Here is a 71,645-nt window from a genome sequence, read left to right as displayed (position 1 = left end):
TATTCTAGTTTTAGCAATATTATTATGTGGCTCTACTTGAACTATAAAATAATTACTTATTAGTTTATTCTTGTAATAGGAATGGAAGGATGACAAAAGAAAAATTAAAGAAGAGAAAAAGGTATTGTCAGTACTCTATAACATTACATTTAGTGCATGTATAATCCTTTTAAACACTGAAAATAACTTGAAAGAACTTTAACTCCAAGGCAATTCAACATACACCTAGCCATTGTAACACAATCCATGTAATTTACAAAATTTCAGTGATTGACTCACACAATACATTTTTTTTCTTTTCTGAAAAGCACTTCCAAATAAAATGTTGTTTTGCTTGTGGTTTGTTCGCCTTTCACATTCTGGTGTGCATTTATGCTTTGATAGGCTACAGTGTCACATAATAATATTTTATTTTACATTGTGATCAGCCTTGAAGGCCTCGCCATTTCTTCATATTTTTGGTTAAGTAAAAGTTACTGTCAAGAAACTTCACAGACCTTAAGCTATAAGTTTTCAAAATGGAAACTACATGACTGTATTGCGATAAATAACATATATCATAGCACGCATGCATATCTTAATCTAATTCCTATTGGCGTCATCATGGTACATTTCTCGACATACGCACAGCCGTGCATCCATCTGATGACGTGTGCAGGTCAGATGGGGGAAGCATGCGCGCGCTTTGTTGTTAAAAACTTTTACAGAGAGCAACACCAAAAAAAGTTATATTTATAAGAGCTTGTCGAAGTTAAATGAAACGTTAAGATTTAACCGATACAAGAAACCACTTTCACCTTTTTTTTTTTTTGTACAGAGAGTTTTGTAATTAATCAGGAACAAAACCTCTTTTCCAGGAATCATTTACTTTATTTTCACTATGTTATAAAAAAATTGGTTCATGCTTTTAGCTGTGCGTATATCCAGTTATGGATGCACTTGGAAAGTTTGAAGAGCACTCAAGAAGCTTTAAGAGTGCTAGTAGCTCTCAGCTATGCCTTGAGCAAATCTTACGCTTCTCTCGTACTCTCCAAACTTCCCGTGTGCATCCGTAACTCGATATACACATGCTAAGCATGAAGTAATTCTTAATTGATTCGTAATTTGTACTTTACTGAACATTATTTATCATTTCATATCTTCACAGAAGGCAAAACAAAGGGAAAAAAGTTCAGTTACGAAAAAGAGAAGTATGAAATATTTACTCGTTAAAAATGATGAGCACTTTGAAATCGGTTGTTTGTGCATACTCAGTGCACCTCAATTTAATAATAACAAGATGCCCTTAATCGGCATTACACGAAATGCTTAATGTAGCCCCATTTATTCCCCATGATATATTTTGCAGATATTTAAAACTATCCTCCCTTCGCAATTGAAATAGTTGAATGGTTTTATTCAAAGAGACTGCGTGATATTTTATCATTGTGTTACTGGGAATCATACCGGGAATAACTCTGCAATAACGTCATGACCCTGCTGAACTGGTCTGGCTTCCTTCGCTTTAAATTATCCAATCTGTTTGTGAAAGCGTAGTTTCTTCACTGTGAACTCTCCCAATTTCCACTGTTTCAACTGTCAAGTACTACTTAGAAGTTATTATTTCGATTTAGCGCTTGAAAAAGGTTTGTTTTCTTTTTGAAAACGGCAGATCAGAGTCTTAAATTCAGACATGTGGCCGCCATTGAACATAAAAAAACTTTTCCAAATGATGATTTGCTTTGACGTCACACAGGTAGAGATAAGTGGGTCCCCTCCCTCGTGATATACGCGTCAATAATGGATTTTGATTGGCCCGTTTTTGTTCAAGACAATCAGAACAACAAATCCCTTCTGGGAGAGGGCAGAATTTCAATCTAGGTTTAATGTCAATAAATCAAATAATGATTTGACGTCACACAGGAAGGGATGAGTGGGCCCCCTCTCTTGTGATATGTGCCTAAATAATAGATTTTGATTGGGCCGCTTCTGTTGAAGACAATCAGAACAATACATCCCCTCTAGGGGAGGGCATACTTTAATGCATAAATTAATGTGCACATTTGTGGCTACAATGAAGGTAAAAAAAAGATACCCGACCCAAACCTAGACAAGGCCTGCCCTGCGTGCATTCCGTGTAATTATTTCTCCATGTGCATTGCAGTATCCATTCTCAGCTCTGATAGAACATCAAGTCGAGGAAGCCGCAAGGAAGGCAGAACTAGCTCTGTAAGTATACACTTTTCCTAGTCTTATCCGACTCTTCAAAAACTCATTAATAATTCATAAGCCCATTGGTCCATCAAATGGTCGATATAACATCACGTGCAGTGGTTTTAAAACCCGATAAAACCTCCTCCTTATTAGTACGTGTTGTTTAATGTTTTTCTCATATGCTAATTTCCAACGTTCACAAAAGCATCATTGTTATGAACTCCGTTAGCACACACTTTTCCAGGAATGTTTTTGAAGCCGTTCAAAAAACTCGCAGCACGTTTTAATCGGGTCTTAAACCACTTGGCTGCGCCTTGTGGTTTTAAATCCCGATAAAACACCACTGCTCGTGTTTTAAACGGGGATGCACAATTTTATCTGCGAGCCAGCGAGGCATGCGAGTCAGACGTGCGAGGCACTCAGGTTAGCCTAAAAAACACTCCGGTTAGCCTAAATAGTACTCAGGTTAGCTTTAAAAATAGCTCCCCGGTTAGCTTAACGGTAAGCAGTTTATGTTGGGGGTTGTTCATGCCTCGCATGCCTCGCATGTTTTGTTCATGCCTCGCACGCGTTGCACGTCTGCCTCACGTGCCTCGCATGCCTCGCTGGCTCGCATGTTGTATACACTCTTTTAAACATTACTTAAACTACAGTTGATTTGATAAATAGACAAATAGGACTGCAAGGAGAAGAAATGTATCAACTCAGCCGATAGGTCATAACCATTCAAATCTGATCCGCTGATAGAAAGCAAATTATAGTGATTAGTGTTGTAGGGACATATTATTTTGTCTTCAGCTACACTGTACATAATGGGTATTTTGTGGTTGATTTATAATTATAATTATATATAAAACAATATAGAATGAAAATTTAATGGTTATTTGATAATTGTAACTAATCCCTGCATGAGCCAATTGAAGGGCTGTGAGCAGAACCATTACTTAAATGTCTAAGTTCAGGTCACTTTTGTTGTTTTAGCTCAGATTTACTGGAGTTTTTTTGCATATGGCCTTGAATTCCTTCAGGAAACGTAATGTTGCTCCATTAATATTTTATCCACTGCTTTGCGCTTCATAATTTTTGTGGTAAAAATGGAAATCTTTCCCATAATCATACCGGTAGGTTTTATTGCAAACCAAGCACAAAGCAGCGCTGCTCAATTAGTGCTTCCTGAAGGAATGCAATAGTCCGGCAGATTGGTGCAAGAATTGTGGGATTTATGATAAAAGCACCAAATTTTGCACAAAGACAGAGAATTACCTACTGAACAATATTAGCTATGGAACCACCTGGGATCTATCCCATAATTGTAGTTATAACTGGTTTAAGGTGGCCCATTACTCTTCTTACATGGAAACGAGGCTGGGTGAATTATTTATTTCCAGCAAAGAGAGACGATATATCGGAAGAAATGAACAAGTTAAACCAAAAAAAGAATTACAAAATGCATCCTGAGACATTATTGGTCTTCTTGTGTGATCACGTGACCAACAATGTGACCAAATACTCTTTTTAATACCAAGCATTGGACATTGTAATCTTACCCTGACTCTCTCAATTTGCATCTTAGTTATTTGGTCAAGTTCATACATAGAAACTACGAAAATGCTATGAACCCATTTGGGACCCATCCCATAATTGTAACTACAGCGGGTTTGAGGTGGCCCACTGGACTTCTAACATGGAAACGAGACTGGGTGAATTATTTATTTATTTAATGCAAGCGATACGCAGATTTATTCATTTGCATGCAGCATTCTGTTGTTCATTCTCGATCGCACAGCCCAGCGCAATTGCACAGTGCTGTGTACGGTAGTCCTATCGCTTGACTGGGTCTTGATATCTGGTTCCCCCAAAAATCATTCCAATTTATGTTTTCAGAGACTCTTGGACAGATTCCTGTTGACAACTGTTTTTAAATGTGCCATTGAACTTTGATTTCGTGTCCAACAAATCCCTATGAATTATCCTCGTTGCCTTAAGGAGGGTCATCGCTTCATTGTCAAAATCGAGTTCGCAAGCCTGTTGAAGCGCAGTAGCAACTTCGTCATTGAAAACTAGCGACCTGGAACATTTTGCTAAGAGCAGACGGCGGTTAGAATACATGTCCGTAAGTTCTGCTAGCCTAAACACTATTGGAGCGCTACCGTTTCTCTCGGGGCGTGTTTCTTCTATATATGCAACTAGCTGTGCCAAGGCGATACCTTGGATTCTCTTTTCACTTCCGTTAATATTGTACTCTGTTTCGACCTCTCCACTTTGTTATAAAGTGTTGCCAGGCATTTCGCATCATATTTAAACTGCTTCTTGAGAAATCATATCGCCTACTCATGCACTCAATTTTGCAATTAACACCTGTCTTGCAACAGATGCGCGCACTCGCGAACCCTTGTATCTATGATAAAAGACGAGTCTTCATGAAGCGTTTCCCAGGAATTTCCACAGAAAAGCAGCTTTTTTCGGCTTTGGAAGTGGTTGTGCCAGAACACGCCTTTGTAAATTTAGAACGTTGAGGGGATCCAGGCTCTTCTTGTCTTTTTCGTTTGTCTGTTCTTTTTAGCTTCATGTTACTAAATTTATTTCTGCAGGATTTGTGCAATTTTGCTTTTCGCTGCATAAGCTTCATCTAGCTTCTCAACATTTATGGGTATTGGCAAGCTTCGAATTTCACTAAATTGAAGAATGTTACTAGCCAAGGTGTGGTAGCCTGTTCCACACTCTATTTCCTATCTTCGGAAGTTTCCTGGGCTTTGGAGCGGTTCTGAGGTTGTTTCCTGGCACAAAATACATTTCGTCCAGTCCACACTAGTACCGTCATCTTGTTCAGTCATCGCGGTTATGTGCGATACATTGAAAACAAGGATTATCAGAAGGAACTTCAGATACAGCACATAACGGCAAGCTGTATATGGTCAAACGAAATACGGATAGGTGAGGGTCATGTCAAACGGTTGGCCTTTTAATAGCGGTGGAATAGACCGTGCTGATTAAATAATTTCATAACAACAACCCTCAAATATCTATTCGATGGGTTTTAAGTGATAATTTATCATGAAAACTGTTTTGAATATAAGTGAAGTGTTGCGCTGATTTAAGCTTAAGGCGGTCAGAAAAGCAAAGGATAAAATTGCTAGTGAAAAAGACACATTGTTTGCCAAATTAGCAAAGCGAACGATGAAATGCAAATTTGATTAATGAAATTACAAAGTTGCAAAGCCAACCACCAAGAAATCGCTTGCTTCGAAAAATGAGTAGAGGAGGTTTCGCTTCTTACTTTTTCCCTATCAAAGAAAAGTTTTCATGTCCAGAAAGGAAACAGAGTGCTTTATTTAAAACTTAGCGAGATGTAAAATTGCTGGAAATTTGCCTAAGAAGTAAGAGCGTGGCAGGGATAGCCGAAGATTTTCTTGCGCCGGCGCGATTTTTATACATTTATAATCTTAGTCTTTGTTTTCACTAAACATGGCAATAATTCAAACCAACTTCGCAAATTCAAATCTTAAAAAAAGTTCTTATCTTCGTATGCTACTCCAACCAGGTAATGAGAGCGATTAGCGATAATATTTTCGAAAACTAACTGAGCGTGTTTGGGAATAGTAACCTGGCCAATTACGACACCTTGTTTGTTTCCCCATGCACAGAACAAAAGTTTAAAATTTGTTGTAGATGAACTTTATTCCATTTTCGCTTACACAGTTGGAGAAATATGGATAATTTGTATAAATCGTGGCTTTGAACCAATTCGGTGGAAAAGGTGAAATATGGATCCTTTTATTCTTTCATCTCACTCTGCTTCCGGAAAAACCCATTCGATAGCCGTCTAAATTTGTTTTGCTAGCCTTATAACTCGAGAAGAAAAGAATTTAAAAACAAGTTCGAATAAAAAAAATAACAGGCAGCAAAAGGAAATATCGTTTTGACCGTATCTGTATTTCCTTTTACTGCCTGTTATTTTTAACACGTTTAACAACCCGTGAATAGCCGGTACAATTTCTTTTTTTTTTATCAACAGCCTATTTTCCGTTGCTTGAATCGCAATTTTTAGGGCAGCGTTACAGCCCTATATTGATAACGCTGGAAGAAAATATTGTAACGTATTGGTCTTGTTTCCTTGTCTATTCTGAAATATATTTTCACCCCAAACCATCCATCAATATCAGCGCAGTATCGTCATCTCAAAATCTTATTAGTTATGTCACGATACTGTACGTGCAATCACGTGGCCTGTCACGTGATCAACTGAAACGACTCGACTATCAAAGAAAAGCAAATATATTGAACAATTCTCCACTTTTGGAGGACTGTCGCTCTTTTGATGCAGGACTGTAGTTGCTACACAAGAAACAAAATGTCAGCCACGTCTCCATGCTAGAATTTCAGTGAGCCACCTTAAACCAGTTGAAACTGGAATTATGGGATATTTCGCAGGTGGGTCCATAGCTGATATTGTTCAGTAGGTATGTCTCTATCTATGTGCCAAATTTGGTGCTTTTACCATAAATCCCACAATTCCGTCATATTTTTGCACCAATCTGCCGGACTACAAGGCCACTTGCAAAAACTCCAGTGAATCTGAGCATGTAGGTCAGTTCTCCTTGCGCCTTCAATGAATAGCTACGTAGCTTTATTGTATGTTTTGTTTCCCCTTCAGATTATGAACTCACTTGTAACTTTTGTTTAGCTTATTATAATTAGAACATGCACACTGCACACTGATAAAAATACTGTTCTCTTTGTGCAACAAATAATTAAATGAACTGATTAAAAAGCCTTTGAGTTATTTGGCTACCCTGTATTGTAAGACAAGCGGGGGAGCAAACTCTGAATCAAATTTGAATTTACTTCAATCAATTGTCTTAATGAAAATTATACCCAATTTATTTATTTCAACTGAGCATTAGGGATTTTAAGTTAACATTTCTGTGTGTATTTTTTGTCAGAAACTCGGAGGAAGTCCTCAGGGCAAAAAGTGAGTATTACATAACTTACAAATTAAAGTTGTGAATTATTGCAGTGTTTACAAATTACATTGACACTACATATTCAATTCTTTTTTATTAATTATTTATTAAAATATATATTAATTTTTTCATCAAGTCATAGGAGTGATGCTGAAGACAGTTCAGCTTCCGTTTATGAGACAGATGAGGAAGAAAGTGATAATGTAAGTACATTTGTTGTCGTTGATGTTGTTCTTCCCACTTTTTGTAATATTTATTTATCTTACTCAAGCTTTGTACCATTAGAGATATTTCAGGGGCAGCCAACAAGAATATTTAAGCAAAATACCTAAAACACTTACGACAAATTATTGGATCAAGATTGGATACAAGACCCGCAGAATACATGATATGCTGACTCTTACTTACCGAGCACTTGATGGTAACAACCCTGTGTATATTAAGGATCTACTTAATGAAAGAGACACTTCCCACAACCTACATGGCCAACATCTTCTCCATGTCCCCAGGGTTAATACTACAAATTATGGCTTACACTCTTTCCGTTATTCAGCTTGTAAACTTTGGAACTCGTTACCTAAATCACTCAGGACCGCTCCTACAACCAATGTTTTTTAACTAGCAGTGAACCAAATCGAATTTAATCGTGATTGTTGTTCTTTTTGTAATTTAGCCAAAACATTTTTATATCTTATTTTTGTACATAACCGTTTAGTCTTAATATCTTCGAAGATATTAGCATAATTGTTTGCTACCTGCAATTCGAAGTTGAATAAAGGTTTTTACTTTACTTTTACTTTACTACCGTTCCCAGATTGTTTTGTGTTCTCTTAAAGGCATGTTTGTATAAGGTAATACAGTTTGATCTGCTTTAGATGAAAATTTAATAATTTTGTTGAACTGAATTACTTTATCAGGCAAATCCTGCCAGATAAGAATTAGTCGATATCATGTTGTTTTAGGTGGTATATCTAAAATGCTGTCATTACGTTTTTTCATAATTTCGTCCATGTAACAGGAGCCTGAGTTGTATTTTGGGGATCCTCAACAACTTCTTGACATCTTTGCTGAACTGGAGGAACAGAATTTGTCACTCATCCAAAACAGCCAGGAAACTGAAGAAGCTCTTGAAGAACTACGGCAAACAATCAAACAAACACAGGAAAGAATGTGAGTAAAATGACAACTGCCTACAATAGTTAAAACATTAAAAAATGTCTCTCTTGTTTGTTTGTTTCATTTAACAAAGTAAACCTTCTCTTATAGCAAGATATCAATATAATTATGCTCCTACCAGGAGCTCATGATCTGCTCTTACTAACGACTTTAAGTTTTGCAAAACTTTGCCGTCGTTTTACTTGTAAAGTCTGTAAACAAAATAGTCCTTATTAGAATTCATTTGTGTTGGCCTGTTGTACAAATGCACAGAGTTCGGAAACGAAAAGTTGTGCTCGCACACAAGAATTCACGCATTTCACGCTGTCGTCAATTAACACGGGATGTGTGGAGTTTCACTGACAGTGACTGTCAGTCCCGGGAAACAGTGTAGCGGGTTAGGCCTTACCGTGAACAAGTGAAGGGCAGCTCTTCACTAACCCCATATCCCTGCTCACAGAAATCTTATTATCATTACAAGTACATGAAATTAAAAACGCAATCTGCAGGGAGGACCTCGGAAATGTCAGTGATGTGATTTGTAGTACTTGACACTTGTGTGAAACTGTGGGCCCATCATTCAGAAGCATAACACAAAGGTACATCACTGGGTAGAGCTCTGGTAGAGGATCCCATGATAGGCTCATCAGAGAGGCCCCATTCCCCAGTCTGTGGTCATTATACTTCAGGATTTAGTTTGTTGGGACTGAATAATGTATGTTTGTACCTTTTCCATAGGAACCGTGAGACAGAAATCCTCAAAGGTCAGATTGATTTTCTGAATGACGCAATAAACAGAGAGGAAGAGAGAGCTAAAGAGCTTGAGATGAAATCAAAGTAAGCCTAACAATAGCCTCCTACGCAGACGTTCTTAGGGGTTCGTCACGCGTTCCTGTTCGTGGGGCAGGAACGCGTGACGAACCCCTAAGAACGTCTGCGTGGGAGGCTAGCCTAACACCAACCTTTATGTTATAAAATATGAAGGACGAACTGTTCGTGAAACTATCCATTCCTTAAGAAAATGTCTGGAGCGATCTGAAAAGATTTTGAAGTTCTGGTACTCAGTCTAATACTTCTAGAGACTTTTTAGATTTCTTGGTTTTGTTGTTGTTGTTGTTGTTGTTGTTGTTGTTGTTGTTGTTGTTGTTGTTGTTGTTGTTGTTGTTGTTGTTGTTGTTGTTGTTGTTGTTGTTGTTGTTGTTCATAATTTGATATTTAAAAGTAAATTATGTTTTCACAAGTATACAACAAGGCCCAATTCAGTAAGTCTTTATACTCTCGTAGTTTACTAGTCAGGCCAAAGTGTGCAAAATGAGTTTAATAAATATTAGTGTATATCCAATGTTTTATTAAACTCTGTTTGAACCGTGTAATAAACAGTCGCTTTTGAGTGTGCTTGTTAAAACAAAGTCCCTGCTTGTAAACTACAAGCTTGGCTTAGCTATTCTGTTCAAGATCTAATATTCCTTCTTTTTATTGCCCCTGTATAGAATGTTTTCCTATGGTGAATTCAAAGCTGAAGATCAGGTATTAATTCCTTGCTTTCACCATGTTTGTTTGTCAACACAGATTTAAGTATAACTAGTGGTCAATCAGCACAAACTGCCAGTCAAAAAACATCAGTCAAACCCTATTAAGCCCAGTATCAAACGACGACCTCTGTACCCTAAAAGTACTAGCCTCCTCTCAGCGCTCCACGTACTGGCCGGGAACGACGAGAAACAGCATTATTGTCATCCTACCACCGTATGCAAAGTGTATCCTCTCAATCTTGCTTTGAGGGTGGTCTCTTGATAGGTCCACCAAAAAGATATTCGAAGCGAGAGTCGCGCCCGCGCGCGACTTTGCCGCACGCGCGCGCGATCGTACTCGCTCAGTTTTCTGCGTTCGTCCCCGCGGATTCTCGAGCAAAAGAGAGACTGCTCGCCGTGTAGTGCGGTCAGAAATTCCTGTCCTATTCTGGTCTAGTGGAAACTCTATCTTTTTAATATTTCCATAGCGAATAAGAGGATATTGATTGGCGATATTGTTTCAATTTGTCTTGGGTCTCTATTTGGTTTTTCTTTTTCATTAAAAATACTACCTGGTTTTGTCCAGTACAGTAATAATTGTCATTTGTGTTTCTTTGCAGGAAAAAATGCTACAAACGTTAAACAAGAAAGTGGAAGAAGTCTATCGAAACTGCATAGGAGACAATGAAGCAAATATTAGGTATACACCGACATCCTGTACTTCCTTGTTTACCAAGCTTAACTCTTCATTGCTCACTCTGTCTGCTAAGTTTTCTCACAATCTTTTCGCAGCTGCTTAAGTTGCGTACGTGACCTGTGTCTCTCGTGTTTCACTCACAGTTCAGTATATGAATTTCATAGTACTTCACTTTCACGAGTGTGTTACGAACTCATAAAATGACCAGCTCCCAGTTGGCTTGATAGCTCAGTTGGTAGAACACTGCACCGGCATCGCAGAGGTCATGAATTCAAATCCCGTTCAAGCCTTTTTTTCCCAGGCCTTCTTCTCGTAGTTGTTTAAATTGCGTACGTAACTAGGGTATGGTCTCTCATTTATTGATTCTGTCATCTGCAGTTCAAATAACGAATTTCGGATATAATATTCAGTTAACTTCTAATTAGAAATCTGTTAGGACGGTGCCTACTTTTGCTACTGCGTATACGTTCTACGCATCTCGCGATGGTCCGAGAAGGTGCCTGCCATAACAGAGATATTTTCGCCTGGTTAATAACTACGCGGGAAAAGCAGATCTTTGCCAGGGTTATTGGAATCCGAAAAGAAAACTACGGGTAACCATGCATTTTTCAGAGATAATTAAGTTTTAATTTGGGAAAAAAATTCCATACGTTGTTTTGTATTTTGGCCCTTTTTAGAATTATTGTTGCTTTAAAATTATCTTTAAAAAATGTGTAGTTACCACTCAATTTTCTTTTTGATTCCAATAGCCCTTGCTAAGATCTGCGTTTCCCGCATACTCATAAACCGCGCAAAAATACTTCGGTATTGGTAGGCACCCTCCTTAAGTAAATCCACAGCATGGTTCAGTTGACTCGCGGGCCACATCTGCAAAATTTTCTTACGACTATGCTAATGTATGTTTATTGATTGTATCTATAGCACCCTTCAGATGCTAACGAACATTGAAAACCGCCTGGAAGAGCTGTTTGAACAAATAGAAATGATGCCTCCTGACAGAGTGGAGATGGCGGAGAAGGTAAGATGTTGACTAGCGGCCATAAATTGTTGTGAAGTTGAACATTATTTTATATTAAGTGGCCAGCTTCCAGAGTATATATGAAGGGAAATTCTTGAAATTTGTTTCTGTGCATTTGAAGGCAGTATTTTAAAAGGACGCCTTCTTTTAGCAATACATAGACGGTAATCATGTTATTTTGGAACCTATTCTGGTGTCGGAATGAACAGAAGAATGAACGAAATACGGTTTGCTCAGAAATGAAGGAATTGCGTTCTTTTGGGGAGGTTTCAATTGGCCTTTTCCCCATTCCCCTCGCGGCTATGCTGCTTTGTTATCACCAGTTTTCGTTAGCCAAGCGAGACCAAACAAAATGCCGATTGTTTGAGAACATTAACTTAGTTCGTGCTAGGCTCCAGGTGACTAGAAGCAAACATTTTCATATGAAGATTGGGAAATTACAATGACTCCGAGTGGAGAATTGCTTGCTGTTGCTAGTAAAATTTGAACGAAGAAGATTCCAAGGAACGCAAAATGTCACATGCTGCGGAATTTTGTTTGTTTGAAAACGAGAAGCCTTGAATGAAGTTTATGGAGAAGTGCCGAGTAGTCTCACCAACGTTTGAAACCTCCTATTTGACAGGAAATAGTTTGATAAGGATCGCTGGCTAACACTGTGCTCTCAGTTGAACCCAAATCACCTTATAAAAACACTTTAACGTTAGTCCGATAGCGGTTGTCAGTTATACAGCCATTACTTTAAATGAATCGAAAAAATGCTCGGACGAAAGTTCAATTACTGGAAAAATACTGAAAACGTGGCTAAACATCGACTTCCTATTTTCTAGGCAAAGGAAAAAGAACGACGCATGCGCCTTCGAGAGGAGAAAATGGAGCAACAAAGACTTCACCAAGAAGACCGAGTCAGGAGGGCCCTGGAGCGAGCTCAGGCCGAGCCCAAGAAAAAGGTCGGCTTTTTCTTGACTAGAATTTTTTTATTTATATCATTTATAAATTTAAAAAAAAAAAATGGGCATTTTAGTTGCACATCCACAGAATGGCTATTCGTCCACTTCTTCCAGATCGAATTGGAATTTGGAAATGTTGCTTTTTGGGTGGATGGAGGGAAACCGGAATACACGGAGAAAAACCCTTCAGAGCAGGGGCGAGAACCAATAACAAACTCCACTACATACGGCGTCAACTCCAGGAATCGAACCTGGGCCACATTGGTTGGAGGCGAGTGCTCTCACCACTGCGCCATCCCTGCTCTATCATTTGTGGTTTTATGGTGATAAAGTGCGTGGTTCTTTCCTATTATTTTAGCGAACATTAATGTGACTTCAGTTAAAATCATAGAAAGGTGAATTCTAGATGAATTTTAAATTTTCAGTTTGTTTTCTTTGTTACAGACTGGAAAACCGCTGATGTTCCGATCCGAGCCGCCGCAAACTCGACGAAAACAACAAGATGCGGACAAGAAACAAGACAAAGAGGAAGAAGAACTTAAGTACTTCTTTACATAAATACGTTACTTGTTATAGGAGCGAGTGTTTTTACTAGAAATCAGAATTGTCTTCAATAATTTAGTTGACTGACAAATTCATGTAATATGCCAATCTATCACTGTCATGTATTGGTTGGCCAATTCAACCCACTTGTAAATATTTTTTGAATATACAAAGAAACTTGTGTATATGGTATATTTATTGTACTAAAAGTGTAAGTTTAGAGATTCTTTAGGGTCATCACTTTCTTTACAGTATACACACTGTCTTACAAGAAGTAAATGTAAATAAAGTATTCTTTGAAATAAACCAGAGGTATCATTCTCTATCGGAGTGCTGGGAATACCGTAGCGGAACTTTCTCTATGAGAAGATGGGAATACTGTAGCGGAACTTTCTCTATGGGAAGATGGGAATACCGTAGCGGAACTTTCTCTATGGGAAGATGGGAATACCGTAGCGGAACTTTCTCTATGGGAAGCTGGGAATACCGTGACGGAACATTCTGAAACGGAGGGCTGGGAATACCGTAGCGAAACATTCTCTCTCGGAGGGTTGGGAATACCGTAGCGGAACATTCTCTATCGGCAGGCTGGGAATACCGTAGCGGACCATTCTCTATCGGAGGGCTGGGAATACCGTAGCGGAACATTCTCTCTCGGACGGCTGGGAATACCGTGGCGGAACATTCTCTATCGGAGGGCTGGGAATACCAATGCGGAACATTCTCTCTCGGAGGGCTGGGAATACCGTAGCAGAACATTCTCTCTCGGAGGGCTGGGAATACCGTAGTGGAACATTCTCTATCGGAAGGCTGGGAATACCGTAGTGGAACATTCTCTATCGGAGGGCTGGGAATACCAATGCGGAACATTCTCTCTCGGAGGGCTGGGAATACCGTAGCAGAACATTCTCTATCGGAGGGCTGGGAATACCGTAGTGGAACATTCTCTCTCGGAGGGCTGGGAATACCGTAGTGGAACATTCTCTCTCGGAGGGCTGGGAATACCAATGCGGAACATTCTCTCTCGGAGGGCTGGGAATACCGTAGCAGAACATTCTCTCTCGGAGGGCTGGGAATACCGTAGTGGAACATTCTCTATCGGAAGGCTGGGAATACCGTAGTGGAACATTCTCTTTCGGAGGGCTGGGAATACCAATGCGGAACATTCTCTCTCGGAGGGCTGGGAATACCGTAGCAGAACATTCTCTATCGGAGGGCTGGGAATACCGTAGTGGGACATTCTCTCTCGGAGGGCTGGGAATAATGTAACGGAACATTCTCTATCGGAGGGCTGGGAGTACCGTAGCAGAACATTCTCTATCGGAGGGCTGGGAATATCGTAGCGGTGATTAACACGGTTTTGCATATACAGCTCGCCCACTGATTTCATGGTTATGTCCATTGACTTCCTCGAGTCTTACCTCCCCTGGGAACAAGTTAACCAGAACTGGGTGGGAGTCGACCAAACTTGGGAAGAAGCAACATGGGTCGACGTGGGAGGCAGCTTTGAACCACATATGTACATCATTAAAGACTAGTCATAATCAAAGATTTATGGGGAGTGGGTTGGATGATCTCGATTCCAGGCTCTCTCTCCTTTGCCAAGTTGGTGAGAGCAATCTCTTCGTTCCTTGGTCAAGGGAAGCGAAGACTCTGGGTACGATGTTGTGGTGAGAGTGTGTTCTCTCCACGTCGAACGCAATAATTTGTCATAAAGGTGAACTCCAATTGCATGGCAAAGTAACGCACTAATGTGCAAAACTCAGAAAATTTTTCTGGCCAATTAAAAGCAGGGAATTCAAATGCTTCTGGAACTGGTGCGGTAAGTAATTTCCCAGGGGCTCTCCCGCTCTTACAGTAAACATTTGCACACGAAAATCCCTTCCACCAGACTAACTGCCCCTGGGTCTCCAAGGATGCCAAAATGCAAACCTCAAAATGAAGTTCTTGACTTCCCAATTGACTCCACGTGAATTTCAGGTAAAAATATAACAATACAGGGTATTGGGCGGGAGGGATAAATGACATAGAGGAATTTGTTTTTGAGAAAAGAGATTCTGGGATGTCCAGGCATCATGCGTTAATTTGTATCTTCCTGTGAAAACTTTGCCATTCCTGGCATTTTGTCGAAGAAAAACCTTCCTCGTATCAGGGCTACTTCGATTTGGCGCTGCAAGCGTTAGAGTATCCAATCAGAGTGTGCAAAATACACTACCAACCGATTTGATGTTTACTGGTTCATTTTATTACTAACACTAATCAAATAAAGTTCAAAATGACAATGCAAACTCTCACATTGAGTTTGGGTCTCCTGAAACAAGGTCATGTCATTTCATTCAGAGAATTGCCTTCTTTATTTATAAAAAAAAAACCAAAAGCTTCACATTTCAAATATTTTCTTTAAAACCTTAAAACAGTCTACATGACATGGATACTTACAAAGGACTTATTTTTACTAAGCTGGAGGCAAAAAACCGGACAAGATTCTGTTATGGATAAATGCAATTTTTAAAACTAAATCAATATGACCTTGTTCAAACATTAAATTTTTACATGTTGGCAATGATTAGCATACAAATGAGTAGTCCTCCAAACGAAAAAAAAAGGAATTTATAAGATCCTACATTTTACATGTAAATAAATATTTTACAAAGAGCAATGTTTGGCATCTCATTCTCTCATCTCGCCATCCTCTTCTTCTTCATCAACTCCACGTACGTACAGAACATTGTTACACCTGAAGTCGAACAACAGGAATTATCAAGCACACAAAACTGTGAAAAATGGTCGCTGATATCAGAGACAGTATTGCCACTGCTGATATTAGCACCAACATTGTCAGTCAAAATATTGTCTATTAAGGTGGCAGAGCTGTTATGTACACGTGTTGGTTCATCAATAGTCGGTATAAAAGAAAAACTTTGCAGAGAAAGTAAAAAGTCCTGAGCATAGCAGGAGCTTTCGGCATGGAGGATGTTTATGTTGAAGTAGCCCATAATATAAACTGATTTGTTGGAAGCTATTAGTTTCTCAAGAGTTTCGTCAAAATATTCTTGGAACTGTTGTGGAGAATTATGCTGGCCATATATAATACCACAAATGATGTTGCTTTTTTGTGAGGATTGGATTTCAATCCATAGCGTCTGGAAAGCCTCATTAGATGTTTTTTCAATAACTGTATCCTTCAGAGATTCATTAATGTACAAGCCAACACCTCCAGAGGCGAGAGGTGTCGGAGTGTACTAAAAAAGATATCCAGGTATGTTTGGGTTAAAATCCAAATTTTTTCCACTGATTATTTTGGTTTAAAACAAAAACCAAGGTTCTTTTGCTAGTTCGGTGCTAAGCTTAGGAATTCCATTTGCACTCCCCAAGAGAGCTTTCAAAAAACATATCAATGACACGTTATTCTCATTATTATACTAGTACTTTACTTAACTCTGTTTATCTTTATTTTTGTGTGTATCTGTGTGTTTGTTCTTGTGTCCCTGACCTTAACATTTAAATATCTTTTCTTACAGCTGGCTGCCTGGCATTTTAAACTTTTAGGTTATTTCGGGCGGGCAGCACCCCTATTATCTGTTGTATGTATATATATATATTTTTTTTTTTTCTATTGTAATAATTATGGGGTAAAATAATGTATTGTTGTCGTTGTTGTTATTGTTATTAAAGGCCGAGGACGATTATTATTGTATAGTGCATCTTCAAAGACCCCCATTCTAACGATCAGTGGTAAACTCCTTACCTAATAAGAACTTCCCCTAAGTTACCAGTCAGAGAGCCATCAACGTACTCTTCTGTATTGGCAAGCTGCAAAGATAACAGACAAAATCAACTTCAAATATGAGTCAATTAATAAGATCAATCCATTTCTGGGATAAGTTAATTGAAAGTTCTGATGATGTTACTGGGCCCACAAGGCTGCTGCCTACGAAAAACTCTGGAAGCCCTTCGGCAGTATTGTTTGGATTTGAGCAGTACTGTACGTACCTCTAAGTCAAACCCCACTTTTCATACTCTCTCCAAATAACGACACTTTGTTGTTACAAACAGTTTTCTTGACACCATGATAAACATTTGCCCTTAAAAATGTATCCACCTAAATGTGAATTATACAGACACCCTGTTAGTATGGATACAATTTTTTTTGTCCTAGCAGTATCTGTCACAATAGGGTTTAACTGTATTGTAGAAAAAAATAACCCTTTAAGCCACAACAGTGATCAACATCATATATCTCCTTTGAAATGTCACTAATCAATCAAGCATAAAGCTCATGAGAACAATGAACTGGTATCTAAGCAATTCTCCCAACTGTTACAATGAGAAATATGTGAAGAGCATCGAGGAGACAATGCATGTTCATGTCAGACCAGTCAGTTGTAAATGTAGTGCACCATTTTTAAGCAATGGTTCTACAAATTTGTCAAAATTACACATGCTGAAAATGATAAGTGCTATTTTGAAGGGATTTGAAGAAGTGGTATATAAAACAGAAAGCACTACAGTTTAAGGACGCCTTCCATCTGTCAGAGCTGGCTAGCTAGACTGGTGAGGCTCAAAATGGAATGTGGCAGTTTGAGGGGCAGCCTGGCTCTACAAAATCCTTCCTATGAATTTGATTGGTACATTCAGTTTGTAAATTTAAGTTCCCGATCTGACCAGTCTTTGACAAATAGTGAATTTTTCTGTTGCGATGCAAGGGACATGAGGCCATACTAAAAACAAGTTATTGACAGAAAGACATCTGCTTGTAATGTGGATGGGCAAGGAAAATCCACAAAGGCTTTGAGCTAATTTAAAAGCTCAGTTGGTAGAGCACTGCACTGGCATCGCAGAGGTCATGGGTTCGAATCCCGTTCAAGTCTTATTTTTTTTCAGGCTTTCTTTTCGCAACTGCTTAAGTTGTGTAGTAACTGTGAGAATCTTTCTTCTATTTGATCTTTCATCCGCAGTTTAAAATATATGTTTCATATATTTACATTTATTTATTCATCCTTCACAGGTATATTACAAACTCACAATATAACCAGCTCCCAGTTGGCTTGATAGCTCAGTTGGTAGAGCACTGCACCAGCATCGCAGAGGTCATGGGTTTGAATCTCATTCAAGCCTGAAGTTTTTTCAGGCTTTCTTTTTGCAACTGCTTAAGTTGTGTAGTAACTGTGAGGATCTTTCTTCTATTTGATAGCTTGATTTCTTGGTGTTTAATGTTAATTTATTAGCATGAAGCCAATTAGTGACCATTCCGTGTTAACAACTCTCTCTAGGGATTTTAGATCTTTATCAGCATATAACAGATTGGTGTCATCAGCAAATAAATGAAATTTGAATTTACTGGAGGTCGTGTAGATGTCATTTATGTATAACAAAAATAGAAGTGGTCCAAGCACAGACCCTTGCGGTACACCACAAGTTAAATTCTGTTTGCTTGAGTTCTTTGAGTTAATTTGAGTCGTCTGAGTTCAGTCGTCTAAGTATGAGGTCAACCAATAATTATTTGTGAACTGTGCCTCTACCACCATAATGATGCAGCTTATGAAGTAAGACAGAATGGTCTACCGTATCAAAAGCCTTTTTAAAGTCTAAACAGATCCCACAGGAAAACACATTGTTGTCCATGTTTTCTTGTATTGCATTCACAATGTCCAGAATGGCGTGTTGTGTGGAGTGTTTATCCCTAAATCCATATTGTCCCAGAAATAAAATGCCATTTTTATCAATGAATGATTTTAGCCATTTATACATTTACGTTTTTTATACATTTTATATGTTTATACATTCACTTCTCAAATATCCTGTTAAAAACTGACAAATTATAGAGAGATCGGACGATAATTACTTGGGTCAGTTGGGTTCTCAGATTTAAAACCAGGAATAACCTTCGCTGGCTTTACCTTTGAGGGACATTTACCCATTATTAAGGAGATGTGAATAATGTCGACTACTGGTTTTGGAATGATATGTCTTGCCGACTTAAGCATGCGAGTTGGAATAGACAACAAAGTTTTAGAAAACATGAAACAAACTACACACAAAAGTGAATGCCTTCCATCTCACAAAGAAACGTGTTGACAGAAGTCTCTCACCCCATAACGTGCACAAAAACTAAAACTCCCGCTCCAAAAATTGGTACTCATCAACTGAAATACTACAATAAAAACAAATAAAGAACGATTTCAATACTACACTAAGCTGTAAAACAGTATATGTCAGTTTTTCAGGGTACACTTTTGGAATAAAATGCAATACGGCAAACTAACCTGAAGATTCATGTAACCATCCACTGACACTAAATATCCTTTGTATTCCATCCCCCATTTGAGTTTCGCTATCACTGGTTTGCCAGTTAGCCCATTAAGAAAGGGCTTGGGATTTAAAGGCATAGTCTGAGGAATATAAATTTACAAATAACATATTACTTAGTGGAAAATATTGTTTTCAACACAAAAAGCAAATCCACCTGTAATATAATCACTTGGTAACGATAGGCATAACCTCAGACATAAAATATCGTAAAACTAGTCTATCACTTCTTCTGGAACAAAATAGGAAATAAAGTGTACATGTATTTACGTACATCTACTGTCCCTTCGCAAACAGTCAAAATAATTCTTACTGCAGTACTTTTAAAATCAGGTCAAACAAGATCTCAGAAAATAGTAATGTTTAACTTTGATAACAGTGTAAATTGAGAGACTGACTTGCTGCCAGATGCAAGTGGATGTGTATAACAGTAGCTTGAGTAACTGCAGATTACCCTGGCAAATCGAACGGAATAAAAACTGAAAAACGGTGGCTACTTTGAGAAATACGCCTACAGAAAGTAATCACTTCCAGATTGGAAGAGTGTTCTGCCTTCAAAAACAGCTTTTAGTTTGTGTTCGAGAGCTAGAGAAGAGGTACGTTGACAAAATTATTTCTTATGAACGAGCACGAAATATGACTGCCTAAAAACCAAACCCCATGTCATTCTACATTGATTTCATCAATACGTTTTGGCAATAACATCAATACCAATTTACTTACCGCCATAGTGGAAGTTTTAAATAAAAAATTACTCCCAAGAAAGTAAAGATTTTGTTCCTGAAAACCACGCGCTTCTTGTCACGTTTGCAAACGTTTTCCGAACTTGGTCAGCGGACGAACTGAGCAAATGCGGCAAGGGATTATGGGTCATCGAGAACTGATGTGTTTCGACCACAGAAAGGTTATATTTATCTCAAATAAAGTTGAATTAATCACACTGAAGTAGCCTCTTATATTTCCTGGTCGTTCTCCCTACTTTTTAACGTAGTATATTCCTAACAACGCCGTTGGATTCAGATTTGCAAGCATTCGTGAAGTCTTGGTAACCAAGCGTCCTACTTAAATCTCAGCCGCGGGGCGCGAGCGTTAACCCTAAAAAGTAACTGGGTGGGAAACGATTTAATAAACCGTTGCTAGAAGATTTCAGCTACTGGCCAATAACTGATCGAGATGAAAATACAAAGACATAGAGCAAAAGTAAACTCCTTTTCGATCCTTTCACCCTCTGCTGGTTGCAAAATGTGACAAAAAGATGCCTCTCCCCACAGCAAAGGAGTCGAAAACGATTCGAAAGCAATTTTTAAATAATAAACATACCTGTGACTGAATTAATATGCCTTGGCTTTGAAATATGCATGCTTAATTTATGGGTTTAATTTAGGCCTAAATGTATCTTGAAATCAATGACAGATGTTTAAAGTCAGAAGGCAAACGAAGCAAAAGGTTGAGGCCCTATTAGGGGGGGGGGGGCGGTCTTAATATCCCGTATTCCTGTAATTTTTTTACCAAATATCCCGTACCGCATAAATTCCGGTTACAAATATCCTGGAAATTAAAGTATCGGCCATTTTTCATATGTTACTTGCTACGATATATTTTATAATACAGTCGAACCTCCCGTAAGCGACCACCCATAATGTCAAGGATACCAGAGGTCAGACGACGGGGGGGGGGTCTAAATTTCGGGTAATTTACATTTGGTAATTGCGGACACCTAACCCTTTTGCCAGTGCTTATCCCAAAGTAAAAACTTTTCTTTAGACTGCCTTATTTAGGAGTAAATGGCAGTAAGCAGTAAATGGCATGTTTTGCAATGTTACGTTTCAAGCGTAACACATCAACAACTTTGGCGTTTGTTCGTTTGTTTGTTACATAATCCAGTTGACGTTCTTTATCGCCACAATTTTTCTGTTGGATAATACAAGGTTGAGAGAGTCATCACCGGTCGTGCATGTACATGCATGCTATTTACAAGATAAGTGAGGGAAATCAATGATGTTTATTTCAGTGTACACTATAGTGCATGTATACTAGACTGCAAAACAGTCGTATTTTTTGCGTTGGTTTGTTGTAGGAGTACGCGCGGTCTTTCGATCGAAAGGTCTGGACCTTATTCTCATGGGCTCCTGCCTTATTTCCATAATTAATAGTTTACCATTCTCATTCTTTGCAAGAAAGAATACAGTGCTGACTTAATTCTTCCGAATAATTTTCTACCAAATATTGCTTAAGTTCATTGACTGATTTGAACTTATGCAAATCGCGATATCGCTCAAATTGGCCCTTGTTGGCCAACTTGGACACTTTTTGGAAAGCATGGACAGTTTCCATCATTCACCACGTGCAACTAATTTTGGTCCAGTCGAGCATTGCACGAGAATATAATATTATGCAAATATATTTAGTACACTTATACCAATAAAGCCATTGGGTCTCATCGTTCACGGTTTATGCTTTTTAGGTGTCAGATTTTTGCAATCGAGTGTATGTTATCATTTGTTTCAATGTCGGGAGACACTTCCGGTAGCCCCAGCTGTGAGATTCCGCTGTAATAATGTGGGCCAATATGTTACAGTCAATTTCCGCCCGTGAGAGAAACAGCAGATTGTGTGTCAAGTGGTCGCCTGCGGGAGGTTAAAAACAATTGAAAGTTTTAAACAATCATCTCTAAAAGTGGTCGCTTACGGGAGGTGGTCGCTTACGAGAGGCGGTTGCCTACGAGAGTTTCCATCTATAGTGATTTGAATTGAAAACCTTTGGTATTTTGGAAAAGTGGTCGCTAATGAGAGGTGGTCGCAAAGGGAGGTTCGACTGTATTCATTCACTGGCATTTAACAAAACGTAAACTGGAAAAGTATCGTTTTCAATTAGCTTATTGTGACAGTCGCTTAAACTGCTGTCATTCAAAATATGATGCCTGTACACAATATGCTTGTGACATTTTTAGACATGACCCCGTCCTGCGACGTGCTAGACAACAGTGCATTTAGAATACATAGCAAAGGAGAAATATTTAGTCCTCACACCACTCGAGTCTCCAAATTTGTTCATCCTCATCTAGTTGATACACTCTTTGGAGGGGATAACCTCCTAGCTTTATGCTCCTTGTACTGACGAAAAAGCCTTCAAAAGAAATACAGCCGATCTAACTTTGGGTAGCTAAGTGCATTTCCACTATAAACAAACAAAGCATCCGCTCGGCGGATCGAGCTTTCTGAGTGCTCTAACCTCATTGGTCCGAAGCTCTGGAACAAAAGCAAAACAGGGGTGCGTTTTTGATCCGCTAAGCGATATAAATACGGCTAAAACATTTTAGCGTTGCCCTTTTCGACGAGATACACAGCAACTGATGAGATTCCAAGAGAATCGAAACTGCAGTCTTGCATTAGAAACAACATAAGACACTCGCCAGAAGAAATTTCACTAGCATCCAAGAGACTCACAAGACAGTTGTCTGTCTTAGCTTTAAATATCTGCTGCGGATGCGAGCTAGTCCACAAAATAATGGCGTTGCATGTCAGCTCTAAGAAGGCAATAACTGTTTTTCAGTCAAGACACAACTCAGAGAGCTAAAAGACAGCGCTACAACGAAGCTATAGCTCTCGAAAGCGCAGGACTACAATGATCAGCTTTTTAAAGACGAGAATCTGTTAGACACTCGTATCCGTGATAAACAAACAATCTGCAATCTTCACGCAGCGAGATACAATAGCATAAGCATTAGTTCACGGTTTAAGAAATCCACGGATCCTGTATCCTGTATCTTCTACCTGAAATCTTGAAGTCAATCCAAGCCGATAAGCCTTAACAAATGCCACAGAGCTAGCATACACAATGGCATATCAACACCTAATTACGGCTCAGAGTGTTCAGTAAGAAACCCTCCTTTCAGGATATTTCAGAATTCTCCCTCACGATCAAGACAAACACCATTAAAAAGCAGAGCGGTTTCATCACATTTGCTGCCTCGATCGAGTGCTTGCGTGCTATTTTTAGTATTTCATGTTACCCCCACATAGTGCCCATGATGAACCGATGACTGGTCAAGAAAATCAAAAACGGTTTGTTTCACACTTATATATTTTTCATTTATATATAATCATCAACAAAAATAAACAAAAGGGCATGTATTTAGTAATCCAAAAATGTTTTTTATCAAACATCTGATATGTTACAATTTTTTGCGAATATCCCGTATCCCCGAAACTACTCAGTCTAAATATCCTGTATCCCAATAACCTTTTCCTCAAATATCCCGTATCCCGGTATTTTTTTCCGCGAATATCCCGTATCCCGAAAACCCCTAATAGGGCCTCAAGGTTGCATTCATAACATTTTATTTCAAACATTACTTGATGCATTTCAGTCTCTTGCTAGCTCGAGTGAGCTCTAGACTTTCCCAAGCTCGCTCGCTCGCGCTCCGCGCTCGCTCGCTCGAGCTCTGACGATCGCGCTTCGCGCTCTCTAAGCTCGACTTGTAAGCAAGTCTAGAGTGAGCTCGAGCGAATTGCTTTAACAGTCGGATGAATTTGCTGTTCTATTACGGCATTTTAATTACTGACACTTCTAATCAGTTTAGAGAGATAAAGCAAGTTACATTGCAACAATCGCAACAAAACAATTTAAATTGTATGACAAACAAAAACATAGTATAGAAAGGAACTAACAAAAACATTTAAAATGGAAACAGTCAGTACTGTAGGTCAGTAAGAAATTCAATTACCTGGCAGGTTTTTTTTTTTTCTTTTTGGTTGATATACAGTAATAGCCCACGTATAAGAACCTGAATTTTCCAATTTAGCCTAAATAGGTTCTTATATAAATCGTACTTAAAGCAAATATAGGCTACCAAAGGTTCTCAAAATAGGTTCTTATATTTTCATATGAATTTCATCTGAACAAACTATATATATTATAAATATCATCTCATAATACAGGATAATGGCAAACACAATAGACCTACAACATGGTACTTAAGCTTGAAAGAAAAAAAAGTTATGTCAAGTTACTTTTAAATAGATGATGATCGTAATTCAGCAGTTTCTACCTACACACTTTTACAGTAACCCCACTGATAAGAACCTAACTTAAGATTTTAGCCTAAATAGGTTCTTATGTGGAGGGGGCTTAAAATGAAAATTTTAGCTAAACAGGTTCTTAAAACCCAGGTTCTTATACGCGGGCTATTACTGTATTTGAGTGGTTTTCTTTTACAAAGTGACAGTTTAATACAGGGCACGGTTGCAACCTTCTCTTTTTCCCGTCCCCAGTCTCCCGCTCGTGTGGACGGGAAGAGGAGAGATCCTGGGAACGAGTTTAGGCTCAGTTCAAGCGAGTAAAATGTACTTCAACTAGAACATTGTATCCGCTGAATAGCGACTTATCCACTGGATAAAGTTATCCACTATTTAAACAAACCGGGCGTCAAAACAACAGAAACAGCTCGTTTAGACAAAACAAGGGTAACCGCGGTCAAAATTACAGTAATTTAATTAATAGAGGTCATATTCACTTTATAGATGGTCACCACGTCACTATGTGGTTCAACTGTATATGTTTTATGATTGTTAGAGTCCCTTTATCTGTCATTTCGCTTCTACTTAAGCCTGGTTTTCACTAGCAACACAAGCACAGGCACAAGCACAGGCATAAGAGCTTTATGTCAAGTGAAAACGAACGCGACGCAAGCACAAGAAAACTGGAAAAAAATGATCCTTGTGCTTATGCTTGCGTCGAAGCCGTTTTCACGGTGAAATAAGCATTCTCATGATGCTTGCCCTTGGGCTTGCGTCTATGCTTACGTCGCTAGTGAAAACCAAGTTTTAACAATCAATCTGCAAAGGCTTACCCAACACAATTTACAAAGCTTTATCAACTGCCACAGAACAGCAATAAAAAGGATAAGCACGCACAGAAAAGGAACTGTTCCCAGAATGATAACTTCAAGAACGTGTAACACCATTAAAAAGGCGCGTTCCTGCTTTGAGAGAATCCCACCATTGATAGCGAAGGTAAATTCGGTCATGTTGACAACCGCCAAAACGAGTAGAGCAGTTACCGAGGCTGTTTCTCCATGATTGACACCGACATCTTTGAATGGCTTTTTCCATATATGGTGTGTAAGGATTGCGGCGCACGCGACACTCAGGCAAACCATCCTAATAAAAGGAAACACGATAAATGTGTGAAGGGATATAAGCACTAGACGACGACCAATAACAACACTTTTCAGTACACAGCTCCAGAACCCTGGCGGTCATCATGTTTCTGGAAAGGAGCATAAATGACACCATGTACTGGATCAGTGATGGATTGCCTTCTGATGGAGCGATCCGCTGGAAGCAAAGATAGCTGCTCACTATTATCATAACTGTCGTCTGTTTCACTGGGGGGGGGGGGAGCTTCTTGCATGAAAGCATCCAACGAAAGGCGAACGGCAAGGGAATCAGGCAAGCATACAGAAACCGCTTTGCTGATATTTCTTTTCTGTAGAGTAGTTTAGATCCACGATACTGAACAAAAACGAAAGGAACAATGAAAACACAGAGGACAGCGCCGCACAGTTTTTGCCACCACTGCCAGCATGGGATGTTGCCATCGTAAAAGAAACGAGAGCTCGTCTGGATAGGGACACAGTTCAAAGTTTTGAGAGTTGTGCTTGCCAGCGTTGAATAACCCAGTAACAAACAATCGACTGTGGCAGCTAGGTACCGATCAGCAGAAGGAAAGGACGGTGATCGTTCAACGTTTTGCGATATTTCCTGAGAGCGCCATGTAGAAGATAAATAACCCCGATACCAAATAAGACAGCAATGACCTGGAAGGCCTGTAGAAACATTTTTGAAGCCACTGTAAGTCCGCGAATTGGGCAAACGACACCTTTGTCTGAGCTGATGGGCTTGAAATCGAACCAGCCGATTACTGGGACCAATAAGTACTTTTCCATCAATTGGATCTCGATGTCTGTAAAAACAAAAACTAAGCTGGCAACTTGATAAAAGTAGAAAATTACTTTTATGTATCCACCACCATCCGATGCTAAGTCGCCAGAAGATTGTCCGCCTTGGGTTGATCGCCTCCATGGCAAAAGTTTCATAACATAACATGTGATGCGATTCTTCCAAAGAAGGAATAAGGCAAACGCCAAGGTGTAGAACAATGCAACAGGCCAGAACCAGTAATCTCTGCAGTCTTCACTCGCTCGACATTGTGCGGAGAAAAGTGTTTCTGTGAAATTAGGCTTACAGTGTCCGCACAGGGCACCGATGCGGTTTCCAGAACAACCGCTTGACAGATAATTGTGGTTGTCATATGGGCAGCTGATGTTTCGATAGAGACAGCAGTAGTCGACTTGACAGTGTTGGAAGTTGACTGATCCACGATTTGATAGTGACTGGGAAATCCCCAGAATGTAGGTCTGGCTGCAATGTTACTTGTGCAGTTTCCCCCATATGGACAAGGTCGACATTTTTTTTTTTCATTTATGTAAATACTGTAGAATCCAGCTGAGCATCTTGTCCAAGAGAAAGTAAAGGACTGCACCTTCGTAACGAATCGTACACCTGGACAGGGTTCCATGTGAATAATATAAGAATGGGAGTAGTTCATAAACTTACTCAGTGTTCCAACAGGACATTTAACGACAGAATTGTTGTCGATAGATGCATCACTTGACCCTGTGATTATTAAATACAAATCAATGTCTTGAAATTCCTCGACTGAAAGATTGATGTTTTCTAGTTTTATAGGTCCTGCACTCCCAACGTATATGAATCCTCGGAAAGGAGGCAAATGTGTTTTATGATAGGAGTTTACTGGCCAACTTTGTGTCAACTCAAGAGACGTGTTAATGAGCTCAAGACTTGCAGACCCCTCTTCGATGAATAGGTTAGTACCAATGCCTCTCCCAAAATTTTTAAGAAATTGGCAGTTGCTTAGGACGTTTTTTCCGTGTTGTAATTCCAATGCAGTGGAATGCATGTGGTAATTTTTAAAAAAACGCACTTTGGTAAATCTCACCAAGTTTTTGTAAATCCATTTTGGGGTGTTGCACGTAGAAAGCTCCCTCTTGTCAAGTGGCAATTGGAAGAATACTATTCTTCCCTGTAGATGCGTATTGTTGTCAAACGTAGTGTCCTCTAATGTTATCTTGTTCCCTTCGCCTAATATAAAGAGGAAAAACATTCCCAAGCACTCTAGGGTCGAATTTAAAAAAGTGTTTCCTCTAAATAATAAACGTCTCATCTGTAGCGTTAAGTTTGAAAAAGCCAATACATTCAATGAAAAATACTCGTTGTTTTTGAAGCACGAGTCTTTCAAAAATAAAGTTGGAAAAGGACCAGGAACAGTTTCAACAGTTCCCAGTATTACGTCGATTCCTCCTTTGTTGTTCTTGTACTGTAAACCAGTAATGTTCATCTGAGCCACATAACCAGTGCTCACGTGGAAGTACGAATAAGCTGACCGAGGCTTGGCGTAGTTTCCAGAAATAACAGTTCCAATCATTGTGAAATTGAGTATATAATAAGTATCAATATTAAGGATTTTCCAGTCGTAATAATAACTTTCGTCCTGTGAATTACCACTAAAAGAAGAATCTACAATCGTAATGTCCTGACAATACCCTTCCGCGTACAACGTCGACGAGCCACTTGCTGCTTTGTTGGAAATAAAGTGAACTTTTTCCAAAAGAACGTTATGGTAGCCCGCCTCATCATCCGTAAAAAGCGCCAAGACACCCCCATTATAGACGATGGTGCTGAAATCGGGTTCGAGTAGAACGTTTCCTAGGAACAAGACTCTTCGAACTCTCAATATCATCCTTGACGAGCCCCCAATTAAACAGACCGTCAGATCCTTTCTTTCTGGCGCTGTTGTTAATCATGATGCGTACACCATTTAGAGTAACAGCTCTTCCAATATTATGTAAAAACGTTACATTAGTCATATTCACGAAAACCATATGCTCCTTTGATGATTGACTTACGCACTGCTTTTTGTTGTAGAATGGCTGTAACCAGACGCTCTTGGCTCCTCTGTCGCTGTAACGCTTCTTCTTGCGCCTGTTTGTAGAAATTACCGAGCTTGCTAGGATGTTAAGACTCCCTCCATAGGGCGCTGTGTTACTTATGAACGATGTGTTGGTTAATGTGATAAAGCAGCTGAGGTATCCAGAGTCCTTGGCTTGTAACAGTACCATGAAAACGGCCTCATCAACTACTGTTACACTTTTTCTATTGGCAGTGTTGTTAATGAATACAGTGTCATGAACTTCGATCTTGAGCTTACTCCCGACGACACGGATGCATGAAACACCGTTGTTGCTAAATTTGGACTTAATTGTTGCCAGAGAAAATCGCTCTTCAAACGACTCAAAATTGATGATAGCCGTAGCGTTTGCAAAAGAAACGACATCTTTGAAGACACAACTTTCTATATACAATGAACATTTCTGAACAGTAACATAACTATTAATGAAATTTAGTCCTTTGAGGCGAATGATTACTTTCCCGAAGACGTATCTACCATCAAAAATCATCTGTTTTTGGGAAGAGCACTTGAGAAATACGTCATCTTTGCCAAACCTTTCGAGAGTCAAGCTTCTATTGACGTAAATTCCCCCCGGATATGACGTCATCAACGAGCAAGGGTATGGATCACGTAATGTCTCAGTGCCATCTATGTAAATGGTGTCATTCCAATGCGCCTGCGTAGTGGCTAGAGCAATTGTCTTGCAGGCCATGTGAATCGTCTTTCCACAAGAATGCGAATCGCTGCCATAAAAACGCAAAACATAAAATGCTTTATTGTCAACCACTGCGGAAAAAAGAACACAAAATTATTGAAACTAAAACTTTTACTTGGCCTAATTTTGTGGCACTCAAATATATTTTAGTAGTATACAGGAAACGCACGCTACATGTCGGATTTTCACAACTGGACCATAAGCCTCCATAACTGGTGGATCCTATTAAAGCGAGGCAATTCGTTTTAAGTATCTGAAGTTGTTGTAAGCGCAGTCTAATAAGGTTTTTTTTACCAATGAAGACAATAAATGGTGTTCACGCCTAAAAAAATATATGAGGAAGAAGCCTGAGTCCAGAAGAATAATAATACGGGATTTGTAGACGAAACGAACCTTTGCTACCAAGGATATTTTAAGAGTTTAAGGTGTAAATAGAATATAACGGTAAACCGGTATCAAAAAATACATACATATATATTTTTTTAAATTACTTAACATATCCAAAGGAACGAAAAAAGGCCTTAAAATATGTTCTTTTGGGCATTTTTATTGAAGTTTAATAGTTTCTTGAGTTTTCACGAGTCACAGCCGCAATGGACCTTTGCGGATCCAGGTCTCCGTTATTTGAGGATCATTTCCGGTCAACGCGACACACTGTCCGTTTGGCATAACGTTACCTACTCTCGATTAAAACAGGTCGGGGCTGACGGCAGAATTACGTTGCGTTATCTGGTCACACAGCGTAGACAACTTTGCTTTCTTTCTACAACATGTCGTTTCAATTTATTCGTCCTGAAAGGGGTAATTGTGCTGATTATAACTGTTATTATAGTGGTTGTTGATTGCGTGGATAAAATACGTGTTATTGATTGTTTTATGATTCAGTAGGTGCTAAAATAAATATTTCTTAATATTTTCCCGCATTCATACATCTCGTGGATATCCAACGAAACCACTGAAAAGAGCGCCTCTATATTAATATAATAAAATGGCCCCGTTTGAGGTTCTTATCTTGAAAAATAATATCAGTGTAACTCCACAAAGTTTGAGAATTTTACATGTGTTTTTTATGCTGGGAGCAAGTTTGTGCCCTTTGCGTAAAACGCCGCAAAATTGCCCGTAGTATGAGACATCAATTTCAATCCTTTTGTTAGGTTTAATGTGCTCTTTTTAGTAATGCCGAAGTGTCAGTAGATCTTCGAAAATCGTCGTGAAAGGCGGGTCTTTCAACATCCTATCAGTGTACTACTTAAAAGGAACCCGGAATCGGGCCCGGTAGTCAGACATGTTCAGATGTTGACTATCAAACATTTATCAGAGCTTTGCCACAATTGGAGCACTGTTGTGGAAATCAAAACTTCCATGAGCAATTATAAGTACACACACAATACCGCAGAATTAACTGCCATAAATTGCTTCACCCGTTCTCTGGTAATATTCGCAGCAATGCAGGGATTTTATCAACGAACTTTCGGTTTCACTTACCTTTAAAACAACAGACGCACAAAATGAACACTAAAATATTGACGGATGTGTCCATTTTTAGGCACGGCAATTGACTATGAGGAATTTTTGCGAATTCCATAGACCATAATGATAACCATTGATGGCGACGACACAGTGGTTATTCAAATCAACTTATCAACTTCCTCAGTGTGCTACAGTTCAGGACAGGTGTTCTCGGAATGCCCAGGAATCTGAGGACTAGTATCGATAACTTTCGAGGATTTCGGAGGAGGATCGGGGGAAGGGCGGGGAAAGGAGGGGGTGTAGGACGGTAGTAAATTGTTCTTACGGTTACCGGTATCAGTGATTGTAAAGGAAGGCGGTGTTTACTTTCGCATTATATGCTATCTTGCTTAACTGTACATTTTTTATAGGACAATGGACTTAGTTGCCAATGATGGTGTATGGCATAACATTTGTGCTACTGGGAAAACAGCGCTGGCTCGTGGAACTTCTACATTGACGGAGAACTTAAAGACAACGGTACCGATTTCCACACAGGTCACGTGATCAACAGCGGAGGAATTGTTATCCTTGGTCAAGATAAAGATGATTATGGCGATGCATTTGAACAGGATCAGAGCTTCTTTGGCAAGATGTATGCTGTCAACTTGTTGAGCAGTGTTCTATCCGCCGAGAACATTTTGAACATGTCGGGAAGTTGCTTTCATGAAGGGGGTGACCACCTAAAGTGGAGCAATTTTAAGGAGGCTCAGTTGCATGGAGATGTCAGTATTACCTCTCCGACCACGTGCTCACCTTAAAATGGGCATGCGCCATTTAATATGTGACTTGCTAGTAAGCAGTTGAACTTTAGGCTCAATGAAGTAGAATGGGCTCTCACTTTTATAATTAGAGTTAGTCGAAATGTAAGTTCTGATCTTGGGGTCTAAAGAGTGAAAAAAGCCAACGTGTAACTGAAGATTGGAAGTTAAAAATAAAAGTAGCATGCAATTCACTCTATGAAAATGTCTTTTTCATTTCATGCTTGGCAATAGCTATCTCTTGATAGTTAAAGATTTGTCCAACGTTAACTATAAGTATTCCTTCTCACTTGTTGGTGAGGAAGACCGAATGAACAACAGAAAATGATTCCCAATGATAACAATACAATAATCGTACACTTATGCTGCGCTTTTTTAGCCTGCAAACACGTATTTCGGGCTGTCGATGTACTTTTAAGATCAGAAGGATATTTATTACTATGGGGGAAAATCAGAGCCTAGCAAGCGTTATCTGATTCCAACTGAAATTAGGGGTAACAGCGCATTTTTCAGTTAACGCGAACCATGTTTCAAAGCTTTAAAATACATAATAACATAAAGCACTATTTTTCCAATTTGGAGCTTGCCTGCCTTGTTCTCCTTCTTTCTAGTACGGTAACAATAAACTTGCCAGAGAAAAGTTTCTACGGCCCAGAATGGCAAAAAAAAAAACTCCACGCGTGACTCGACCAACATTTCCTCGAAACTTTATTGTTTAGCCTAATCAAAGGCGACTTTAATATCTCCACTAAAAGTTCAACCAATCGTATCGCGTGAATATAAAGTCTCAAGTTCGAAACAGCAATAACACCACACAAACAGAGGGTGGTCTGCCTGTGGCTGCACAAGTCGCTCGACCACGACAGCCAAACAAACACTTTGATTCAGCGATCACCGTTTTCAGCTATTTTGTTTGAAAACTCGGAAAAACCGTCCAAAATCCAAGAGAACAATTTTAGAAGCAAATAACCGATATATTGCCCGAGAGTTCTAATTCTGTTTCGTTAGCAGTGCAAAACAGCATAAAAGTCTTTGTAAATAAAAGGCAGTGTATGACTGCATTTGGCTACTGCTTTATTTTTGTATTATATTGCAGTAAAAAAGCAATGAATAAAATTCAGAGGGGTAAATGAACATCTCTAGTCAGTTCCAAAATTGTGCGGCGTAATTTGATCGTGTTGTCATATGGGCAAATTTGGTTAGCTCTCCCATGGTTTACATAAGATCGCTTAATGAAGAAATTCCGTGAATCAAGAAACACAAATAAACAGACAATAAGCTCTCTTAATTACTCGGGCCGTAGGCGGCACGAGTTAAGTTTTCATTCGCGTTATCAAATTCTTTTATATTTTTGGGGTCGCGATGGGCCGAGAGATGAGACTTCGGGCCACGAGTTAAGTTCTTGCTCTTTTTTTTTTTTTTTTTGTACTCGGGCGGCACGAATTAAGTTTTCGGTCGCGTTATCAAATTCTTTTTTATTTATTTACTTTTTTTTTTCTTCGTCGTAGTCACGAATCTGCACATTAATTTATTCATTAAACCCTGCCCCCTCTTAGTAGGGATGTATTGTTCTGCTTGTCTTCAAAGAAAGCTGGCCAATGAAAATCCATTCTTGGCGCGTATGTCGTGATGACGGGAAACGATTGCAGATGCAAGACGCAAATGACCAACCTCGTTCCCAGGGCTTTTCCCTTCTCGTGTGGGGCGGCCCTAGCAAATGACTAATTTTATTCAGACAGACCTGTGAAGCTGAAACCACAAAAAGGGTCTTCTACGTCGCCATAGCGACGGTCGGTTAAGAATTTCTCATAAGGCATCCTTTGTTTGATGGAAACGCTCGGGGATTTTTTCCAGTTCGATACGAAATGTGTTTAACTAAATTATTTTACAAAAGGGGAGGCAAAAATTGCTTACACATAAAAGTTGATATTTCAACCCCATTTCGGAGCACATTCACATCTAAAGAGTAAGCGCTCAATATGGAAAAAGTCGGTGAAGATAAGTGTTTTCAGAAAGTGAATAAGACTAGTGGATTAAAATGATTTTAGCTACTCAAGGACGGTGCCTACTTTTGTTACTGCGCATACGTTCTGCGCATCTCGATATACTCGGGATTCATATGGGTGATGCCTACTAATGCAGGGATATTTTTGCACGGTTTAAAACTGTGGGGAGAAAGTAGAACTTAGCATGTCCTCTTGTTATCCAAAAAGAAAATTGGGGGTAACCATGCATTTTTCAGATAATAAAGAAAAAAATGCCATACTTTCCTTTATATTTTACAGCTTTTAGAATTATTGTTGCATAATTATCTCTCAAAATGTGTCGGCATAGGGCATTTCAGCTGGGTTTGGTTTGGCTTGTTTAAGTGCGTGATCAGTTTAACGGCCTTTCTTGTTAAGATTTGCGGAATGTTAGGACAGGAATTAATCATTGCTTGTATCGTGCAATGAGCTTTCTGTAGTCGTTGTTATGCCGGGCCCGGCTATTAGTTTTTGTCACAAGCTGTTGTGTTTCTTGCCACGGCTATTAGTTTTTTTTGGTTCTCTAGTAATCGTTGTAGCGTTGTAGAGCTATGCAACGTGTCACAGTAACAAAGGGCTTGATTGTACGTAAATCACGACTGCGTTTGCAAATTCCTCGCTACACTGTTATACGGTAAGTTTGAATTGTGGGAGCTCAGTGATTTTCTCCCTTTGTTTTGAGCAGTGCATCGACTGTGTTTTTAAAAGTTTACCGTTGTATGAGAGGCAATGAATACATTGCACCCTCTTGGTATAAATAGACGTGACGAAACACGCCAATGACATGTCTCACACTTGTAACTTAGTCCTAAACAACCAATCATTGTCACGCATTTTATATTTTAAATCTTCTTTGTAACGATCCTTTTATGTTTCTCACTTTTCTTTTTCGTTCAGCCCCCGAGGAAGGTTTGTATTGCAAACCGAAATATCGGGCAAAAAAAATTTGTTTTTTTAAAAAACAAATATATTTCAGTTATTCTAGCTTTTGTTGTTTGTTCTCTCAAGCTCGTCACCTCCGCCGTTTGGATCAGTCTGCCGTTAATATTTTGTATATGAGAGGCAATGTTTGGTTCAAGGTAAACAAGGTGTTTATCTCATAAAAAGTCATGATAAAAAGCATCAGCGTTCTTTTTTTTTTCCTCAAAAGGTCTTAGAGGCAGCTTTCCGCGTTGGGGTGAACTGATAAAACGTCCAACTAGAAAACCTGTCTGTATACGGGAGACCCCTGTGAGGGGTGTGCGGAGTTTGTCCCCTCCCCCCAGAAAAAAAGATCCCAGATATTGATAGTCATACCACAGGTAGACCACCCTCTGTTTTTGTGGTGTAATTTCTGTTTGGAGCTTGAGACAGTTATATTCACGCGACACGATCGGTTGAAATTTTTTCTCAGCGGAGACATTTTAAGTCGCCTTTTACCTTTATGTTGAAATAAAGTTTCAAGGAAATGTTGATTGAGTCACGCGTGATGTTGTTTTTCCATTCCGAGCTGTAGAAACCTTTCTCTGGTGAGTTACTGTTCAACAGTGTCGCAGGCCGAAGGCCGATACTAGAGACAACAGTAAACTCGATAGAGAAAGGTTTCTACGGCTACGCCACAAAATGTAATAACTGACACAAAATGTAATAGTAACGCAAAATGTAATACCTTTTGACGCAAAATGTAATAGTAACGCAAAATGTAATAACTTTGTTAACGCAAAATGTAATAACTTTTAGCGCAAAATGTAATACCAGAAAGTAACGCAAAATGTAATAACGCAAAATGTAACAGTATTTTCAGTCGGTCTTTACAGTATGTTGGGAGGGGAGGAACACAGCATCTGCGATGCTGCATTTTACCCGGAGGTTGACTTTGATTATTTGTCTGCAGATATTTGATTTCTGCTGATTCAAAAAGAAGTACGCGGTGATTGACCATTTTAAAAGTCATTTCCCACGCTAAATAAAGCCGCGGTAAATTTTACCGTTGTAACATGCGGTTACACGTGAATTGTTTATTATGGTAAATTAGTCGCTCTTACGGCTTCGTTTTTTGCCCCACTCTACGCCTTTCACGGTACTGAGTACTGTGGTAAATGATCCTTTTTCCGTGAGAAATTTCAGGTGTGGTGCATGTCACCGTACTTTCCCGAGATAAACTTACCATGGAGAATACGCATTGATATGTCAAAAAGAATAAAAAAAGCGCCCATAACATTTAACTTGGTAAATAAATAGGGTTTTTCGATACCCAAGGCAAGAAAGCCAATCACGATATTTCATTTGAAACCAACACGAAGCCGCAAAAAAAATGTTAATTTAAACAAGTCTCTTCTGCTTCGCGCTATTGTCGATATATCAGATTTCACGTTAAGATGGAAGTTACAGGGAAGAGAAGAAGAATTTCTTCAGCCTTCCCATTTCATGTTACTAGTTACTCCCCTCCCCCCCCCCCCCCCCCCGCCACCACCACAACTTGGAAAATGATCCGCCGTCCTTGATAACATTAAATCTTGCCATATCGCCAGCGATTATTTCCCCTACAGCTATTGTAGCTCGAATGAAGCCGTAAGAGCGACTAATTTACCATAATAAACAATTCACGTGTAACCGCATGTTACAACGGTAAAATTTACCGCGGCTTTATTTAACGTGGGAAATGACTTTTAAAATGGTCAATCATCGCGTACTTCTTTTTTGATGCAATTTGAATCAGCAGAAATCAAATATCTGCAGACAACAATCAAAGTCAACCCCCGGGCAAAATGCAGCATCGCAGATGCTGTGTTCCTCCCGTCCCAACACACTGTAAAGACCGACTGAAAATACTGTTACATTTTGCGTTATTACATTTTGCGTTACTTTCTGGTATTACATTTTGCGTCAAAAGTTATTACATTTTGCGTTAACAAAGTTATTACATTTTGCGTTACTATTACATTTTGCGTCAAAAGGTATTACATTTTGCGTTACTATTACATTTTGTGTCAGTTATTACATTTTGTGGCGTAACAGCTGTTACGGCTCGGAATGGCGAAAATACACCACGCATAACTTAATCAACATTTCCTTGAAACTTTATTTCAACATAAAAGGTAAAAGGCGACTTAGCCTGCAGAGCAGGCGTTTTTGGGTGCATTCGAACGCACGTTAGAAGGCCGCCATTTTGGATGCGTAGAGAATTGGGACTAGTGGAGGAGGGGCGTGGCAGAGAGGGAGGGGATTTTTCCCCTCCTCTCCCCCTCCCCCTCCTCTTTTTTTCAACCCATCGTCCTCTCCCTCGGAATCCTTTTTGGCCTCGCCCCAACCCTCTTTCAGCTTTATCATCCAAGATGGCGGCATAGAGTATTTGTATCCTTTATCGCATCCCCAAATATGCCTGCTCTGCAGGCTAAAGGCGACTTAAAATATCTCCTCTTAGTAAAAATTTCAACCGATCGTGTCGCGTGAATATAAATTCTCAAGTTCCAAACAGTTATTTACCACACAGACAGAGGGTGGTCTGCCTGTGGTTATACACCGCGCAAAAGTACTTTGGTGTTAGTAGGCACTGTCCTTAACTTTGTTAACATGAATATAGGTTAATTAAGTCATAAATCTTTTAACCAAATAAAACAAGTGCACATAAAAAATTGTCCACCTTTAAATGAAGCACATAACTTGCTATTAAAGAACTTATTTTCTCTCTCTTCGCCGACTTCGCCGCCATCTTAAAAATTGCGATCCTTTCGTTCAGCAGCCTCTACAAAAAGAGGATGACTGCGAACAACGAACCATTGCGACACTACCCCATTTAATCCCAGCAAGGCTTTCGAGCCGAGTTGTACATTTTAAAACACGTGGATATTTTTATCTCACCACGAAAAAAGGAGAACCTTTCTTCAATTTTACACAGGTACAACTTCCTTATACTCTTCTTTGATTAGCTTTTACATATTATTACACGAATATGTCAAAACTTTGCAGATATTACGATAGTCTGTTGCGATATTAAGTACGTAATTCCGTTTCGTGCTCGGATATTTGTCGGGTTTCAATTGCACGCTTGTCGTGATAGTACAGTACAACGGTGTTCATGCAAAACTATAGTGCTTTGATCTACTTTATCTGATAGATTGTTTTGGTTTATACCTTCAACAAGCAATGGGATCGAGGTCGAGGTGCTATAAGTGCGGTAAAACAGGCCATTTTGCCAAAGAATGCACTTCAGAGAGTAGTGGTGGTGCTTCCTTTGGAGGTAAGCATTACTGACACTAGTAGAACAATTTAAATTACAATCTGGTACGTTTCAAAGTGTGGATTAAACAAGCCAATCTGTGCGCATATTCGAAGAATTGGTAAAAGGGTACACCGCAGGAGCATTTCTGTTGTGACTGTAAGGGAATGAAAATGTTGATTTGAAATCACTTAATTATGTATCTTTTTTGAAATGAGTCACATTTTATGAACTGGTGGCTCTCGGGTATTGAGTTTCAAACTATTTACTTTGTTTAAAATAAGTTTTAAACCTGTTAGTTGGTGGACTTCAGCAAACATTTAACTACTCTTAGAGTTAGACTGCAAATCACTGTGTTTTTTTATATATAACCTTTAGATTGGTCCATGCTAAGTGCTTCTGTGATCTTCTAACACAAAGTCTGGAGTTAGGGAGGAAATGGGAACCAAGACTGGGGGGAGCTGTCTCCTAACCATACAACAGATTTTTTTGTATTTCCTCTTTGTCCAGTAACAGAAAATGCCTACTTTTTGAATTATGATGCATCATGGCTTCAAATTTTCTTCACAACTCAGTGGCATTTGATGCACAAAAGCCACATTTAACTGATATTTTGTTAAGCCGCGGCTACACGAGCGATTTTTTGCTTGGCAGGTGATGCGATTTTTTTCAAATTTTGTTGCGTCGCCAGCGCGAGATGAAAATGGCACGTGTAGCCACCCTCGAACTGGCAATGTGACAAGTGAAAAAATCGCAAGAAAAAAGTCGCCAGAACTGAAATTTTTGCGATAAACTCGCAGAGATAGTCGCCCGTGTAGCCACTCTGCAACTAAGCCTCGTCATATGCAATAGCTCGAGAAACGCCGGGATATCAACAACTTAAATTTCCTTCAGTCTCAGAAGTTGATGGTAAAATCCTTGTTCCTTTCTCCTTGCGAGCCACGGACAGACCGACGTTGACCTTTTCTTTTCTTCTTTCTTCGTTTGCTTTTTATAGTCAAGAAGTAAAATGCAAATAGTGGATAAAACAACATCCTGGTCCAAAGAGCCGACCGCCATGTTTGTTTATAGTGCCCAGGTCTTTTGAAGTAGGCAATTTGCGCGGCTTTCAATTTGTTCCCAAACCTCGGCAAACTAGCTAGAATTTGTCACTTGTGTAGCTGCCCTCTGGCGCTGGCAACGCGACAACATTTGAAAAAATCAGATACCCTGCGCGAGCAAAAAACTGCTCATGTAGCCAGGGCTTTAAGGAACTTGGAAGTCCAAGGTTGGCCTACACAGCTTCTTTAGTCAAATGACCATAAATAGTTGTGATCAGCCCACTGAGGACTACCATCAAACCACAAATACAGTACCCTCAAAAGTAAGCTACCAGTTTTGTCTCGTTTCTCCCGAGACTAGAGTCACGTCTCTCAATACTAAAGTCTCTTGGGAGAAGAAAAACAATTGTCTCGTGATGCCATTTTTTGAACGGCCCATGCCATTATAGTGGATGATTCTGTCATACATGAATGTTCGCATCGTATGAGCTGATGTGGTTTGAAATAATTTTGTCTTTATTCAGTTCAAAGGTTTCTATTCGTGCACAATGTAAGAGATGATTTATTTTACAAAAGAAGAGCTAGTTCACAATTGATTTCAGTTCATCGGCACCGAATTTGCATATCAAGAACGCGAAGATGCCAAAGGTGGGAAAATACCATGCTTACATCTCAACCTTCAAGACCAGAGATTTTGATCAGAAAGTTTCATTTGCAAAGCATTGCAATTTCGCCTTTGGTCAATGTATGTTATTTTTGTTGCACTTTTATCAGGAATGTTAAGCTCAATGCAAGAGGGTTTCCCCCTAGTTCTTGTAACAAGTGTAGAAAGGTTTGGAATAGCAGATTTTTTCTGCCATGTTCTAATGTTTGTTTTTGTGATATTTGTAGATAAGTCTTGTTATGGGTGCGGAGAAACTGGACATATATCCAGAAACTGTCCCAAGAAGAAAGGTAATAATAAGCTTCATCATCACCATTACAATGAAGTTTGAAGTTAAAAGTGCTCGTATGTGAAGAGTACGTTTTTACAAGAAATGAAAAGTTGAGTTTTGTACTAATTACAGTACCAGTCTCACAGGAACTTATGACCAGAAATAGTTGTCTTCTTTTTAGTCAAGAGTTTAATTCCACATTAACTCTTGGTTGTTGCAGTAGCGAGGAAATCATGTCAGATGTTTCCCCTGGTCGTCGCAAACACACTTAGGAAGCGTGATTAACCCGTTAGGCCTCAGGTGTTTTTGTAAATCGCAAATTAGCAAATTTGTAAGAAACATCCCCCTGTGCGGTACAAAAAGACAACTTGCAGGGTCAAAAAGCAACACTCTTTTGGTCTAGAGTAGTTAGAATGTCTAATTATCGAATAAAATACACAAGTTGAAAACTCAAACTTGAAAGTAAAAATTTTGAATATTACTCTTAAAGTTTGATCCTGGCATCACATAGAGGGATTTGATCCATTCTGAAGAATTTGTGGTTGTTTACAATGTGCACATGCTCGCTGATGTAAGCTCATGTAAAACAGCAAACAAGTCAACAATAAAGCTCAAATTAGAGCCCTGGACTAGAAACAAAAAGCATTTCAAAGAAAACGTTTCCTGCAGTAGTTTTATAAACCAAAATGTTTCTGTTCGTGTCTTTGAAGAAAACTGAGGTGTTAAATTTCATCCAATCAGTTCAGGCAAACAATTCCATTCCTGTAGAGTTCAGGCATGCCAAATTAGCAGTCTTGGGGACTTCCTATTTTAAGAAGTAATTATTGTCGGTGAAAATGTAAACTTTCAACTGGGTTTTCTCTCATTTCCTTTGGAAAAAAGCGACACAGAGGTTTCAAGTTATTTGCTCTAATTAGGACTCAATTTTCATAACTATAAATATTTTGTTTATTAGACAAGTTTTTACACAGTGGCATAACCCACAAATTTGCAAAAAGCCAAGAATCTGCCTTTGTAAGCCCTAACTTTTTTTTAAAGCGCCTATGTCACAATTGGATAGCTTATAAATTTTTTGGTTCAAATATGTGGGTTTTACTCAACAAAATCTTCTCAATCTGCAGTTATCATCCTTGAATGGTTCGAATGTATCGCCGGAAAGTGTCTCCATGTTGTACGCGGCCAAAATAATCGTATTACAAGGTTGTGACGTAGAAACTACTTTAGAACACACAGGTGTCATGGTGGCGAAGGGACTTTCTTTGACCTTGGCAACTTATTATGTGGCTGGTGACTCCAATGTGACAAACTGCGCAAACAAAACTGGCATGTCGAGAATAAGTATGAATTACTTGCTGAGCGACGAAACTTTACGGCAGAAGTGGATTCGTCTTCCCGATTTCACAGGAAAGATTCAAGCCATAGTTCTCAAAAGTTACAGACAACAACATGGCGAGCCGCATGCCTTAGCAACCAATTTTGCCATCCAAAATTTTCCTCAATCACTACAGCAGGCCTGTTGTTTGTGGGAGTGCTGTTGACAGTTTAAAACCACATTTTCAGTGCAATACATGCCTCACATAATTATTGTAAAAAGTCTACAGCAATCAATATTTCACTCACTGTGTGCAGTCGAATGTTTCCGGTTCAGTCAAAAACCTCCAAACAATTAAAAAATCGGGAGAAAAATAAAGTTATCGTCGATGTGCAGCGAGTATTAAACACAGCAAAGCAAAGGCGACACACCTGAGATAAGAACGTATGAGTTCAAAACTCCCTGTGAAGAAATTGCAAATGTATGAGAGTTAGCTCACCAAGCAAGGGCGACGCACCCGATTGCTTATTATTCTCGGGCGACACACCCAAGAGAACAACTGTGAGCTGACTCTGTCTTTTACTTTTACATAATAATTAACCATGAATATTTAGCCACTATACATGTAGCTATTTTTTGACACTTTTGTTGCACTCAGAGTGGTGAACATTGATTGCCAGCCAATTTGATTTTAATTTATTCTGTATCTATCTCGGCCATCTCATTTCTCGAAGCTTGTCAACAGTCGGTTTATTGAGATATTCCGATGCACCACCATTTGCAAGATAATCAACTGAATTTCGATTTCTTTACTATCACCTTCTACTTGTCTTTACTTGATTCTCTGAGCATTGATTTTCTCATGAACATTTATTTCTCATGAACTGAAAAACAAATGTTCGGTAAAGAATCCTTTGATTTAGCTCTCTTTGTGAAAACTTTGTAATCTTTGGTTGTAAGCTCTGATTAGTTTGATCGACTTTAGCGACTTTAGGTAGCAGGGATGGCACAGTGGTGAGAGCCCTCGCCTCCCACCAATGTGGCCCGGCTTCGATTCCTGGACTCAACGTCATATGTGGGTTGATTTTGTTGTTGGTTCTCATCCTTGCTCCAAGGGTTTTTCTCCAAATCGACGGCAGTTTTCTATGGTCTATACTCTTATAGACCATAAAATGACGTCAAAAATGTTCAAAACTCAAGTGGAACCACGAGCTGCAGGCAAGTGGTTTCACTGCCAAGTTTTGGACATTTTATGGCGTCATTTTATCGTCTATAATAGTGTAGACCATAGAAAACTGCCGTCGATTTGTTTTTTACAATAACATGGAAAAAGTACGAGCGGAATTGGCTATTTTTTTTCATTGAGAAAGCGCGCACGTTACATCTGACATCATTTTTATTGTCTGTACTCTTATAGACAATAGCTACGAGCCAATCAGCGCGCGGGAATTTGGACAGTTATTGTAAAATTGTGAATGTTTTGTTTCTCAGATGAGTGCTTCAACTGCGGTCAGAAGGGGCACATGCAAAGAGACTGCCCAGAGGCTGACAGTACAGGAAGCGACCGCAAATCTGAACTTACCTGTTACAAGTGTGGAAAGGAAGGTCACTTTCAGAGGGACTGCCCAGTAGCTAATGGAGGTGATGCCCCAACAGGGAGGTGCTATCAATGCGGCAAGTCTGGCCACTTTGCAAGAGATTGCCAAGATGATACAAAATCTGATACGGTCTGCTATCGGTGTAACAAAAAAGGGCACTTTGCCCGTGAGTGCCCAAGTTCTGATCAAAGCTGCTACAACTGTGGGAAGAAAGGGCATTTAAAGCGTGACTGCACCGAAAATGATGTTACTTGTTACAAGTGTAATGAGTCTGGACACTTTGCCAGAGAGTGCCCTACCAATGATGATTAAGAAGCTGCAGTATGAACTTTCTTGACATTGATTAATTTTTGAAGAAAAACTTAGGAGTTTATGTTTGGGCGGGCTTTTGGCAGACTCTTGTCATAATTTAATCAGTAAGAATTTGGAGGATCAGATTATGCGTGTCTTGACCAACTAGTCTGAGTGCAAAGTAACATAGGATATAACACAGTTCACAATTGATTTAAAGGTATTCCTTTGCTTGGATATAATCACAAATTAACTTGTTGCCAATTGGTGAGGATGGGTCTTGGTGCTTAAAAGGTTGGTGAACATTTGAGCCAAGCGATGTACACAATCATGGCAACTTGTTAGTGGTTAGCACCCAACTAGCACTGTCACACTGCATGCACCATACTTACCTAAAGGGGGGGAGGGGAGGGAAGGGAGGGCTGGGAGCAGAACTCCTGGGAGCTTAAGGTTGTCATCAAGCTGTGGGAAATAATTTGCCTTGAATGAGATTGCTCTCAAGCAATTACACGTAGATCAAGGGACTGCTCACATGCCAGGCCTTCAAGGCGACTGCTGTGCCTGAATTACATTTGGCCAGTTTTAGTTCAAAAGAATGTGTTGTCTATTAAGGATAAAAGCAAACGAAATTCAACTCAAGTCTCAAAATGTAAGCAAATTTTTATATGCTGTAATTTGCGCTTAAATCACTGTTACAATCAAAATTGTTTTTTGTTGCCTTGGTTTTGAATTTACTATCATAGAGGACTATGCTTCATCAAAAGGTCCAGTTTTCTTTGTTGTAAACGCAAGAGTACAAATAACATCCAAGTGCCACTACTAATTAGTAATTTCCATTTTAAATGGCCATGCTTGCAGATTTCCTTTGCATAGCACAGCAAACAGTATCATAAAAAGGTAGTTTCATCCTAATACAAGATACATGAATAATGAATTGTCAGAGTTAAGTCTGATATTTTTTTTCCAGTGTACCAGCCATGACAAATATGACTCACAACTGGTCTTTAAAAGTCACCCTAGTAACACCTTGATTGGATCACTGGTGCAGCTGGGTTGAGCATTAATTTTATTCACTATTTTAACACCTGTTTTTACAGCATTTCAGATGCAAAATAATGATCTTTCTCTGGTATGTTCCATATAGAATTTTAGTTTGTAAGCACCCCATGATTTCTTGCCCTGATAATTTAGACTTTTGTGAACTGTGGGAGAATATTTAATAAGTAATAATGAGAACAGGTCGACATTTGGTATTGCCATGTCAAAAATCCCAAAGTAGGCTCAGGTTCAAGCCCACTGTAGTGAAGAATCTTACAGTTTGTAAGGTTACAGGTTTATGCACATTTGTCTGATTTATTGTATGGGTCCATTTATGGACGTTGTTTTAGTGTTGTATTTTAATGTTATTGTTATTTGGTAGAAAGCAAGGCATAGAATGCACTTGCATACAAATTTCTTAATGCAGTTGCATAGAGTCAGCTGAAAATTTATGTTTGCAAGTATCTTCTTGCAAATGTAAATTTCCACAAATCTAGCTGTCTAGATGTCACAAATGTGGCTGCCATGCTACATGTCTTGCTTAATAGAACACAGTCAATGATGCCAGAGACCAGAAATTTATGCTGTGGAAAATACAACAGTATATAGCCAGACAGTTGTAGTCGAAGATGGCGGAGTAAATTCCTTTCATATTACAAACGTAAGAGCACAAAATAGATCATTGTTATTTTAATGGAGTTGCAGATTTCTACTTTGTAGGTTGGCTAAGTGGCTAAGTTCTTTGACCTAGTCCCAAGCATGACTTGAAGAATGCTTTAATTGAGGGGTCTTCGTGCGAATGAAGGGCATCTACTGGTATTGTTTTTCTTTTTTTGGCCAAAAAATCAGACTTTCCCAGTTTCAGCTTGCACTGTGTGCTAAACCGTAGTATGTTTGTCTTTTTGTTGCTGTTGTTGTTGTTGTTTTTTTTGTATTAAAACTAATTTACTAGGAATTTTGCTTCTCCTTTAACATAGAGGCAGTTTAATGTGACAAAATCCTTTGAAATTCAGTCCTTAGGCAAAAAGCAAATAGCATCCACGTCAAATGCACAAAATCCACAAAGCATGCTAAAACTGGGAAAGTTTGGATCATTTTTCTGACTTTTTAGCCGAAAAAAAGGAGTACATTGTATGCGCTGGTTTTGCAGGAAGCTCATCTATTTTGCCTCTGAGCTAATATGGCATTCCTGGTGTAACTGGTAATTGTGTGCAATTTTAAAAATGGTTCTCCTGGCACAACATATAGCAACCTTGGCTGCAATTTATTTAAATGGCCATCTGTTGCATGTATATCATAAAAGTGATTTTTAATATTATTGTACTTGTCGTTTTAACTTGTGTAATTTTTGATGAGCAGTTAACTAGCATATATGTACAGTCTATTTATCCCAGTACCTTGAAAATTACTGTAATAGAGTGAGATAGGGTAGGCTACTCGTTATTTCAAGTTAGCGAGGGTCATTAACTGGGGTTTCAGTGTAAGGGGTCTGCTCGCTGTACAATTAGCACAAGTTTTGGACCAATTTGGAACAAGGATATTTACAGCAAGATCTACACAGCAAAACATCTCTGTTGTCATACCCTTAAAATAGTTGCACAAAGTGCTCTGCCTGAGGGGTGGCCATGCTTTGCAATTTCATTGTGGTGGATGCTCCATTTTGATTTTTTTTTCTCTGACGACTCTCTTCAGACTATGAGAGCTGGGGGAGGAAGGAAAGCCATCTCAAAAGCTGGCAATGGGGTTAAACATGGAAAATAGGTACTGCGTGATAGACCCGAGACTCAACATGGCCGCCGAATGCTTGCAAAGAATGGCCGCCCTAATTTTATTTAACCAAGGAAACAGTAAATGAAACAGTTCAATGTAAGCATCTTATTCGGATGTGATTGTTAACTGCAGACCCACAAGTGCAATCAGTATGGAAACTGTTGGTACAGTAGTACATTGTACTTGTACATTCTGCAAAGTGCCCTCTAATAATACCACATGTTTGATAATTATTGCTATTTTATGTACGCGTTAAGATGTACACACGACTTTACAACAAAGGGGAAACGAATTCTAAATGTCCTGTATGCCTCTTTTCAAACAGCTGGTAGTAGGGCATTTAGAATGTGTGAAACAACCTAAAGAAAGCCTTTTGTTTATTTATTTAACAAAAGAGAAATTTAATTATTTTTTCAAGTGTTCAATGATTTGAGGAACTTTTACGTTCAGAAGGAAGTTGAAATAAAGTTCAGTGGAGGTACAAAGATTGTGAAAGAATTTCGGTTTACTTTTAGTAGAGCGGCTTTCAAGTAATAGATCCAACACGAGGAAGAGTGTTTCCTCCGATTTCCAAAAAACCGAGAAGTAGGTTGGAAAAACGAGGCGCAGCCGAGTTTTTTTTAACCAACTTCGAGTGATTGATATAGCTTCTCATACTATTGATAATTCTTGGAGAAATTCGAAGCAAAAGTTCACAAAATTTTATGATAATTAAGATCACATTTCCAAACCTCCTTCACGGTAGTGATTTCCTTTGTTTTCTCGTCATGAATTATTAATGAGTTTAAGAATTGAGTGTCGATAATAATATAGCGTTTGCTTTGGTTTTGATTTTCAATGTAAAAAAAAATGCTGCCCCTTACGAGCAATTTCGAGTCAGACCAATCGTAACTCGCCTACACGCGTTTTCTGGTATTGCATTTGCTTCAGCTTATATTTCCGGTTCGCGCGATTTTATGTTGCATTTCCACTCCCGCTGTTGTGCGCGCGCGACTTTTGAAAGATTTTTTGATTCATTCAGCTGACGCATACACCTTAGTTTTGGCGTGAGTGGGTAAAAGGGGAGGGGGGCGTTTTAGGGTAACGCTTTTGAACGTATTTTAAAGGGAGGGGTTCACGGTTCTGCGCATGTTCATAAATCAAAATACTTTTTCGCCTTTGCTCGCCATGACCCAAGCCTATTTAATTTAATTCGTTGTTCATGGACCATTCGGAAGGGAATAGGTAACTCGGGTAGTAATTTTTAAATAAGATTGCGATATTTCACATGCAAATAACTGTAAACACATCAACAGTGGAATAAATCCTACGGGTCAACACTAAATTCAATATCGACAATATGAGTACAATCCGCTAGCATTTTCTGTGAATTTTGGTCATCAGTCATTTTGCTCATTTTGAATGTGATTACCGAAGTACATGTCAGTGGGATTTTTAAGGCCATAACGTTGATAAGAAAGAGAAAAAACGTTTAGATTCTGCACATGGGCAGAAATGTGAACCCCTCCCTTTAAATGCCTTTCGAAAGCGTTTTGAACCCGTTCCGGCAAACGCGTTTCGGACGCGTTTTTAACAAGTTTAAACGCGTTTTGAAGTCGTTTTAAACGCGTTTCAAACGCGTCTTTTAACCCGGGTATCTCCAGATGCGCAGAACGTATGCGCAGTAACAATAGAAGGCACCGTCTTTAAGGAGTTTTGTAATCACCGTTTATAAGGAATCTTAAAATCGCCGTTTATAAGGTCTATATAGGGGCGTTGGTTGGCGCTGAGTAATTAACAATTATTCACCGAAGTGGAGATGAATAGTGATGGATGCGGCGAGGTAAATATCCATCACTTTCACCGACACTGTGGTGAATAATTGTTTTAGTATATACCACATAAGCTGAATAACTAGTGGACCAAAAAATTATTTTAATTCTGACAATATACCGCAAATGGTATGAAATTTTAAAATCTCGCGCGCCACGCGGTAAGAGATTTCCTATTGTAGAAAGTTCCGTCTCGCTTTCTTGCAGACAGTTTACTTCCTACGGTGTCATTTCTTCGATTTTTCTGTGAAATTTGTCTTGTCGTTGAAACCATGCTGAAATATATTAGCTGTTTCATTGTTTTCGTTGTAATTTTGGTGTTCGGCAGTTTTCGTAAACAAGGGATTGTATTTTCATTTTTGCCTTAGAATATGAGGTTGTAAAGATTAAGTTGCCATTCTAATGCCATTAAGCCGAGCGGAGGCTAGCAAACTGGGATAATAATAATAATATTAATAATAATAATAATAATAATAATAATAATAATAGTAATAATAGTACTAATAATAAAAATATATTATTATTATTATTATTATTATTATTATTATTATTGTTATTATTTATAAATTAATAATAATAATAATTCTTTATTAAAATATTCCACACAAATTGCTATTTACAAGTTAAGAGTATATAAAAAAGTGCTATTAAAAACCTATTTACAATTTATTTCGATTAAAAGAAAAGCAATAATGTTTTTGTAAAGAAAAAGAAAAAAAAAAACAAATGCCATGAAGTTTTAAAAAACTGAAATTCGGCATTTTAAAATCAGTTCCACTTGATAAAAAGAAAAGAAAATAATAAAAAAATACACATCTCTCAAATGGCCCCTTCTGCAGTTATTATTATTATGATTATTATTATTATTATTATTATTATTATTATTATTATTATTATTATTATTATTATTACTATTACTATTATTATTATTATTATTATTATTATTATTATTATTATATTTTTTCGCTACAATTATTATTGCTGTTCCAGAATTATGAAAGCAAAGCAAAATGGAGCTGACCAGAGCTCCTAAAGCTTATGTAAGAAAAGTTATTTTAACCTGAGTACAGTCAGGGGTGGATAGATAAACGCCGACGAGAAAAGATCTTCGTAAATACGTCAGAAGTACCTGAAATGGATTTCTGTATGCTTTAGAAGCCTTTTTGGTTAATTTGGAGCTGCCGTAAGAAATATTTATCTGTTTGGATACGTTAGGGGAACTTTGGTCGTGTCGAAAGTTTGAAGGGGCATTTTTTTTGTCTCACCCGAAAGTTTTAGCTATCCTGATGGGTCTTGCCAAAAGTTCGAGGACACGCAATAGTCATAATTTCATTAGAAAATTTTAGGGGACGTTTTTCGCTATACCTGTTACGACGAAAATTAAGCGAAAATCTAAGGGAATATAAATGCTCATCCGAATATTATAGGCGTAAACCCTTTTCCTCCAAAAAGGTAATTAGGGGATAAAATTATACGCTCTGTCAGACCTAAATAATGTAAATTCCTGATAATACCTCAATTTCTCACCGGAAATTTTATCAGCCTTTAGAATAGTTACGACGGACAAAATTTCAGAGGACAAAAAGACCATCAGAAAATTATGTGTTATAAAACGTGAGCACATCATTTCCGAAAATTCTAGGGCAAGTTGACGGTTTTCCGAAAAACCTCGAAAAGTCTAGGGCATCGTTAGGCAAAAACTTTCGAAGGTCTTCGAAATTTTTAGGGGACCTTCCATTCGAACAGACATTTTACCTAAATATTCCGTTGGGTGTCCCTGTCCAGTGTGTTTTCAAACACGAAAACGAACTACAGATCACTTTAGCGCCGAAAAGTCGGATTGTTGTCATGACATGTCGCACATGCGCAGACGTTATTCAGCCCACAAAAAGACGTCATAAAATGTCCTCTCCTCATAAGTGACCACTCCCTTCTTCCTCCTTGTAAAGACCACCGACCTTCCCCTTCTAACGATTGGTCGACTGTACTTAAGGAAAAAGGAGTTGTTTTGATGGGGTGGATCATTCTCATTATATGCTTAGCGAAGCTCTAAAATCAAATCAAAATTCCAGCAGTTTGCATTTGCTGGGAAACAATATTGCCAGGAATGCTATTCCCTTCTACTGTCTACGTGGGACATATTTCAATAGATCTAAGCCGATATACCTGGTAAGCACTGCAGAGAGGTGCTCACACATGAGGTGGGGTCAAACCTGATAAGATACAAGACATCTCCGCTTATTCAAGGTGGTTTAGAAATTGCTATTGAGGTGACTGTAAAAAGGGAAGACAGAAACGCGAAGGACATTTTGCACAAGAAAGTAAAAGAGGTGAGGCTGGAGATAACGATCGTTACATGGACGAATCATTTTAAAATCAATATTAAATGACGATGTGTCGACTGACTCTGACGGAGAAGTACAGGTAGATGACATGTAACTTTGTTGGAAATAAGGGTGTCTTAAAATAACGATGCCGTAAAATAGTTTGATTGTAACTAACAATGACGTACATTAAAGTTCTTAAAATTAACGTGTGTTTTTCATATTGGCGTTAATAACATCCATCGTTATAATTGATTCCTATAATAAGGTATTTTGGGGTTTTGTGGGTCCTGTTCGAGTTTAGTAGTTTTAACCACTTCTTTTACACTAAATTCCTGCTGCCTCCAACCTCAAGAGAAACAATATTCGTTTGAGAAAATGGGGGCTTAAGAAAGCAGTAAATAATTACTGTAAACAGCGTCCAAGAACAACAAATTTTCCGGTTTCAAATAGCGAGAGGTTCTCAAATTGATTTAATGTATGAAAAACAAAATAAGATATGTATTATCTGTGTGGATCAAAGAACACGATGCAACGATGATATTTATTTAGTGAGGAGTAATAAGAGTATATTTTTAAAGAACGAAATAAATAATAATCATTTATAAATTGTATAGGTACGTGTTCATTGCTAAACTGTTTTCTTCTTGCCAAATATACGGGTTTGCAAAGTATAGATTTTTCCATTTGTTGAAGTCAATAGGTCACTTCCGAATTACTGTGAACTTGATTATGAAAGCGAGGGCAAGTGCAAAGCTTTTCATATGAAAATTAGTTTTGTTTGCATATGAATAAAAAGCTAATTTGTATAATAGAAACTTTGCACTTAGGCTTCCTCTCGTAATGAGGTTCAAAGTAACTCAAAAACGATAAAAATTTATAAAAAGGGCGGGGAATACTGAATAGCCTTCTGTTATCTCCTGGGCACAAACCACGTGTTCATTTCACCATCGGTAGCGGCATAAAACGAAAAAATGGCCGCCTTTTCGTTAGTGACTGCAAGAAGTCGAGGTTAAGAGCGCTTCCCATTTCTATAGAAAAACCGGTGAGAATATTCCGTCAAACGGAACAATACAATTCTGGAGTGCTTTCTTTTTGTATGGGAAAATAACAGTTGTTCCGTTGGGGAATATTTCAGCCCCATTTAGATTGTAAAGAAATCAAAAAACTACAAAGAGGGTTGAGGTGCTCAGACTGCAAAGCGCTACCATGGGAATAAAACAAAACTCTCCTTTAGTAATTGTTTCCCGACCATCTCGTTATATAACAGTTTGAAGAACGAGTGAGAATGGAGCTCGAAACAAACAAGACTTGCACTTAAAATGCAACACACTCCACACAATCTTTCAGTTAAACAGACAATCTCTTACAACCATAGCGAAAAATCGAACATCTTAGCTTACATTATGCGATACACTGCACCTACAAGTTGCATACAGCTCAACGTTTGTACGATTTAGTAAGCAAAACTTATTCTTACGTAGTTGTATATACTGCTATACTGTTTTCTATTTAGCTACATAAAATGCTATACTGTAGTCCAGTTAGTTTGAAGAAAAATCATTTTGAAATGTTTATGCATATAGCTGCAGATCTTTACTAACATATTCCTTCAAATGCAGTTGAATACCTTCCGGAGAGCTGTTACACTGATTTCTGTTCAGCAACAGGTGCCACATTTTGTCTTAATTAATTAACCCTTTAAATCCTAATACCAGAGAACAAATTCTCCTATTTTGTCACCATACTTTTCTTATAAATGTACTGGGGAGACATCATTAAAATATCAAGAACCAAATTCAACTTGGGTGGTCATGTCCTTAATTCTCATGACCTCAGGGGTTGAATAAGCATTGATGTTACAAGGAGAAATTTGATGCTGATCACTGTTAGGGCTTGAAGGATTAATTCAGCTTGAAGATGGGTAAAGACAAAAAGTAAGTAAACAAAAAATCAAGATCCTCCACAACGTGCTGTTGAAGGTAGAAGAAAAAGCAAGTCCATCGTACGGGAAAAGGCAGCTTACATTTTACAACACCTTGCTAACCTAACACGGCCAAATAAAGCACATAGAAAGCTTTTTTTGCGAAATTCGTCCCTGTCCTAACACCATTGTGTATTCTATGCTTGTAGTTTGTAGAAGTTTTCTGTTCGTTTTTATGAGCGTTTTTAGGGTTTTCGTACGCTAATAATTATGGGTAAATGTACCAGTCGTACGCTAAGAATTACGGGTAAATGTACCAGTCGCCATCTTTTTCGGTATGCGAGCATCGGAGAGTATTTCATCCCGAGTTGATACTTTTCGTGTGCGTGACACGAAGGACTTATGGTAGTAGGAGAAGGTAAGAGAAGTGCTGTGGACTAATATTTTCTTACTGTCGCTAAAAACAGTAAAAAATAACTCAACTTAGGACACATTCTAGTTATTCTTATTGCGGTTCAGAAATAACAGAACAGACACAATATTAGGTTGCGTTTGATTGACCGTATTCTGGATTAACAATAAGCGGAATAGCTGTGATTTCTCTTTGAAGTAAATTTGAGATGAAATATTTGAAAACTTTCGCTGACACATGATAATTTAAGAGCGATTTTGTATTTCAGTAACGCCATGAGACATTTATTGTTTCGTTTTTGTTTGACGAAAGAGACGCATATTAATCTGTTGGCGTGCCTGTCCTATGCATACCAGTAGATCTTTTTCGTTCGCTGAATGTATTTTCGTCGCCATTTTGAATGACGTCATATAGGAGGATTGGCATGTGACGTCATGATGGTCATGTTGGTGGATAGGAGCAATAAGATTTTTTTCCTCTGGGAGTTAACTGCCATTTTTATGCAAACTATGTGAGCAAATTTTCTTTTGTTTTATCCACTCACATGGTGACAATGCAATCCACATACTGTAGCTCCCCAAATAGGCATTTCGAATGCACTCTCTAATATTTGATTAAACTGACTAGTAATTACTGTGTGTATTCCTATTTCGGGTCAATCGAACGCACCCTTAGTTCTCAAAACAACGCATGAAATATTGTCTATTCCCATAAAACTGAAAACCCTCCCAAAAGAACGCAATTCCTCTTAGTTTGAATAAACTGTATTCCGTTGATTCTGCTCTCAGGGACAGAATGATGTGAATAGAATTCTGCTTATTACGAAAACAGAATAGGTCCCAAAAGACCGGAGAATACTATCTATTACGTAAATTCTTAATCCGGATTATTATTCAACACACTGTAACACTGCCCAAATATGGGTGTGGTATATACAGCTGTTTCGACAAAGGTTGTTCAAAAAAAGCGTAAATGCGTACGCGACGGAAGGTAGTCGCATAATAATTCTATTCTTTCAGCTTTATTGGTCAAATAATTAATTAATGAATTAACCAACGAATAACAACAGACTAAAAATATGAAAGAAAGAAATTAGGAAAAAAAGACGAAAACAGTTAGCGCGAGCGGGGTATGATACCCATGCGAGGCGCAACCCTGACCTTAGAAAAATCAAGTAAAAAATAACAAATGAGAACAATTAAAAAAACACGAAGATTACAAACCGTAGCACGGGCAGTCACAGGCGGAAGAGGAACCAGGTGCAAGGCATGTCATTAAACTGACTATCAGATAGTCTGGACAATACCCAGTAAATTTCAATAAAAGCTCAGAATCCATAATCTCTCGACTGTACAGCTAAGACCTGTGATGGCGGCAAATATGTTTTGGGAGCTTTTTTTGAAATTTATTGGGCATTGTCGCGTACGCTTTTACGCGTTTTTTTCGACAACCTTTGTAGTCAATAGATTTCCTGCGATATACGTAATTTCGTCTGTGGGGGAGAAAAATTGCAAAATAAAGATCGTTTCCAGCTTTTCTGCAATAAAACTGTGCTTTGTTAATCAGTGTGTTGAATAATAAAACAATTATCCTCCTCAATCTTGTGGAATATCCCCTGATTTTAGGCAGGCCATATTCCGCGCAATTTCGCAGGACAATTGTTAAATAATCACAAAACAATGCGCACTTGAAAACTACTTTGATATTTCAGGATTCTCTGTTTTTAAATGCACAGCTTATTGTTATTGTAGCTGCAGCTTTGGCTTAGGGTTTCATCGAACATTCTGGTTTTTCTTCACCTCCGTTTGCTGTCACTTCAGGTTGTGTTTGGTTTATGACCCTTTGTTTGTACAGTTTGAAGACACGCTTCTTGAAGACAAAAATGAGGCTGATGAACAGGCCTAGTGAATTAAAAAGATGAAGACAAAAATGAGGCTGATGACCAGGCCCAGTGAATTAAAAAGACAACAGAATTGACTAAATGGTCGAGTTAAAGCTTTTGCGCATGCGAAAATAATCGGGTAAGATCAAGAATACAGCAGAAAGCAAACGCTACCCGAACTGATCAGGTAGTCGGTCCCAAACCTCAACAGGCAGCTCGGATCGCTCGATAAGCGCGATAATGCCTGGTAACGAGGCTGTGGTACCAAGCAGAGTTAATCCTTCATTATAGAACGACATAAGCCCAGTAGAATTGCGCCTTTCAAAAGCTCTCTTTTCACTGGACCCTGATAACCTGCAGCTGCATTTTTTTAGGGCTTGGAACATTGTTCTGCTGTTCGTTCTTTTGTCCCCTCGACCAAACATGTAAGAGGTTGAAAACGGTGCAGGTCGCCCCTGTAAATTTGGTGTCACACGACAGCGTTCATTTATCCTAGAGCTGCGGTATTGTCGAACTACCGCAAATAAAAGTATTAGTTACTCAAGAAACTGTGGTGTTGCGTCGGTGGAAACTAACATTTCGAGTGTTAGCGCTTCGAAACGTTCAAAACATCAGTACTCCGTGAATCTCTTTACGTTGGCCAAATTTCCTTTTTAATTGTTGATAAAACCAAACAAATGTTTACACTGATTATTTCGATTTTAATCGTCTGTAATAGTTGTTTCGACTATAAACCCATTATAACAATGTATAGAAAGTTGAAAATTTGAAAACAGTATTTTTTTGCACAGCAATGTGTAACGGTCACGTAAAATCTCCCAGGGGAACCAAAGTACCCTCATAAATCAGTTTTTAGAATAACGACTGAAAACGAAGCCATCTTATTTTGTCTCAGTAACTTGCTGTCAACTTCGTTTTCAGGGTCTCTCATCCTCTAGTCCACTGGAGCGAAAATAGGGGAGACCTGGGTACGAGGTGAGTTGATGTGAAGGTGAAACTGGACGGAAATAAAATGGGAAACTGATCAGAAGAGATTATTGTATGAAATTTAAAAAAAAGAAAGCATGTTCACCTTGGCAGCTGTTGATTATATTGAAGAGATATTCCAAGTAAGGAGTGGGATAAAAAGCCAGTGCAAATCCCAAAATCCACGTGATCCCCATGACAACTGTCAATTTCAGTAAAATGATTGGCTGATTTCTCTGATTTGTAGCTGCCACGTTTCCCTGGAATAAAAAAATTATGCTTTTGAATTGTTTTAATGATAAGAATGCACCCTCCTACAATTACAAAATTCACGACTGACGACAAAAAACACGATATTATATTAATTATAACCAGGATAACTGAAATTGAACACTAACCCCGCTAGGGCAAACTCGAGCTATTTTTTGGTTTGAGTTAGCGGGGTTCTTCCGTACTTGTGGGTGAGTTTTTGTAAAACAACAACAACTAACCTGACCATTGTGTTTGATAGCCACAGCTGTGCGAATCAATGAGACAATATTGAACAAAAGCAACAAGGAAACAGGAATGCTGACTGCGTACGTACGGGCGGGAAGAGACAGCTGGCACCCGTCGTCGTTTTCGTCACCTGAAATACAAAATGTTTCTTGAAAAATAACTCTAGATCTGGCTCTAGGCTGTGATTTAAAGAGGCAGTGTCACCAAGTTTTGTTGTCACTTTAAATAACTCTAAACAAATATATGTTTATATGGATGACGTATGAATAGTGGTTACGTTTTGAACTTGTAAATGCGCGCATGCACATTGAACGAGTTATCGCAATGTGTGCTTTTCACTTGATCGGTGGATTGCCAACTTTCAGGCATGTGTAGTGTTCAAGCAGGATTATGCACCATTTGTCCAGTCAGGATAAAGCTATTATGATTGTAATATAATCATAAGCGAGGTGCGAGTTAACGGTCGAGTTGTTGTCATGTAATGTTTTGTGTGTGCAGGTGAATTAAAATACTGATCTTAGATGCTGGAGGTCCGTTTTCATTTGAGAACTTGTACCAGTGTTCTACATTGGCGACGAGGATTTTTAATTCAAGGATTAATTCGAGAATCGACGGGTCATTAATTTAACGGTTAAGCAGTTAAAGATGCCGGGTGGTGAATCGGAATCAAGTAGCAGAACGGGGTCGAGTGGTTCGGTGATGGTTTCGTTAGATGTCGGGTCGTTGGCGGCGTTTGATACGAAAGGTGATCCGCACGGTTTGAGTCAATGGTGGAGGAAGTGGAAGCGTTCATTCAAGTTATATCTTACCGGAAAGGGAGTTACGGACGACGCACAAAAACGAGCTCTATTGCTGCATGCGGCGGGTGTTGACGTCCAAGAAATATATTTTACACTGGTCAGCGAGGACGAGATTACTACTTTCGAGGCCACGATGAAAGTACTGGATGATTATTTTATCCCGAAGGCAAACGTTCCTTTTGAGAGACATTTGTTTAGACAGATTGCACAGGAGATGGGCGAAACGGTTGATCAGTTCGTTTGCAGACTTCGACAACGCGCGGCTAGCTGCGATCAAGTGATCGACAAGTGTCATTCGAGTGTTATCCGTCGCAAGTTTTTGGAAAAGGAGGGAGCGGTGAGTTTAGACGATTTGTTAAGGATTGCGAGGTCACAAGAGGCGGTCGATCGCCAGATGAAGGTGATGGGAACAAACGCAAGCGCCAATCAAGTGAATGCAGTCGGTGGAAAGTCGAGTATGAATAAACATTCTGCTAGAGTCAAGATATGTTTTGGTTGTGGTCAAGATGGTCATTTTCGCGGAGACAAGAAGTGTCCCGCGCGCGGTCAAGCTTGTCGAAGGTGTGGTGGTATTGGGCATTTCATGGTTAGGTGTCCACCGCTTCAAGGTCGTACTAGGGGTGAGTTTAGAGGTTCTACAAGTGGAGGCCGACGTATTATCGGTCGGGGCAGAGGTGCTGCTAGTGGGGGCGGAGGTCAAATTCGTGGAGGTAAAAGTACTGCTGGTGGAGGAAGATTTAGATCTGGTAGAACAAGAGAAACAAACCAAGTGGTTGGCGGAGATGATGGTGAACAATTTACCGGACCAGTTCAGCGGAGTCCTGATTATGCATTCTTGGTAGAACAGTGCGTTGACCAAGTGAAACAAGATAGTGGTTTGGTAACTCTGATCATCGGAGGAGTGGATTTAGCGGATGTCCTTATCGATTCAGGGGCTACTTGCAATGTGGTGAGTCAGCAAACCTGGGACTTGTTGAAGCAGAGAGGAATCAGGTGCGAGTCTCGCAAGTCAGCTAAGGCACTTTTCGCTTACGGTGGCACAGAACCATTACCAACTCTGGGCACTTTCACTGCAGATGTTATGCTCTCGGGCAGCAGTAATGGTTGTACGGCTGACTTCGTGGTTGTCAAGGGCAACGGGCGAACGCTGCTAGGTCGTGGAACCGCAGAGAAGCTTGGTGTCTTACACATCGGTCCTTTCCACGCAAATAATTTGAGCGGGCGAGCGGAGTGTGATGTCTGTGAGAGATACAGCAGTTTGTTTTCGGGCGTTGGTCTCGTAAAGGGGTATGAGCTGAAACTGCACATTGACGACACTGTGAAGCCTGTAGCACAGCATGTGCGTAGAATTCCGTTCGGGTTGCGGGAAAAGGTCGATAAGAAGCTTGACGAACTACTGGAGCTGGACATAATAGAAGAAGTACCAGAGGGGCCGTCGGAATGGGTTTCACCTTTGGTAGTTGTGCCTAAAGGAGACGGAGACTTGAGGGTCTGCGTGGACATGCGCCGTGCAAATGAGGCGATTGTTAGAGAACGGCATCCGATCCCAACGGTGGAGGAGCTTCTACATGATTTAAACGGAAGTACCGTCTTCAGCAAAATTGATCTCAAGTGGGGTTTTCATCAGATTCTGCTCAGTGAAGAGAGTCGACACGTCACAACGTTTGTCACGCATCGCGGGCTTTACCGATACAAGCGGTTAATGTTTGGTGTGACATCAGCACCGGAGAAATACCAACAAATTATCCGTGATGTTTTGAAGGGTTGTACGGGAGTTGCGAACATTTCTGATGATCTCATTGTTCATGGCAAGGACATAGAGGAGCATGATGTACGTTTGTTTGCAGTGCTTGGCAGGCTGAGTGAAGTGGGGCTGACTGTGAATGGAGACAAGTGCCAGTTTAGACTGACAAAGCTCACGTTCTTCGGTCATGAACTGACAAGTAACGGAGTTAATCCAAGTGAAGAGAAAGTGGCTGCTATTAGAGACGCAAGACCTCCCAAGGACGCAAGTGAAGTTTGATCTTTCATGGGTTTGGTCCAGTATTCAGCGAAGTTCATGCCAGACCTAGCATCCATAGCCAAGCCCATTCAGGAGATGACCAGGAAGGGCGTTACGTTCAAGTGGGGTGCGGAACAGCAGAGATCATTTCAAGAGTTGAAGAAGCTGATTACACAAGCCGAGACACTGGCTTATTATAAGGTGGGCTGCAGGACAAGAATTGTTGCTGATGCGTCCCCAGTGGGGTTAGGGGCAGTTCTGACGCAACAGCAGGGAGGCGTGTGGAGAGCCATTTCCTATGCGTCCAGAAGCTTGTCTGATGTGGAATGTCGTTACAGTCAGACTGAAAAGGAAGCACTCGCATTGGTCTGGGCGTGCGAACGATTCAGCATGTACGTTACTGGTGAAACTTTTGAACTGGAAACAGATCACAAACCCTTAGAGCGCATACATTCGCGCCTTGCGCGCGAATTGAGAGATGAGTGTTGCGCTTACAAGGATTTAACTTTACAGTGGTGTACCGACCAGGGAAGACGAACATTGCTGATGCCTTATCCAGGTTAAACTCTGTGGAGTCATGTGACGTTGGCGAAAAGTATGACTTCGTCAAAACCATCGTAGAGAACAGCGTGCCTGTTGCTTTGTCCCCGAGAGAAATTGAGGAGGCGTCTTACAATGATGAGGAACTATGTCAAGTGAAGAACTGTGTGCGTTCTGGTAACTGGGAACGTTGTACACTCTCCTCGTACGTTCCTATCAAGGACGAATTTTGTATTTATGGTGAAATTTTGCTTCGTGGTACTAGGATTGTAGTTCCCAGGATCCTACGGGACAAGGTCGTGAGATTGGCGCACGAAGGCCATCAGGGGATGGTTAAGACGAAATATCGACTTCGCAATAAAGTTTGGTGGCCGGGAATGGACAAGGACGCAGAAAAGGTTTGTAAGGTACGCCATGGCTGTCAGGTTACTTCAGGTTACGACCCGCCTGAGCCTATGTCTCGTGTGTTGCCTCCTACCGCCCCGTGGCAAGATTGCAGTGCAGACCTGCTAGGTCCCCTGCCCTCGGGAGAAAGTATTCTGTTGGTGGTTGATTATTTCAGCAGATTTCTTGAAGTGGCTATCTTGAAGTCTACCACGAGCGCAAAGATTATTGAAGCGATCTCCCCGATGTTTGCGAGATTTGGTGTTCCGTTTTCCCTGAGGACAGATAATGGTCCACAATTTGTGTCCGAGGAGTTCGAGACGTTTCTACGTGGTCATGGTGTTGAACATCGAAGGACTACTCCATTATGGCCGCAGGCCAATGGCGAGGTCGAGCGTCAGAATCGTTCTTTGCTCAAGTGTCTGCGCATCGCACATTTGGAGAAGAAGGACCTCCGCACTGAATTGGTTACATGGTTGACAGCGTACAGGTCTACCCCGCAGGTCACAACGTGGGCCACACCCTTCTCTTTGATGTTTGGAAGAGAGATGCGGTCCAAACTACCGGAACTGAGAAGAGAGACGGTGGACGTTTCACGGGAAGAAACACGCGACAAAGACTGGTCGAACAAGTTGAAAGGGAAGACATATGCGGACGACAAGAGAAGCGCCGTCCCTAAGTCAATCAGAGTCGGCGATGCAGTGCTTCTAAAAGCAGAAAAATCGAACAAGTTGTCAAGCAATTTTCATCCAAGTCCATTTAAGGTCGTTCAGAAGACCAGAAGTGAGGTAACTGTCAGGAATGACGTGGGAGTGGAGTTCAAGCGCAACACAGCGTTTGTCAAGAAATACAATGTACCGGAGGGTGCGTCCGCGTCCGTAACCAGTGATGGCAGTTGTTCAGCTGATCGTGAAGGAGACGGACAGGAGCCAGGGCCAGCAGAAACAGCTGATCGTGAGGGAGACAGACAGGATCCAGAGCCAGCAGAAAGAGACAACAGACGAGATGAAGGACAAAATGGACGTAAACTGCCAGAACCGGAAGTCCGCCCGAATGTTGTTCGTAGGTCTACTCACCAAGTCCAAAGACCTTCGCGGTTCAATGACTGTTTTATCGTTAAGGAATTAGTTTGCAGTTCAAGGACAATGTTATGCCATTAAGTGGTTCCGCTTATATCGTGACTGCTAAGCTAGATTTTGTTTTGTTTTGTTTGCTTGTAACGAATCTAATTATAAGGCTTTCATTTTTTTTGTTTAGCCCTGATACGTAGCGTTGATTAGGTTTCGTTTAAGAAAAGGAGGGATGTAGTGTTCAAGAATGATTATGCACCATTTGTCCAATCAGGATAAAGCTATTATGATTGTAATATATTCATAAGCGAGATGCGAGTTAACGGTCGAGTTGTTGTCATGTAATGTTCTGTGTGTGCGGGTGAATTAAAATACTGATCTTAGATGCTGGAGATCCGTTTTCATTTGAGAACTTGTACCAGCGTTCTACAGCATGCGCAGTGAATGAATTATCGTAATGTAGTGGAATTTACCTTGGACACTGGTCGTAAACTCAAAAATTCTCCAATTTCGTGTTTTTGGAAGGAAAATACATTTTCCAAACGATAAATCGAAATAAGAATTCCCAAGGAATGCTTCACAGTTTCAACAGCAGAAAACAAGCATTAACGGTGCAGAAATTGTTCTTCGATTAGCCGACCCGATGAGCGAGCGGATCTGAAATGAACTTTTTAAAACGCAAACTTTCTTGGTAATGTTCGAGTGTTTCTAGGAATACAACACGCAAATAAATACAGGTTTGACCCGATAAATTTGCTTGAAAATTGACTTCAAATCGCTTGCAAGTCGCACCGGGGCGAAAATTATACAGTTTTTCCTTCTCAGACCTATAAAAAGACCTACCTGAATAAAGTTTTATTTAGGAAAGCTTTTTGTCTGTTTTTCTACCTTTATTGATGAAAAATGACAGTTGGGCGTGATCTTGTGTGAACAAACACATGTCCTCGCAACTAGCGAATGAAATTTGCCCATACAGAAGCCGCAATAAATTACATTCGGGGTCCAGTTTGAGCGACATGATCGATTTAACAGTACAAATGTAAACACTGAAAATGTGCTACTGCAAAGCGACAATCATCGCAACGCTTGATGTATTTGTTATATTTACGTACACTTGGATAAAGCCAAAATAGCAACTTAAGCAAGATTGAAAGCTTCTTCTGATATAAAACGTGCCAAAAGCCGTCGTTTGAACGTAGAAAGCTAAAAAAGGAATATTACCATGCTGAAAACAGCAAGATTTTGCCGGGTCACGTGCTAGACAACCAAAATCGTTCACATGTATCAAGTTTCATTCGGCAACAACACGACACGAGGAAAGAAAATTACGGAGGTTCTTGAAAGAAAATCTGGACGCTTTTTTGTCGATTGGCAACCACCAAAAGAACGCACACGTCCACCTTTGCGTTGCTTCGCGTATCGGAAGGAATCAGACTGCGTGTGTAATTTAATAGCCCTTTTCAAGGTTGATTTTTCTCATTTGCATTACAATGTTATCCAACGTGGATGCGAGGCAATTTCGGGCTAAAACTACAAAATAGCCCGAAATTGCCTCACATACATGCTAGATTTCATTGTAATTCAATTGAACAGAGTTAACCGTGAAAAGGGCTATTGTTTAATTGTTTATACATAATACATTAAAACTGTGAAGCATTAATGCATTCCCGCAATGCGGCATGGCGTTCACGAATCCTTGTAGCGTAGTTTGATGCGAGTACCGCTTTACGGCTACTACTATTCACTTCTGCATTCACGAGTTGGCTCACAGGAGCCTTTGGTTTTAACAATAACCCTGCCAGCGCACAGAAACTAGTATCGTTTATCTTTGGCTACGGATGGCTAAGATGGAAATTATTTGAAAACTGGCCATTTTTGTCAGGTTTTCCCTGTGTATTTTGGAAAAATCGCTAAAAGCTGGTTATATTTCACATTTGCCTGCCAGTGAGGGTTTAGAGAAGAGGTTCTTTATCAAATATTTGAGCAGTTTTTACTAACATACGGCAAAATCTCTGTGAGAGTGCCCCTTCTCGGTCCATCGTAAACTTTATATTAATTTTATTGGAATTTAATCAAAATCATTGATTGTTAATTAGTCTAAGTTATTCTTAGAAGGAAACAGCTACGATATTTCCCCCTCTTTACGATATCTCGTTCATTGCGCATCCGCCCATTCACGAGTCAAAAAAGAAGCTCTTACAATGTCTTACAGGAGGGGAAGGGGTGGAGTACTCCCTATGAAAGCTGTATTTTTATGCCAACCTCGTTCCCATGACGTTTCCTACGCAAATTGGGAAAAGAAATTGTGTGTGGTGTTAAAAGAACGCCATCTCAGAATAGAGGGACATTTGTCTGGAATTTGAGCGACCTTTGACATATCACAGCCTCGCTAATACAAAATTAAACATAACCAAGCTTGGTAGATGTACTAATTTTCCGTGATTTTTCTGGCGATGGGGTTCATTTCTTTAGAAAACGTGATTTAAAAAATGTGAAAACTAGGGCCCAGTCTCTTTTTGAACTTCGGAATTGGCAACCTGTAATGCAGGAAATCCTAACTCACCGTAAGCAACATTTCCCGTCTTTGTCAAATGTAAAGCCAGACAGGTTCCAACAGCTACAAAGGGAATCCCCCAGCAGAATAAGCTGTAACAGATGTAGGCTTTCCTTTGACGAGCAACAACTAAAGGATTTGACGGATTCACACCTAAACACGCGAAACGAACTGAAATGAAAAGCACACTTTACCACCGTCAAAAGTATTAACAAACAAACAAAGTTCTCTCATTTATTCTTTCAGATCTTGTTAGAATATCTTTTTAATCCTTACTCAATAAGCAATGTCAAGTGTGAACAAGGGGTGTGTATTTACAGAAGGTGTATATTTACTTAACTCTATCTAGACAGGGGGAGGTGGGGGTCGGATTCTGCCCGAGGTGGCTTTGAACCTGAATAACTTTTTTGATATTTACGCACACCCCATGAAACTTCAAGACTTTTTAGGAAATTTATCTGGGAAAAAATTGACTTCATGTAAACATGGCAATCAATTTTTGACAGGCAGTTTTTACAGAAAATGGAAAATCCCTTTTAAAAGTGAAGAGAAACTATTTTTTTTACTGTAACGTTTTTGTTTTTAGCTCATATTAGTGTCTCTTTCTTTTCGTTTTGATTACTTTTCGCTTAATTATGTCGCTTTCCTTAAGTTTTCAAAGATCCAAGATGGCTTCCATTTAGCAACCATGACGTAATTACCACGTCATATGACGTCATCACTTTCCGTTGTGGACCCCAAAGGAAAATCTTTACGTACTACTCATCCTCCAAGGACCATTGTAATAGCCTCCATGGTTGACAAGTCTAGAGGGGGGGGATCCCTCTTATCTCAAAACACAAAAGAAAAGCCCGGTCTAGTTAGGGGTAAAAGAGAAAATGCGTCTGCTTATTCATTAGTCCTAGGCCCGTAGCTATAGTAAAGAAGGAACCGTACCGAGATTGTTTCTTTGGTAAAATCCAAGCTCAAGATATTCAAAATATTATAGGAATTTTTCCATGGAAATTACTTTCAAGACCTTAGTTTGAAACAGAATTTAAACCAGCATAGAAAGATTTAAGCGAATGTCAATCATGTTGGCTGTTTGTGTGAAGTTGGGTGGAAGAAATTCCTCTTTCTTCACCCAAGCTACTCATTAAGTTGATATCTACTGTTAAGTTTGATCTTGCTGTCGGTATAGGAGGAGTCCATAAGTTTATGAATCATGGGTTGTTCCAAATATGGGGCCATAGGGTATAAAATTAATGGTCCAAGGAAAGGCGCATTGATTTGTTTTGTTTTTATCAACTTTAAACCAGCATACCAGTATCTTAAGCTTTAGTTTTTATATCTACCGCCTGGGCAAAAATTTTGCGTTGGTTACAGGTCTGCGACTTTTTTTCCACGCTTTGCTCGAACAAATTATAAACGCATTTTTACCCTCCGGTTTGGCCTTCGATCAATACTATAAGGCGATGTTTTTAACCAGCAGAAATGGCTGATTTCTTAAAACAAGTTCTCCAAAGCGGATAAGGCTCTGTTCACACCAATTTCGAAAGAAAAAAAGATGCGTTTTCAAATGAGCTATGAAAGAGAAATATCTTTGAAGAGAAAAAAGAATCTAGCGAGAAAAAAACAGAGAACCAACACAAATATAGTTTGATCTGTTTGGATGCCTTAGCTGAAATTTTTAATTGCTCTAAGGCTTTAAGGAACGGAATCTTATTCTCCAAATTTACGAGCTGTTCTTAGCTTTACAAAAATGCTAGCTGATTTAATCTCGCATTTTAGCCACATATTTGCCCCTTTAAAACGAAAGGAATTAGTTTTTTAGTGTTACGAAAGTTTGAGCTAGCATCAGTTTACCGAGGCAAACGTTAGATTTCTTTACACCTACATTCACATTTCTGAGGCGATTTCGTCCTTCCGAACAGATATCTACCGAAATGGACCATTCGGTGCCCCTGGAAAAACTGATATTGACGAGGAGCAAGGGCGTTGAGATTGGCTTCAGAGTGGAGCAGAGTTGAAAAAATACTTACTTGGCCTTGAGAAAGTTTTGTGCGTGTTGTAAGCGATAGCACTCATCCAGAGAAAAGCAGCAAGGATGGAGTAATGCAACAAGGCTCCCATCACGGCACAGACTGCGGAGGAGACGACATCCGGGTCTGCAGCAAAGTAGGCAGACTGCATAACTATTATTGCGCATGACAGATGCATCACCGCCTTACCAGGGTATGTCCGTAGTTCAGCAAAAAGAAAATACGTCACCAGCAGGATAATAAGGGAAATGATTGACAGCGAGAACCCAACATAAGTGATGATTCGCAGGGTAAATGAGTGATTTTGAGACGTTTTCTGACCATAAAAGTTTTCATCTTTTGCCGTTGTCGTTGAGATAGTGTAGTTGCGAGAAAAGTTTGCGCACAGAATTAATGTTTGGTTGATCAGGATGTAGCTGTCGTTGTTGTACGTCGTCTGGTGACTAATGATGAGAACAGATTTGTTAGTTAGAAGACGAAATTCGTTTGGTTTAAAGTAAGGACCTGTACAGCTTTTCAAGGATCTCTGCGGCTTTTGTTCTGTTGTGTCGGTGCTGTTGTTGTGGAAACCAAAGCGAACCGCAGATAAGCATCTTCTTTGAAATGGATCGTAAATTTCCCCGATTGGACAGCTGAATTGAAGACGCACAATTGTTTGCATAAAGTCCGGTTTAACGTCAGCTTGGTTGGAGAGGACGAAAAGCATAGAGCTTAACCTGGGAGTTAATCGATCTCCTATTATACACGTAATCGTTTTGTTGAGTATACTGTTCGGCAGTGATAATACGGCACAGTGAGGGTTCTTGAACTTTTCAGTGCGCATTGGGTCTTCATCAATTTTAACCTTGATGCCATTGACGTAATCACGACAGTACTTTTTCTCCTTCGTGTCAGGAGAAATCTTGGCCGCTTGTGGCGTCATAATACATTTATCCAAAGTAACAAACGGATGCACCTCCCAAATGGCTTCGGAAGATTTAATATCCTGCAGGGAGACATAACTTTGCGTCTTTAGGATACCGACATTCCAGTAGTGAAGGTCACGTGATCTACCATGACACATGGCGCAGTATATGTTCGCATAAGTAATATTTTCTGTCATGTCAACAACTGGCAGAGCTGTGATAGGATCGGCTGAGTAATTGGTGGACAAACATTTCTCTGCCGTTGAAGCGTTTTGCCAAGATGATGGACAGTTAGACACCATGACGTAACCAAAGATTGAACTCATCTCGTTTGATGCCCTTCTTCGGCAGGTTTGCTCTGGTTTTAATTTCCGAGCTTTAACAATGCCAGGATCATTCCTGAAAAGATAACAATAACAATAAGGTTCTTGTACACAACTTATCTGCATTCGGCCTCTACCTTTCGACCTAAGCACTTGTCAAGAATTAGGCCTTTATGACGCAACCGTACCCAAAAAATGTTTCTACCAAAGACACGAATTGACGGCCTAAAACCTAACTTTTCTAATAGTCGGAGCTTATCTCTGAAACAATCTCCCTAAGGAACGAAAAACAAGGCGAATTCTCTTGGCCTCTTTAAAAGAGGCATCAATGAACGGTTTTGATTATCAGACTACCACAAGGCAAAATGTAAACCAATTAATACAGCTGTAAACAGTTATATTCTTCTGTAGATAAATTGAATTGCTGTCGTTCAGGTTGTCCTGCATACAGAAGTTCCTTTTCTTCCTGACTGGAATTGCTCTATTTAAGGCGTTCTAAGCGAACAGTACCTGTACGTGATTAAATTGCAACATATGATTGACTTTAGTCAGAAATCAATAAGGTGATATGGAACCACGCAAATATGATACTGTTATCATATTTGTTTTGGTTTCAAGGCCTTCATTTCGCTGTTTCGGTTGATCTGCTGTTTCTGAATTTGAATTTACTGGAAAGGAATGCAAAATGCCGCGCGGATATCATGTAATATCTTGTCACTTCCTTATATCGTCGATATCCACCGTTACTGGTAAATATGTTATTATAACACTTACCACTCGTCATAATCCACACAGCAGTCACCAATCTCTTTACACAGATGGTCGCAGTAACAGTTTCCCCAGTCACTCTTTGTCCGGCTCCGAAAACCAGTGTTATTTTCATGACAGGATGCAAAATATACGCCACAGTACCTGGCGTCACCATTGTCTGCCACAAAGTTGAGGAGCTCTACGCACAACTCGGTTTGGTTTGCCTTGGATGTTTGACAAGGGGCTGGATATAAAGAGAATGAAAGACCGAGTGAGGCGTGACATGACGTGACATGATATTAGAAAGCTAGGTTTAGTTTGCCTTGGATGTTTGACAAGGGGCTGGATATAAAGAGAATGAAAGACCGAGTGAGGCGTGACATGACGTGACATGATATTAGAAAGCTAGGTTTAGTTTGCCTTGGATGTTTGACAAGGGGCTGGATATAAAGAGAATGCAAGACCGAGTGAGGCGTGACATGACGTGACATGATATTAGAAAGCTAGGTTTAGTTTGCCTTGGATGATTGACAAGAGGCAGGATATAAAAATAATGCTAGATCAAGTGAGTCGTGACATGACAGTTTGGTTTGCCTTGGATGATTTTAAAGGAGGTGGATAAAATGAAGTTAAGACCGAGTGCCGAGACATGACATGACACAGCTCTGTTTTGTTCAGTTTGTCATGGATGTTTGACGAAGGGTTGGATCAAATGAATACATGTCCGAGTGAAGCGTGCCATGGCGTGACATAACTTGGCACTTCAAAGCTAGATTTACCATGGAAGTTTGACAGAGGGTTGGGTCAAATCAATGCAGCGGGACGTGGCGGGACGTGGCTTGATTTGCCATGGATGTTTGACAAAGAGTGGCATGACTTGGCACTGCTGGCCATGATCTGCCATTGATGTTTAAAAAAGGGCTGGGTGAAATGAATACATGACGGAGTGAAACGTGACATGGCGTGACATGACATGGCATTGCAACGCTTGATTTGCCATGGATGTTTGACAAAGGGTTGTTCAAATCAATGCATGACTAGATGAAGCGTGACATGACATGGCATTGCAAGGCTTGATTTGCCATGGTTGTTTGACAAAGGGCTAGGTCAAATCAATGCATAACTAAATGAAGCGTGACATAGCGTGACATGACATGGATGTTTGACAAAGGGCCGGGTCAAATGAATGCATGACCAGATGAAGCGTGACACGGCGTGACATGGCGGGACATGACATGGTTGAGAAGAGCCTGGATAAAAACGTATGACTGTTGGTAGCGTAACGTGAAGCGCCATAGGAAGTTGCATGGTTGATCAAGTGTTGAGCAAAACGAGAAAATGTAAGAAAAGACATTAAAGACGTTTTAGCAAAAGGAATATCCGTTTGATCAGTTGATCTGTTCGGATGCTTTTGCTGAAAATTTCAGTTGCAGATAGTTTTAGGAATCGGAATATTTTTCTCCTAAATTACTAGCTTTTGTTGGTTGTATGAAAATGCTAGCTGGCTTCTTTCCCCGTTTTATCGGTTTATTTGCCCCTTCCAGTGTTACGAAATTTTGAGCTGGTATTTTGCCGAAGAAACTGTAGGTTTTGATTACGACCTGAAGCCCGAATTTCTGAGGCGATGAAGGCCATATGCTTCCGAACAGAAATCCACCTAAATAAAGTGTTGGGTGCCCCTGATTGTAAAGCAAATATATAATTGCTTATAATTTTATCTTCCTATACAAATATAATTATTTTCACTAAATTGCGACCCCTTTCTTACCTACAAGAAACCCTTCTCCGCCGGGTGTAATAAGTGGACCGTAGACAAGAGTCATAGCTGCGATGATCTGCAACAGTGTCTTCATGTTTAAATGCTTCTAATCATCAGCCGAATTGTGTAGCTAAACCAATAAAGAGAACAAAAATTCGAATTAAAAGTGGTGGTCAACAACAACGTTTTTTTGCAACAAGCCTTTTTCGCGTCGCTTTGAACCGCATTATGAAAGCAAGGCTTTGCGCATAGTACTCTATACTCAGCGTTCTCTCTCTCACATTCTCTTGCGATTGGGCACCGACAGTCTTGTCCCGCAGATGAATCTTCTGAAGAGGAAAATGGGAGGGTTTGGGTACGGAAACATCAAACAGAGGACGAAACTTGGAGATTGGCGAAAGAGAAAACACCAGGGCAAGGAATACCGTGAGCTGCATTTCATACAACAACACTTTGCTAGATCGACAGAACGGTATTGTTTATTTTGTCTCATCCGGCCATTTATACTTTGGAGGTGAGACCGCTGAGAATAGTTTTTATTATGAATATTAGTCTTCATTCATAAGAAAACAGACCTAATTTTTACATGAAACCTTTGCACTTAGCCTCCCTTTTTGTGATGAGGTTCAAAGCAACTCGGAAATGGACTATTGCAATAAGGTTGGTCTAGAGTTCTACACCAGCATCGCAGAGGCCATGGGTTCAAATCTCGTTCGCTGAGCCTGAATATTTTTTTTTTCCACGGCTGCTGAAGTTTTGCACATAATCGCGATGGTCTCATATTTATTACATTATTCATCTGCAGTTCATCATATCAATTTAAACGCTTCATTTGTATAGGGTAACACTTGACAGTTAAACAGTTTCAACATTAGCTTCAACACGCGTTCAACACTTTGTTGAACCATAGGGGGCCCACACAATGTATCTGTGTAGCCGATTGTTATTATATAGTAAATGCACTGGATTTACCGTTTGCTTCACCTATAGCGATATATCGCTAACTATGTATATAAATCAATGATAAATAACGTTGAATTACCTTATCTGTGGTATATAGTCGTCCTTTTACCTCAAAAGCGGTTTTTTGAGCGATTTTGAAGGAGTTTCAGTTCGCCGTTGACTGTTCCATATATGGTGAATTGCGTTGAAGCCGTTTCAACACTCCGTTCATCCAACAACAACATTTGCCCCACATCCGTACAACTTTTGTTGGTCAAATGTTGAAACCCTTTAAACGGGCCTTAAAACCACTGATAAACCCGTGGCCCTCATTACAATATGAAAAGCACCTAAAATCAAAATCAGCATTGTAATTAATTAAAAATAATTTAAAATACAAGAAAAGCTTAAGATAGATAGGATGACATAATTTCTCGTCTAATCATGTATTTCTCATCCATTCAAAAACTCATTAATAATTCATAAGCCCATTGACCAATCAAATGGTCGATAATACATCCCATGTAGTGACTTTATATCGATAAGCCGAAACAAATGTTTGGTTTCAAGGTTCTTTCTGCCACTGAAAGAGTTTCGAGTGCTAAATGTGGGCTGAGTTTGTTGTTGGTTCTCGTCCCTGCTCCGAGGGATTTTCTTCCAGGTACTCCGGTTATCCTCCCTCCTCGAAAAAAAAAATCCAATTCGACCTGGAACACACGGACACCTTTGAACGAACTCCTGTGCGCTTTATTGTTCTGTTGCTAAACAAATCACATCTACATTTTCAGTCAGATTCTAGACTTGTGCTTTCTTGGCTACTGTACTCGTGAATTTCAGAAAAAAAAAAACTGGCTTATTTAGATTCTATTCGTCAAAAGGATAGCCTCCGGCTCCAACGCAGACGTTCTTTGAATATCACGTCACGCAATCCTCCAAACGAATTGCGTGACGTGACAAGCCAAAGAACGTCTGCGAAGGCGGCTATCGAAAGGAGTGCTTTTCAAAACATTTTTTTCTCATGATTTCTAAAGCATCAACGAATTAATGAAACTGAGTATTTCTAGTTCGTATAAACTGGAACACTTTATCAAGGGCGATCCCGCGAATGTATGGAACTTGTCCAGCTGTGAAAGGTTGCTCGATGTGTGCTGGAGATTTGCCTAAATGGAGGGTGTCGAGGGGGTTAATTGTCTGGCACATAAAGGCGTTTCCTTGCTAACGGAAGCTTATAAACAACAAAATAGCAACTGATTACCGTATGGAAGAAAGTTGATTTTTAGCGTATTTGAAACATAGAACGAAACAGATGAATGAATCCCAGGGAGAACCGTTATATTTTGGATAAAGAAATCTTGACCTCTTTTAAAGCTTGCCCAGATTTTAGCAGTCTGTCAGCGAATATGACTTCAATAGTCAGGTGACGAGATTATGATACGTGATATATTAGATTTTTTTTCTTTCATTGACTGACTTATCACTTGTTTAACTGACTTAATCGATTATTTTAACAGTTTACTGATTAAATGACATTTTAATTGTTACAGGCTAGCGCTATACCCTATTGACAGCCTCTAAATGGTGTTTCCCTCACAGAATACGCGAGCCGTCGTTTAGTGAGCGACTCCTCGGTGTCATGGCAACTAAAATAAAACAAAAAAAGTCACGGTAAAATCTCAGTTGACCACAAAGGGAAGCCGGGGTAAGGTTTAATTTACAACACACTTGCTGACAAGAAAATCTTAGTCAATTTTCTATTGATTATAAGGGCAAAAACTGAATACGAAATTTCAATAGGCGCCCCCACGCCCGCAAATACGGTAGTATACTTGTCAGATATAAAAGTTTCTTCATCCTCTCAATTCTCGAAAGTCTTTACTCTCCAAGAACAATCGAAGAGCTTCCTCTTTCCGTTCTTTTTTCTAACATATGTTTGACTTAATCAAGTTTTGTTGGAAAAAGCAAGGTGGTTGTGCTATGTTGAAAGTGACAACTAAAAATTATTTTTTACAATCTTGCGATCCTGAAGTTGTTGAGTTCTTTGATAAGGGAATTTTATTTTCTTCTGTGAAGGAATCAGTCCTGCAGGAATAATCCTGTCCTGGAGGATGAATATGGAAACTCTTTAATCAGTCAGATTTTTTTTGTAAATAACATGATCACTTTTTCATGCAGTTGCTTTGGTGTCCTGTGAAATTTGTTTAATAACTAAAAGCTAGT

The 71,645-nt window shown here is 39.5% G+C and overlaps 4 protein-coding genes and 1 pseudogene across 6 annotated transcripts in view; 3 read left to right on the top strand and 2 right to left on the bottom strand.

Moving 5' to 3' along the window:
• LOC146454822 (cilia- and flagella-associated protein 100-like) overlaps window positions 1-13,334 on the top strand; it is a 20,588-nt gene extending 7,254 nt beyond the window's left edge. Inside the window, exons 10-21 of the mRNA XM_085095076.1 lie at window positions 80-121; window positions 1,148-1,190; window positions 2,144-2,208; window positions 7,137-7,165; window positions 7,294-7,360; window positions 8,176-8,327; window positions 9,051-9,149; window positions 9,803-9,839; window positions 10,444-10,523; window positions 11,442-11,538; window positions 12,366-12,485; window positions 12,930-13,334. Of these exons, the coding sequence (XP_084951202.1) occupies window positions 80-121; window positions 1,148-1,190; window positions 2,144-2,208; window positions 7,137-7,165; window positions 7,294-7,360; window positions 8,176-8,327; window positions 9,051-9,149; window positions 9,803-9,839; window positions 10,444-10,523; window positions 11,442-11,538; window positions 12,366-12,485; window positions 12,930-13,043 (945 nt within the window). The 3' untranslated portion in view covers window positions 13,044-13,334. The remainder of the gene's footprint in view (window positions 1-79; window positions 122-1,147; window positions 1,191-2,143; window positions 2,209-7,136; window positions 7,166-7,293; window positions 7,361-8,175; window positions 8,328-9,050; window positions 9,150-9,802; window positions 9,840-10,443; window positions 10,524-11,441; window positions 11,539-12,365; window positions 12,486-12,929) is intronic.
• A 2,024-nt stretch (window positions 13,335-15,358) lies between these two features.
• On the bottom strand, window positions 15,359-20,182 carry LOC146454821 (small nuclear ribonucleoprotein F). The gene is made up of 4 exons (XM_085095211.1): window positions 20,061-20,182; window positions 19,295-19,420; window positions 16,777-16,841; window positions 15,359-15,765 (listed from the first exon to the last, which is right to left on the bottom strand). Exons 1-4 carry the CDS (start codon window positions 20,064-20,066, stop codon window positions 15,699-15,701), a joined length of 264 nt encoding a protein of 87 aa, XP_084951337.1. The 5' UTR covers window positions 20,067-20,182; the 3' UTR covers window positions 15,359-15,698.
• Window positions 20,183-25,894: 5,712 nt separating this feature from the next.
• LOC146454820 (uncharacterized) lies at window positions 25,895-28,192 on the bottom strand (annotated as a pseudogene).
• Window positions 28,193-37,112: 8,920 nt separating this feature from the next.
• Window positions 37,113-46,048, top strand: LOC146454819 (uncharacterized). 3 transcript variants are annotated; one of them, XR_014859199.1, is made up of 5 exons: window positions 37,113-37,256; window positions 37,476-37,598; window positions 39,509-39,571; window positions 42,356-45,437; window positions 45,503-46,048. XR_014859199.1 is itself a non-coding variant. In XM_085095110.1 (4 exons), exons 2-4 carry the CDS (start codon window positions 37,505-37,507, stop codon window positions 42,772-42,774), a joined length of 576 nt encoding a protein of 191 aa, XP_084951236.1. In that variant the 5' UTR covers window positions 37,113-37,256; window positions 37,476-37,504; the 3' UTR covers window positions 42,775-46,048. The 3 variants fall into 3 exon arrangements, 2 of the variants coding, with proteins under 2 accessions (XP_084951236.1, XP_084951238.1); XM_085095110.1 differs by having other exon boundaries at window positions 42,356-46,048; XM_085095112.1 differs by having other exon boundaries at window positions 37,116-37,256; window positions 37,503-37,598; window positions 42,356-46,048.
• An 8,790-nt stretch (window positions 46,049-54,838) lies between these two features.
• Window positions 54,839-58,201, top strand: LOC146454818 (uncharacterized). The gene is made up of 2 exons (XM_085095355.1): window positions 54,839-54,889; window positions 55,392-58,201. The coding sequence occupies exon 2, from the start codon at window positions 56,024-56,026 to the stop codon at window positions 58,199-58,201; it is 2,178 nt and encodes a 725-aa protein (XP_084951481.1). The 5' UTR covers window positions 54,839-54,889; window positions 55,392-56,023.
• The last annotated feature ends 13,444 nt before the right edge of the window (window positions 58,202-71,645 follow it).

Source organism: Pavona decussata, unplaced genomic scaffold (assembly GCF_977016875.1).
Source record: "Pavona decussata unplaced genomic scaffold, jaPavDecu1.1 SCAFFOLD_300, whole genome shotgun sequence".
Taxonomy (NCBI): Eukaryota; Metazoa; Cnidaria; class Anthozoa; order Scleractinia; family Agariciidae; genus Pavona; species Pavona decussata.
This window is presented reverse-complemented; position numbering and strand designations above follow the sequence as displayed.

Bases quoted from the DNA above. Each gene is read 5' to 3' on its own strand.
- LOC146454818 (XM_085095355.1), top strand. From the start codon at position 56,024: ATGCCGGGTGGTGAATCGGAATCAAGTAGCAGAACGGGGTCGAGTGGT.
- LOC146454819 (XM_085095110.1), top strand. From the start codon at position 37,505: ATGGGATCGAGGTCGAGGTGCTATAAGTGCGGTAAAACAGGCCATTTT. The intron at 37,599-39,508 runs GTAAGCATTACT...TGATATTTGTAG, and splicing joins TGGTGGTGCTTCCTTTGGAG to ATAAGTCTTGTTATGGGTGC. The intron at 39,572-42,355 runs GTAATAATAAGC...TTTGTTTCTCAG, and splicing joins AAACTGTCCCAAGAAGAAAG to ATGAGTGCTTCAACTGCGGT.
- LOC146454821 (XM_085095211.1), bottom strand. The intron at 16,842-19,294 runs GTTAGTTTGCCG...TTATCTTTGCAG, and splicing joins ATGGTTACATGAATCTTCAG to CTTGCCAATACAGAAGAGTA. The intron at 15,766-16,776 runs GTAAGGAGTTTA...GTTCGACTTCAG, and splicing joins TTAGGGGAAGTTCTTATTAG to GTGTAACAATGTTCTGTACG.